The 71,829-nt window shown below is 45.0% G+C and overlaps 1 protein-coding gene and 1 pseudogene across 5 annotated transcripts; one reads left to right on the top strand and one right to left on the bottom strand.

Annotated features, from left to right (window-relative positions):
- The first annotated feature begins 16,762 nt into the window (after positions 1-16,762).
- Positions 16,763-61,682, top strand: LOC139359329 (lysine-specific demethylase PHF2-like). 5 transcript variants are annotated; one of them, XM_071081949.1, is made up of 7 exons: positions 16,763-17,031; positions 20,775-20,959; positions 22,109-22,166; positions 23,843-24,135; positions 60,412-60,470; positions 61,026-61,159; positions 61,496-61,682. In XM_071081949.1, exons 1-4 carry the CDS (start codon positions 16,943-16,945, stop codon positions 23,847-23,849), a joined length of 339 nt encoding a protein of 112 aa, XP_070938050.1. In that variant the 5' UTR covers positions 16,763-16,942; the 3' UTR covers positions 23,850-24,135; positions 60,412-60,470; positions 61,026-61,159; positions 61,496-61,682. The 5 variants fall into 5 exon arrangements, with proteins under 5 accessions (XP_070938050.1, XP_070938046.1, XP_070938047.1 ...); XM_071081945.1 differs by lacking the exon at positions 16,763-17,031 and having other exon boundaries at positions 20,638-20,959; XM_071081946.1 differs by lacking the exons at positions 16,763-17,031; positions 61,026-61,159; positions 61,496-61,682 and adding an exon at positions 60,747-60,871 and having other exon boundaries at positions 20,638-20,959.
- An 8,038-nt stretch (positions 61,683-69,720) lies between these two features.
- LOC139359479 (putative uncharacterized protein LINC02693) overlaps positions 69,721-71,829 on the bottom strand; it is a 15,213-nt pseudogene continuing 13,104 nt past the window's right edge.

Genomic DNA, 71,829 nt, shown 5'->3' with positions numbered 1-71,829 from the left:
GTCTTGATCTCCTGACCTCATGATCCTCCTGCCTCAGCCTCCCAAAGTGCTGGGGTTATAGGCATGAGCCATTGTGCCTGGCCAATGGCCTGCCTTTTATACTTGACTCTTTGGACTTCATTGATTTTATTTTAGCTTGTATTCTAGGATACGGTGAACTTTATATTTTCAAAAATAATTTGCCAAGATCTTTTTCTGGGCTTCACGCTCTGTTCTCAGAACTCAGGACTGGTGGCTGTGGAAGAGAACACCCATCTAGGGCCCAAGACCCTGCTGGCCTGGCAGGGGTTAGTCTGATACTTTGGGCACTAGCAGTAACAGCTCACCCTGTCTAACAAGTGTTCTCTCTGGGCCAGGCCCACCCATCTCTTTGCCTGGCTTTATTTGCACATGTAAGTGCCCTAAGGGCAAGGGCAGTACTATCCCCAATGAATGAATAAGGAGACTAATCTGTGTCTGGGCAGGCCCTTAACTTCTCATACCTCAATTTCCCTATTCCGGTAAATAAGGCTAAAAATAAGAATTCCCATTATTGCAGCATTGTTGGAAAATAATGGTATTAGACTAGTTCTTGGCATGCTGCCTGTCTCAGAGTGACTGCTCAGCCAGAGTTAGTGATGATGGAGTTTGTAATGGTGGTGATGGTGATGATGGTGATAGTGATGATGTCGGTGAGGATTATGATGGTGTTTGATGTGATAATGATGGCGATGGGGGTGATGATAATGATGGTGTGGCGATGTTGGTGATGGTGCTGGTGGTGATGATAGTGGTTGAGATGATAATGCTGGCGTGGTGATGTTGCTGATGGTATTGGTGGTGATGGTGATGATAATGACAATGGTGGTGTTGATGACAATGGCTGAGATGGTGATAATGGTGGTGTGGTGAAGTTGGTGGTGGTGATAGTAGTTGAGATGATGGTGTGGTGATGTTGGTGTTGGTGGTGATGGTGGTGGTGGTGGTGATAGTGGTTGAGATGATAATGAAGGTGTGGTAATGTTGGTGTTGGTGGTGGTGATGGTGGTTGAGATGATAATGATGGTGTGGTGATGCTGGTGTCAGTAGTGATGGTGATGATGGTGGTGATGTTGTTGGTGGTGGTGTTTGTGATGGTGGTGATGATAGTGATTGAGATGATGGTGTGGTGATGTTGGTGTCGGTGGTGATGGTGGTGGTGATGTTGGTGTTGGTGGTGATGGTGGTGATGATAGTGATTGAGGTGATGATGGTGTGGTGATGTTGGTGTCAGTGGTGATGGTGATTGTGGCGGTGGTGATGTTAGTGGTTGAGATGATGTTGGTGTCAATGATGATGGTGATGGTGGTGGTGATGATAGTGGCTGAGATGATAATGATGGTGTGATGTTGGTGTCGGTGGTGATGGTGATAATGGTGGTGATGATAGTGGTTGAGATGATAATGGTGTGGTGATGTTGGTGGTGATGATAGTGGTTCAGATGATGATGGTGGTGTAGCAACATTGGTGATGGTGCAAACTCTGCCTCCTCAGTTCAAGCCGTCCTGCCTCACCTTACCTGGTGATGGTGATGATGATGGTGGTGGTGCAGGTGATGATGATAATGATGATGGTGTGATGTTGGTGATGGTGATGGTGGTGATGGTGGTTGAGGTGGTCGTGACAATGGTGTGGCAATGTTGGTGATGGTGGTGATGGCCATGGTGATGTTGTCACTCTCAAAGGCCCAGGTTCTTTTTTTCTCTTTTATTGAGTTAAATTTACATCGCATAATATTAATCTTTGAAAGTTAACAATTCAGTGGTACTTAGTAAATTCACAATGCTATGTGACCATTGCCTCTATCTAGCCTCAAACTATTTTAATTTCCAAAGGAAACTCCATGCCCACCAAACAGTAACTCTTCATTCCTCTTTCCTCCCACTCTCTGGCACCACTAGTCAGCTTTCTGTCTCCGTGGATATACCTATTATAAACATACTATAATTTCACATGAGTGGAATGTGGAAGCATGTATCATGCTTCTTTCATTTAGTAAAATGCCTTCAGGATTCATCCACGTTGTAGGATGTGTCAGGATTTCATTCCTTTTTAAGGCTGAATTATATTCCATTGTATATACAGACTACATTTTGTTTATTCCTTCCTCTATCAGTGGACATTTGGGCTATTTCCACTCTTTGGTTATTGTAAATAATACTGTGAGAAACATTTGTGTACAAGGATTTGTTTGAGTACCTATTCTTTCCTTTTTTTTTTTTTTTTTGAGATGGAATCTCGCTCTATTGGCAAGGCTTTAGTGCAGTAGTGCAACCTCAGCTCACTGCAACCTCTGCTTCCTGGGTTCAAGTGATTCTCGTGCCTCAGCCTCCTGAGTAGCTAGGATCACAGTTGTGTGCCACCACACCCAGCTTATTTTTGGTAGAGACAGGGTTTCATCATGTTGGCCAGGCTGGTCCCCAAACTCCTGATTTCAAGTGATCTGCCCACCTTGGCCTCCTGAAGTGCTAGGATTACAGGCATGAGCCACAATACCCAGCCTGAGTACCTATGCTTAATTCTTTTGGTTATGTATGTGTCAGTGGAATTGCTGGGTCACATTGTAATTCTGTTTGATTTTCTGAGGAAACATCAAATTTTTCTTCACAGTGCCTGCAACATTTTACATTTCAACCATTGATGTAAGAGGGTTATGATTTCTCCACATCCTCTCCAACACTTAAAAAAAAAAAAAATTGGCCGGGTGCAGTAGTGCACGCCTGGGAGGCCGAGGTGGGTTGATCAACTGAGGTAAGGAGTTTGAGACCAACCTGACCAACTAGGTGAAACCTGGTCTTGACTAAAAATACAAAAATTAGCCGTGCATGGTGGCAGGCGCCTGTAGTCCCAGCTACTTGGGAGGCTGAGACAGGAGAACTGCTTGAACCCGGGAGGCAGAGGTTGCGGTGAGCTGAGAGTGTACCTATCACTGCACTCCAGTCTGGGTGACGGAGCAAGCCTGTCACAAAAAAAGAAAAAAAGAAAAAGAATTGTAGCCGTCATAGTTGGTGTGAAGTGATATCTTACTGTAGTTTTGATTTTAATTTCCTTAATGACTGAGAATGTTGAGCATCTTTTCATGTACTTCTTGACCATTTGCATATTTCTTTGAAGAAATGTCTGTTCAAGTCCTTTACCTGTTTACTGGTTGGATTCTTTGTCTTTTTATTGTTGAACTGTAATAGTTCTTTATATGTTACGGGTGCCATAGCCTTGTCATATTTATGATTTGCACACATTTTCTCCTGTTCTGTCACTTGCTTTCTTACTCTGTTGATAGTGTTCTTTAATGCAAAAAAGTTTTTAATTTTGATGGAATCCAAATTAGCAATTTTTTCTTTGTTGGTCATGCTTTTGGTGTCATACATATCTAGGAATCTATTGTCAAATCCAAGGTCATGAAGATTTACTCCTATATTTTCTTCTAAGAGTTTTACAATTTTAGCTCATATTTAGGCTGTCAATCCATTTCTAGTTAATTTTTGTATGTGATGTGAGGTAGGCATCCAACTTTATTCCTTTGCATGTGGATGTCCACTTGCCTTAGCACCATTTCTCCATTGCGTTGTCTAGGAACCCTTGTCAAAAATCAATTGACTGTTGATCTATGGATTTATTTCTGAGATCTTAGTTCTATTCCGTTGATCTATATTTCTGTCCTTATGCCAGTGCCACACTGTTTTATCATAGCCTTGTAGTAAGTTCTAAATCAGGAAGTGTAAGTTTTCTTAGCTTTTCCATTTCTGTAAACAAAGTTGTTAGCATTTGGTAGGGATTGCATTGAATCTGTAGATTGTTTTTGGTAGTACTGCTGTCTTAACACTATTAAGTCTTCCAATTCATCAGCAAGGGATGTATTTCCATTTGTTTGTAGCCTTTAAGACCTCTTTCAGTAGTGTACAAGTCTTGCATCTCCTAGGTTAAATTTATTCCTACATATTATTTTTTTATTTTTGATGTTATTTTAATGGTAATAGCTTTCTTGATTTTATTTTCAGATTACTCGTTTCTAGTATATAGAAATCCAACTGGTTTTTGTATGTTGTTTTTGTACCTATAACTTCTGAATTTTTTTTTTTTAGACGGAGTCTCGCTCTGTGAGCTCAGGCTGGAGTGCAGTGGCATGATTTCAGCTCACTGCAAGCTCCGCCTCCCAGGTTCATGCCATTCTCCTGCCTCAGCCTCCTGAGTAGCTGGGACTACAGGTGCCCACCACCACGCGCAGCTAAATTTTTGTATTTTAGGGTTTCACCATGTTAGCCAGGATGGTCTCGATCCCCTGACCTCATGATCTGCCCGCCTCAGCCTTGCAAAGTTCTGGGATTACAGGTGTGAGCCACTGCACCTGGCCCTTCTGAATTTATTTATTGGCCGTGGAAAGTTTTTCTATGTATGAATTCTTAAAGTTTTCTATATATAGGGTTATGTCATATGCAAATAAAGATAATTTTATATCTTCCTTTCCAATTCGGACTCCTTTTATGTCAGGATTTATTTTTATTTTATTTATTTATTTATTTATTTTTGCCTAATTGCTCTGGCTAGAGCATCCAGTGCTGTGTTAAACAGAAGTGGCAACAATAGACATCCTATTTTGTTCCTCATCGGAAATACTTTCAGCCTTTCACCATTGTATACAATGTTTGCTGTGAATTTTTCATCGATGGCTTTCATCATATTGAAGAAGTTCCCCTGTATTCCTAGTATGTGGAGTATTTTTATCATGAGAGGATTTTGTTAAGTGCTTTTTCTGTATCAATTGAGATGGTCACGTAGAATTTTTTTATTATTGTGGTAATATGGTGTAATGTGTCTTGGGAAGGATGATGAATTGGGGAAGGATTGGGAGAGATGGGAACATAGGAATGAGGCAGAGGGCTGTGCCAGCTGGGGAGAAAGAGCCAGGTGAACCCTGCTGCTGCTTGTATTTTACCCACTTGATGAGATATGTCCTCTTGGGTGAAGGAAAGAGAAGCACAACTTCTGCTGTCCCAGCCTCCAGGACAGAGCCACTGGGACAGTAATAGAAATTCAACTGGTTTTTGTGTGTTGTTTTTGCACCTATAACTTCTGAATTTTTTTTTTTTTCCGAGGCAGAGTCTCGCTCTGTCAGCCCAGGCCAGAGTGCAGTGGCATCATCTCAGCTCATTGCAAGCTTTGTCTCCCAGGTTCATGCCATTCTCCTGCCTCAGCCTCCTGAGTAGCTGGGACTACAGGCACCTGCCACCACGGGCACCTTTTCTTTTCTTCTTGCAGTCAGATGTGATGCTTCAGGGGTTGCAGCACTGATTTAGTTTCATGTGCTGAACTGTCCTTGCATTCCTGTGATAAATCCCACTTGGTCATGGTGCGTTGTCCTATTAATGTGCTCCTGGACTTCATTTTCTGGCATTTTGTTGAGGATTTTCACATCAATTTTCATTAGAGATACTGGTCTGTAGTTTTCTTTTCTTATAGTGTCTCTGTCTAGGTTTGGATTCAGGGTAATGCTGACCTCACAGAATGAGTTAGGAAACGTTCCCCCTCTTCTGTTTTCTGGGAAAGTTTGAGAAGGATTGGTGTTACTCTTCTTTAAATGTTTGGTAGAATTCACTAGTGGTAGTTGTGGGATTTTCTTTTTGGGGGACATTTTTTGATTACGGATTTAATCTCTTGTTATAGGTCTGTTCAAATGTTTTATTTTGAGTCAGTTTTGGCACTTTGGGTGCTTCTGAAATTTCTCCATTTCATCCAGGTTACTTAATTTATTGACCTGTAATTTTTAATAGTATCCCATTAGAATCCTTTTTATTTCCTTAAGGTCAGCAGTGTATTTATGTTCATTTTTTGTTTGTTTGCTCTGAGTGCAAACAGTCTGCTTCATGCACATCTGTAGCTTCCATTCCAGGTAGCTTGCTACCCTGACTCCCTCCTGTAGCAACATTCTGGGGCTGCCTGGGGGGAATGTCCATTTTTAAATTTGCTGGTCAGTTTTATTTACATGCATTGCTCACTGGAGGAAGATGTTGAAGTATTTTCCAATTTGTTTGCTGCATTCTTCTTCTGGGAGTTGTCTGCTCCTGTGCCCTGCCTATTATCCACTGTGTTCTTATTTAGTCTTGGGGCCTCTTTACATGTTACAGATGGCCAATCTCATGTCACTTTTCTTTTCTTTGAGACAGAATCTCACTCTGTTGCCCAGGCTGGAGTGCAGTGGTGCAGTCTCGGCTCACTGCATCCTCTGCCTCCTAGGTTCAAATAATTGTCCCACCTCAGCCTCCCTAGTAGCAGGGATTACAGGTGTGCATCACTATTCTCCAGCCAATTTATTTTTATTTTTGTATTTTTATTAGAGACAGGGTTTCACCATGTTGGCCAGGCTTCTCTCGAACTCCTGACCTCAAGTGATCTACCCGCCTTGGCCTATCAAAGTGCTGGGATTACAGACATGAGCCACCGCGCCTGGCCTCATGTCACTTTTAACTAAAAGAAAAAAAAAAGAAGTAGAAGGTATCAAAATAAAGCATTTCCATTTTGCTGGGTTTGCTTCTGGAGAAGTTTATTGATGTCTTAGGTTGTGTCCTTTGATGCTCTTTGTCTTCATTCCTTAGCTTGCTTAAGGCCTATAGCCCTGCCATCTGCATAGGAGGTGGCTCTCTCTTGTTCTAAGTCCCCAAGCGGGTTTACAAGGCATCTGGAGGAACACCAGGAAGGGAATGACGAAAAAGAGGTCATGGTGTCTGGAGTCCTGGGCATGTTCCAAGGCCAGGCTGCTAGGCCTGTGTCTGGGCCTCTTTTTGGCCCTCATGAGGACAAGCTGGATGGGTAGTTATGGTGCGGCCTGCAGGAGGGGGCTCCAAGCTGCCTCTGGTGTTTTCTGTCCTCTCAGGCTAACCCTAACCCTGGTGAAGTGATGGGGACAGCCTGGCTGTGAGACCCCTCTTCCTTCCCTGTCCTTTGGTGAGAGGACATTGGTGATCTTCACCAAGGCAGGCCTGCTGGATGCCTATTCATTTGGGTCCTCATGGTGGGGCATATCAGGATGCTGCATCTCAGTGCAAGCTGCAGATGCCTTTCCAGGATGACATCTCTCCAGCTCTTTCCCTCCACCTTTCTTTCCTGGTGGAACGCTGTCCCTACACAGCTGTGCTCCATCTGGCCCAGGTTCCCAGATGATGAGCAGGGGTTCTCCCTAGAGCTTGGCAGATGGAAAGTGCTTGAGCAGGTGCTGAGTGCCTAGGGAACGGTCTGTTTCATGTCGTTTCAGCTGTGTTGGGAGTGGAAGAGGAGGACGTGCCTGACATCGACATACACCACTGCCCAAACTATGAGAAAACCCATGTGAAGTCCACCTGTAAGTACTGCAGCCCAAGCAGCCACCTCTTGCTGATGAGAGCAACATGCTCCCTGCCTGCACTGCGTGGAGGGCAAGGTCTCCTGGGTATGGGCTCTGGGTTGCTGGGGGCAAAACTCTCTGAGTAGTGTCTAGGCCTGGGGACCCTGCCAGCCTAGCTTGCTGTCCCCTGTAGCCTCACTAGACCCACTGTAGCACCTCCTGATCAGCTCCTGCTGGCAGAGGCAGCTGTGCCAAGACCCAAAGGGCTTTCTCAGGCCTGGGGAGAGGCCGGGCCAGCCTGAGTGAGGGAGACACGGACTTGGGGACCTGGATAAATGGTGATGCAGGGGTTTTCCAGGGGCCCCCAGCCTAGCCCTGCCCAGCCAGCCACTGCCACACGGGGGGCCTAGCCTGTGTTTTCTGGGCACGTGCATTGTTGGTGGACTTGGTCCTCTTTTCCTTTTTCAGCCCTGCCTCATCCCACCCACCACCTCCTCTGCAGAGAGGCTTGGAGGTCCTGTGCCTTTCCCACACAACCTGCTGTTTGCATATCCTAAGGGCTGAGGCTCTGTTTTCTTCTCGGCCCTCTCAGGTGTGGTGGGTCCTGGGGTGCAGGCTTGCCTCACACTATGCAGGTTCATCCAAGTGAGCTGGAGGTTATGTTAGCCTTGAGCTCCAAGCCTCAGCCCTGGTTGCAGAGGGAGAGCTGTGTGGTGGTCTTCAAGGGGTCGGGAGGGGTGTGGCCTGTAGACAGGACAGATGACATGGATGTGGGGGGGGTGTTAATGTGGCCTCTGGGTTCCACTTCATTGGAGGGTCCTGGGTGCTCACAGAAGCTGCACTCACTGAACATGGGCTCTGGATGGGTCAGCTGATCACATCCCTGCTGACCTGAGCCCTGGACAAGGTGGGGCAGGGAATGCATCTGGCTCCAGGTCACAGCCAGTCCGAGTCACTCCCCTTCAAAGGGAGCCCCTTGCCAGTGTCCAGTTACAAGCTGAAGCACCAGACCCCCAGATCCCTGTGGGACGGATTCTGTGGAACCAGTGGGGGCAAAGGGAGGATGCAGGCAATGGGTGGAAGGAGCCCCAGCACCGCTGTTCTGTGGGCTAAGGCCAGGTGGAGGGAGCCTTGGAGGCCTGTCCTGGCAGCTGGTGATGCTGGGGACTGGCCCAGGTTGGGGTATCACTACTCTGTGGACCTGGCTGCTCTTTCTCGGCCTCTCCCAAGGCGTGAGTGCTTTGTACTTGTCCATTGCTGGACAACGGTGGGGGCTGCATGTGTCGAGAACAGATCTCGACTGGATCCCCAGCACAGCCTCAACACCCAGACAACCACCACCAAATATGCAAGAGGGTGATGAGGAGAAGCTAGCAGTTCTTCCTGAACTTTCAAGCTGACGGCTTGCCTGCGGGGAGGTTCTGGGATTCCTAAATTGCCTTCTTACCCCTGGTCCCCACTAGTTGGCTGCATTTATGCTCGGAATGCATCTGCCTGTGGCAAGCTCATTAACCTTGTGGCAAGCTCATTAACCCATCATCTGATTACTGCTCAAAAACAGATAAAGGGTAGGAAGGATCAGCCTGACAGGACGGGACAGTCTCATGCTGTTGCCAAGTTATTGAGCCTACCCAAAAAGCTAAGAGCCGAGCTGTCTTTGTGACAGGAATGACATCAACAGGGCTGAGTTTTGAGTGGAGGCCTGGGGGGCGGGTGTCAGGGCAGAACAGGGTTGCAGCCAGGACACCCCAGGAGGTGCTTTTCTGGGGGGCAGGACCCACTGAGGGCCCCCGAGTGGGGTCTTGGGAGGATGCTGGGGTGGCGCTGCTCTTGTGTGCTTCGTGCAGCAGATACACGTGTGCATCACTGGAGAAGACGCTTTCAGACTGGTAGGGAAGAAAGTGTCAGAAACCCCTGGGCCAGTGGCCTCTTCTCATAGCTTACGTTTCAAAGGGTCCTTGCTTGGGGTCTCTTGCATGAGTTGGAGCTGGGGTAGAGCAGTGATGTGGTGCTGGGGCTGGGCAGGTTTTGCACATTGGTGAGCACTCAGTTTCAATTTCTCTAATGTCCCCAGGCATCCCCAGAAACAGCCCACCTGCCATGGGAGTCCTGTGTGCCTGCCTCACCCAGACCCTGCCCCTGTGCCTGCAGGGAGTTTAGGCAGAGGCCTGGTGGCCCAGCCTGCCCTTGATTGCAGCTAAAACCACAGTGTAGGCTCCTCTTCCCATGTCCTATGGCCAACCGCCCGGGGAGGGAAATTCTAGACCAGCGGACAGTGCTGAGGTTGCAGGCGATGGGACTCCCAGCCCCTGCCTGGCTGTACACATGTGCATGTGCGTGTATGTGTGTGCTTACATATTTGTGCATGTGTATGTATGCATGCTTGTGCTTGTATGTCATGCTCTGTTCAGGATCCTGTAACACAATACTACAGACTGTAGGGCTTAAGTAATAGAAAATTTATTTCCCACAGTTCTGGAGGCTGGAAGTCCAAGATCAAGGTGCTGGCTAATTCAGTGTGTGGTGAGGGCCTGCTTCTGGTTCATAGACAATGCCGTCTTGACGTGTCCTCACATGGTGGAGGGAAGAAGGCAGCTCTTTGGGGTACCTTTTATAAGGACAGTAATCCCACTCATGAGGACTTCACCTTCAAGACCTCATTATGTCCCAAACACCCCATCGCCTAAAACTGTGACCTTTGGGGTCAGATAAATTTTGATGGGACAGATATTCAGTCCCTAGCTGTGTGCGTGCGTATGTGTGTGCATGAGCGTGTGTCTGCATGCACGTGTCTATGGGCTGAATGTGCTATATAAATTCTGTGAGGCAGATTTTCAGTGATTATTGAGGGATGTGTGCTCTGTCAGGGACAGAGGTACACGGTTCGAGCACCTTCCACCAGTGTGCATGTTCAGATTTGAAGTGAATGTGCACTGTGCCCAGAGCCTGTGATGCCCCGGTTGGTCTTTGCATTGACTCTGTCCATGCTTTGCACACAAAGGCACCTTGGGGACAAGAGGGCCTCTCCATGTCCCTGGAGAAGCTCTAAGCCAGTGCTAGGAACCTCTGGAGGACTCCAGCCTGCCTCCACTTGTCCTGCCCCTGCCACCCTGGCCTGCGGGTGGGGATGGGGACTGCTCAGGGTTCCCAGAGTTAGCTGTGCCTGAGGCCTGGTCCTCACACTTCACCCCCTCTTTTTGAAAGCCACCATGGTGAGGATTGCAGGGTCCCTCCCTGTGCTTTTCTAACCTGTATCTTGAGCTGATTTTGGCTGTGGCCTGTGGGCAGGGGCCACAGGCCCACAGGTTTACCCAACTGACACAGATGTGGTACAGGGTGGCCCAGGGTACTTGGCCAGGAACTCGGGAAGGTGTCCCCATCTGATGAGGAAGCCGCATAGTGGTTAGAAACAGCCTTGAATTTCAGCTCCTGACTTAGACACAGTCACTTATCTTATTGAACTGACTTTTCTCTTCCTGTCTTGTCCTGTGGGGTTGGGGTGACTGTTCAGCAGCTGTCTCCGTGGGTATGTCATCACAGGGACGCTGTCATCAGGCTCCCCATGTGGTTCTGGGACAGGGTTCCCTGTGCCCATGCAGCAGGAGGGACAGTCAGCCTCCTTGCCCCTCTGTGTACCTTCGTTGGCGACCTCGGCATGGCCCCACTTCTCTGGCTTCAGTTGCTTCATCCGTGTGAGGACCCCGTCCCATGAGAGAGGAGGTACACAGGTATAGCCGGGGGACCCCTGGCCTCAGTGAGTGTTCACGGACAGGAGTGCGATTGATGAAACAATGACCACGCAGACAGGTGACGGGGAGGACGCCCCCATGCTGCCGGCCGTGCTGGGCCCCTGCAGGCTTCCCACCATGGCCCCCGTCTCTGTGGGCTGCCTTCTTTTCCTTGGTCTCTTCAGCCAGCCCTGAGGCCTCTCCCAGCTGCAGTGTCACTGCTGCCACGTGACCGCAGGGCTGCCTTGTGCTCCTGTCTGAATTGATGCCATCCTGGGCCTTCATTGCAGCCCCTCCTTGGAGCCCTGCCCACACTTGGTGCTCCTCGCAGGTGATGACCTAAGGGCAGGCAGGGAGCTCTGCTTGGTGCAGAAAGCTCAGCTCTGGAAGTTTCCTCCCCGGGTCCCACTTGGCTCCCCCATGGAGTGCACGCAACTGCATCCATTTCCACGAGGCCCTCTGAGGCAGAGAAGGCACTTTGTGAACTCTGAAACCCCTTGTTCCCTCGATATCCACACCTCCCTGGGTAGCAGCAGGCCCAGCAGAGGGTGATGGTATTCACAGTTGCCGAGGTTTAAGGTTGTTGGGGGGTTAGGAGGGTCTGGGTTGTCATTGGGAGTATCTTTTCTCCAACTCCTTTAACCTCTGGGCTGAACAGCTCAACACACACACCTCTAGGGCCTGCCTTGGCCCCCTGCCCATCTCAGCTCTTAAGAAGCAGGGACTTCCTAGCATCTGTCACTTGGGTGACACCTGCTTCAGTGTCCCCAGCCTTGCACGGAGCCAAGCTACTCAGTGAGTGCTTGCAAACTGCAATGGGAGGGCAGCTTGGAGTTATCTGTGGCCCTGGCATTGCCTGGCTCAGGCTGGCACCAAGAGGGCAGGAGCATGGGCTGAACTGAGGCTTCTCTGTTGATAGTGATGAAGGCAGATACATCCCCCTCTCTTTGCAAGATGCTCTGAAGTTGAGCAGCCAGTATGACAAGGATAGGATACTTCATTTGCTTGCAGACACTCCCCCTGTGCCCACTGTGTGCTGGCCCCAGTACTGGGCAATGGGGGCACACAGGGATGAGCCCAGGGTCTGTTAGGAGCACCAAGCCAGCCTGTGAGTGTGTTCTGCCTGTGAACAAGCACCTGCTGCACCAGGTGGCTTTGCCCTGAGAAAAGGTCCAGCGGAGTCTGGCACAGATGCTGTGCATGTGCCAACGTACATCCCACAGCCACCCCACAAGGCCCGTGCAAGCCTTTCTCTACTAAAGATGAGGCACAGAGATGTCAGGTAATTTGCTCAACGTCACACAGCTAGAAGAGGATTGGGAAAGACAGATTTGAACCCCTGCTCATCTGTGCCCCATGCTTCCCTCAGAAGTCCTGGCTTTTGGCCTTGACTCTGTCAGATTTTGCCAAGTTTCCATGATGTCCGCTTGAATTGTGGGTGGGGAGACTGAACACAACGCGGAGGTTCTTTGCAAATAAAAGGTCCCAGCCCCACTCAGCCCTGCTCCTTTGCATTGGTAGCAGATCCTGCTCAGAGACAAGCATTGTCATTGGGTGGTCGTCAGTTCTCCCACAACCACTGAGACTCAGGAGGATGACACATGGCTTTCTGAGGCCCCCATCCCTTCCCCCCACCCACCCCGCCTTCGTCTGTGATGGATGGGCACCATACGGGCCCTGCCTGGCTCTGCTCTTGAATTCAGTCCCTTTTCTGCTCAAGGGTCAGCCTGTGTCAGACTCAGCCAAGCAGCCCCCAAGGAAGGCATCTGCATGCCCTGGCGGCCTCCCTTATCCCAGCTGCTCTTCTCTGCCTGGTGGATATGAGGCTAGGAGCTAGGGACATAGTGGGATGGAGAGGAAATTGCTTCCCTCTCCCAGGGACTTGGAAGTGCAGTAGGGGTGTGTGCATGTGTGTGCAAGGCCTGCGGTCCAGTATGGGTGTGTGCACATGTGTGTACATACGTGTGTGCCTGCATTGTTGCATGGGCACATAGTTTGCTGGCTATATGTGCACATGTGCTCATGTGCACATGTACAAAGTCCAAGGTGTGCATACTTGGTGTCCCGGGAGAAGGTGTGACCTGGGCAGTGTGAGGAAGTAGGTGGGGTGGACAGGCCCAGATAGTTATGAAGGACGGGCCCTTGTCACCTCTCGACATTTCCATCTGACACGTGTGGGAGCCTATGTCCCCACTGCCCCAAACAGTGGGGTTCCAGAGTCAGCACTGCATCTGCCCTGGCTGCCCTATAGTCCCAGATGTGGCACCACAGCCAGGCGGCCTCCTGTGGCTGTGGGAGATGGGTGGCCAGACCTAGACTTGCCTCTCCAGTGCCGTAGGCGCTGTCCACACCTGTTCTGGTGCAAGAGGCCTCGGGCCCGACGTGGCCTCTGACCTGTGTTTCTCTGCAGTGCTGAAGATGTGGTGGCCCGTGTGCCGGGCAGTCAGCTCACACTGGGCCACGTGGAGAACCATGGCTTCATGGAGCCTATCCTCCTCCCTAGGAGAGATGGGCTGGGCCTGGCTGACTGGGCCCCTACATTCTATGTAAGTGACATCGAGAAATATGTGGATAAGTACCATCTGCTTCACAGTGCTCTGGAGCTTGAGCTGGGAGTGCTGGGGCACCCATCACTGTGCATGCTGTTTCCCTAGCCCTGGCTGTGACCCATGTGTGCATGAGCAGGGGAGGCTCCAGGCTCACTGTACTCTGTTCCTGGTGCTCTTAGATCCTGTGTCCCATTGAGATGACATATGACCTGGCAGGTCCCTTGCCCTCCCTGATACTCTGGCTGCAAAGTGGGGGCTGGTCTGGGAGGCCCTTTGATTCTGGCAGCTATGAATTGCATTCTTGTGGGTGCTACATCACACCACCATGCCCAGGAGGCCCTGGTATTGTGGGCCCATGTCCCCATCCTGGCTGCCTGGCCAGGCACCTGGCTTTCCTCATCTGTAGCATGACCTGTCCCCATGGCAGAAGAGCCTCTTCCTCGTCTGGATTCTATCTGGATTCTAGCCAGTGCTGTCGCCATCAACAGTGCCCATTTCATGTCCCCTTGCAGTTCCACATCTACTGGGTTCAGGTGGGTACTTGTGGGTGCGGGAAGCACTGGTGGTGGTGCCATTTGAGAGCCAGTGGCAGGGAGAGGCCAGCACACCTAGCAGTGACTGTGATAGACCAGTAGACACATGGCCAAGCATGGAAGCCCACGTGGTTGCCGGGCCTCAAGGTGCTCATGGGGGATGCCTGGATGGCTGGCACGAGGAGGAAAATCCCTGAACGGGCAAATGCTAAGGACAGGAGATGGGCAGACAAGCACACTGGCTTATTGGTGCTGGGGCTCCGAGATGACTAGCCCCACCACTCTGAGACTCACTCTCTTCCTCTATGCACCACTCGTGAGGTGTGTAGGTGTGTGCTGGAGATGAAATGAGGTCACCTGTACAAGCCTCTGGGCACATACGGGCACCCACCAGGAGGCCAGCAAGTTCAATTTCAGCAGGGGCCTGGGGCCACGACTGTTCTCTCAAGCCACATGGCCACCCTGGGGCCACAGAGACTGGGCTCCTGGACTTGCAGTGAGGAGGAAGAGCGAGCACCGTGGGAGCTATGAGGCATCTCAGGAAGAGGGGCTAGAAAGGGCTTCTCCCGGGACCTGGGGTGGGGGTGTTGGGGGTCCATGCAGAGGGGCTGATTCTGTGGGATTCTTATTGAGGAGGAGGGAAGACTGGGCATGGTTTGAGCTGTGACAATAGCTCTGTGGCTGACCCTGCCTTGCGCCAGGATCCAGCCCCTGGTCTTGCCTGTGCTCAGCTTTGCCGCAGGTTTGCCTGAGTAGAGAGGGGGCCGTGGCCATCGGGTGGGCTTGCCGCACAATGCTGGTCAGGCAGCCTTGTGTACCGCAGCTGTAATGTTCACACTCGCTGGGCCAGTGCTCTTTCTTACCTTCCCAGCCCCCCCATGATGCACGCAGGATAACAGCTAATACAAGTGAGAGTGTGCCCAGTGTCAGGCATTTTTCTAAGTTCTTCCCATGTAGGAGCTCATTTCCTCCCTCCCACAGCTCTGAGAGGTGGCTCCTGCTCTGCCACCAAGGCCTGTGGTCATCTGATTATGCAGACGGGGCCTGGTTTGTCCCCTTGCTCTGTTCCCTCCACAGCTGTCCCTGAAGAAGCAGGGAGATGGTTCATAGTTTGTATTGCTTCTATGTCTGTCTTTTTCCTCCAAATTTTTTTTCATGATTAAACTTTTTAAACACACACAAAATTAAAGAAACAATAAACCCTCATGCACCTAGCACTGGAAACAAAAACCAGCAACCTTCAGCCGATTTTCTGCCTCCATACCTTTGTTCTCTTGTAGTATTTTAAAAGAAATTCTGGCCAGGCATGGTAGCTCATGCCTTTAATTCCAGCACTTTAGAAGGCTGAGGTGGGTGGATTTCTTGAGGCCAGGAGTTTGAGATCAGTCTGGCCAACATGGCAAAACCCTGTCCCTTCTCAAAATACAGAAATTAGCCAGGTGTAATGGTGGCACCCATAGTCCCAACTCCTCGGGAGGCTGAGGCAGGAGAATTGCTTGAACCCGGGAGGTGGAGGTTGCAATGAGCCAAGGTTGCACCACTGCACTCTAGCCTGGGTGAAAGAACAAGAGTCCATCTCAAAAAAAAAAAAATCTTTTTACATACATTATTTCACCGATAATTCCAGTACATCGCTCACAGTTCCACCATTATACTCGATAATATTAACAATAATTCCTCGGTGGCATGTAAGACTCAGTTTAATTCTTCCCAATTGCCTCAAAAATGCCTCTTTACATTTGGCAGTGGAATCTGAATGAGGCCCCCACATTGCATTTGCTTTTTATGTCCCTGGAGTCTCTTTTCTTCTGACAGCGACATTTCCTTCCATCTCACTGGTTTGTTGGAGAGAAGGCCATGGTTGGTCTTGCAGAATATCCCACATCCAGGATTTGCTGCCAGCTTCCCCAGTGGTGTCATTGAGCAGATCCTTCTGTCCCAGGTGTTTCCTATAAACTCGTGGTTAGAGGCTTGCTTGACTTGCATTCAGGTTTTTGGCAGGACTCCCTCTGGGTGGGTGTGCTTCCATCCGTGGGGAGGCCTATTGTGCCTGGCCGCACTCCTGCAGTGATGCCAACAAGGCCAGTGGCCACGGCACACATCTCATCTGTCCACACTAACCCCATGGCCTTGCACTTTGTGGACAGAGCAGCCATGGAGAACTACTGTAAAGGGCTGCTGGCAATTCTGTGCTTTCTTCTGCCTCTTTCAGTCATGAGTCTTTTATAAAGAAATTTGCCTTCTCAGCTCGTCTGGCTATCCTGAACTTTTCTTTGTCAACTACAGAGAAGGCTTTTCCCTTTATCAGTTTGCCAATTATCAGAGTCATGAATTGGTGCTGTACAAATGCGGGGGATTTGATAGCTTAATTTTTAAAAAGTAGGTATGTCTCATGAATTACTTGGAACATACACTGAAATGTATTTGTTGTTCATCTGAAATTCAGGTGGGCCAGGTGTCCTGTGTTTTCATTCGCTGATCTGGCCACCCTCGCTGAGGCCTGTCACCTGGCTGCCTTGCAGTTATCACCAGGTCAGAGGGAGAGTGGTCAGGACACTTTGCTGAGCCAGAGGAAAAGCAGGTGGGTGAAGCCGGACGTCGGCACCCAGAGCCTTAGCATCCAGCCGCTGGCAACTCTGCTGTGTGTGACGGCAGCCAAGGGTATGTGTCCACTCTACACATCCTGGCCTCAGGGAGGCTGTGCCAACTTCCCAGGGTGCTCGAGCTCCTCCCAGCACCTCCCCACGGCTGGAGCAGAGTGTGGATGTGACAGATGTCACCAAGCAGAAGGACTGCAAGATGAAGCTGAAGGAGTTTGTGGACTGTTACTACAGCACCAGCTGCAAGCGGGTCCTCAACACCACTAACCTAGAGTTCTCTGATACCCAGTGAGTGCCGCCACCCTGGGGCTGGGGTTGGGGCAGGGGTGCTGTGCCGTCCTTGGCAGTCGCCTGAGAAGCACAGTTCGAAGGTCTCAGTCTGGAATACTGCACATGGCACACGTGGATTTTTCCTGTTTCCCTCGCTCTTTTAAATTTTTTCCCTTTTTCCTTCCTTTTTTTTAAGGTTGGCCCACAGCTGTTTCTCTTTCAAAGTGTGAAGGTGACACATTGTGAACAATTCAAACAAAAATAAGGAGCAAAAAGGCAAAGCCGCCTCTGACCTTGGCCAATCCCATCCCACTCCTCAGAGAGAACCATTGGTAATGGTGTGTAGTTTTTTCCAGAATGCACACACTTCATCACACACTCAGACACATCAATGACACACCCACTTATGGACACACAACATTCACACTCATGGACACACTCAACAGTCATGACACCAACTCATGGACATGCTCATGACACACTGATTCATGGACACTCGAACACGTGACACATGACACACGGACCTTCACATTCGCTCATGGACACACTCATGACACACTCATAGATGTCACACTCGCAGTCATGACACACTCATACCTACTCACAGACACCAACGCGTGGTGAACTCACACTCATGGACACACCAACACACTCCTGACCCATTGACAACACACCAACACTCACCCATGGACGTACTCATGCCACATTCATAGATACGACACACTATCAGACACATGGACACACTCATGACACTCAGCATTCAGCAACACAGGGTGCAAACACTCATGAACACACTCACCAACACACTCATGACACGTTCACAACACACCGACACGCTCGCATGACATGGACTTGTGATACACTCACTCATGGACATTCACGGACACACCATGGACACCCTCCTGATACACAGGCACTGACACAAACACAAAGGGACTCATGACACGCTTATGACACATTCTTGAAAGACTGAGACACTGACTCACTGGCACACTCACACTCCTAACATCCACATCCCTGGCACAGTTACCAACACCTGCACACACCCGTAGAAACACCTACACTCACACACGAGATCCTGTAGGGGTCGCTGTTGTGACCCGCCTCCCTGCCTTCTAGGCAAGGTGGACTCCCCACAGATGTGTTTTGGTTGGCGTTGGCCCGGTCCCCCTGAGTTCCTGGCGCTAGTTGTCATCAGCCCTGCGGTCACTGGGTGGGGCATCCTCTGTCATGGCTCATCTACACCAGCCTGGCTTCCTGGTGGCAGAGCTGCTGGCCCCGTACTTTGTGGCTCTGACCTGGTTCTCCCCCAGGCTGCCCAGCCTGGGGGTGGTCGGTGCCCGCCCTGGATCCACCCCTCACCCCCTCTCCATCAAATCTGCTGCCATCCAGCTGGCCCCTGGGAAAGATCCAGAACACTCACTCAGTGTTAGGCATGGGTGGCTAAGGATGGCTTCAGTCATTTCCATCATCCCTACTTCCTGAAAGCACACAACACATGCAAAGGGGCAGGTAGGAATAAACAAAAGAATTATCTAAAACCATACCAAGAAAAAGAATACAACACTGTGCCAAGAGCCACAAAAAGGTAATATGGCTGTGCATGGTGGCTCATGCCTATAATCCCAGCACTTTGGGAGGCTGAGGCAGGAGGATCACTTGAGGCCAGGAGTTTGCAACCAGCCTGGGCACCTATCTTTAATTTTTTTTTTAAAAGGTAATGAGCATTCAGTTTGGCTTGAGCTTCCTAACAGCAAAGGCAAAAAGGGAAATGGAGTGGGTTATGGTATCAGGGAAAGCAGTATGTATTGCTTTGGTAGCAAACAACATAACTGAGTCATGTCTCCATCAACTTAATTTCCTTCCCTGCCTGGGTAAGGGGGTTCTCACAGAGAGAGGTCAGGATGATGAAGCTAGAGAGGGAGAGGGTACTTTGGCCTGTGGTTTTCCGTTGGGCCTTTCAGGGCCATCCCTTTGCCTCCTGTGTCCACTGGTGCAGTCCGTGGACCATTAGGGGGTTGTTTGCAACTTTTATTGGTCGCTTACCTATCAGAGCCTTCACATGAGCTTGGGTCAGGGCCATGGAGTGGGCTCTGCTTCATCATTGTCTGTCCCCTAGGATGTTGGCCAAGTAGGTAAGGTCAGGCCTGACTCCATGGGCTGTCTGGGATAGCTCTTGGGGCCTGCTGCCTCACGGGGGCCCACAGTGACCAGTGTACCCCCAGACCAGACAGACAGATGCCTGCTGTGTGGCAGGTCTAAGGTGATGTGCCCACTGCTGGTCATTCAGACACATGTCACATCTGGACTCTTGCTCATGGTGGCCTTGCGTGTCCATGGGGGCTTTAGGACCACCCCCCACCAACTCAGAGAAAGGTGTGGCCTGCACCTAAGCAGGCCAAGCAAAGGAAAGAAGGACATTTGAGGGTGTGGTGGGAGGCAGGGACAGCCTGGCCCCCATCGTGTGTGGTGTTTGAAAGACCCAGCTGGAGGTGGGTTGCGAGGGCCCTTGTGGCAGGGAACCCTGTCCTTTGGGCAGCAATGTGCCCAGACTGCTGAGTGTTCAGAAGTTGGCAGCGGGCATGGATGGGGGCAATGAGGACTCCTGGAGGATGGAGAAGGGTGCTGGTTTGGAACCTGCTGGAGATGTAAAAGTGAGAAAGGTGAGGTCTGTGACTGAGGCTGGTGGGATTGGGGCGGTGGGACTCTGCTTGTGATTTGTGACAGTCTTGTCCGGGTTGGTGTGGCCTTCGAGTAGAGACAACAGCACTTTCAGATGGAATGACAGAGACATGACAGACCCTGTCTTCCTGGAGACAGCAAGAATTTCCAGGTCTGGTTCTTGGTGGTAGCTGAAATGTCACTGCACAGGTGCTGTTGAGCTTGACTTTTTTTTTTTTTTTGAAATGGAGGCTCACTTTGTCACCCAGGCTGGAGGGCGATGGAGTGATCTCAGCTCACTGCAACCTCTGCCTCCTGGATTCAAGCGATTCTCCTGCCTCAGCCTCCCGAGTACCTGGGATTACAGGCACGCCACCATGCCCAACTAGTTTTTGTATTTTTAGTGGAGGTAGGGTTTCACCATGTTGGCCAGGCTGGTCTCGAACTCCTGACGTTGTGATCTGTCCACTGCGGCCTCCCAAAGTGCTGATATTACGGGTGTGAGTCACCGTGCCTGGCCTAGTTTGATGTTTTTGATGAAATGTAGTGCATTTTATCCAGGACAGTTTATACTTCATTGAATCGAAGGCTTTGCATTTCCCTATCTTCCCTGAATATGAGTCGGCTGGATTTGACTGTGACTTGACATGGCCAGGGGTCGCAGGTGCCCTGTTGTCAGCTCTGAGGAGCAGTGGCTGTTATCCAGGTGACACCAGAGGTGCCTGGACTGAGTGTGAGAAATGATATCTATGCTCCAGCCCTGCTTGCCACAGTCACATGCACGTGGCCAATCCGGACTCACTTTCCAGTTTGCAGGAAAGGAGGCTCCTTCTCAGGGGTGGATGGTTTTGGGGCCTTCTCATTGTCTTCTGGGGGTGGAGGCCAGTGTCAGACCCAGTGTTCTGCCAGGGCCACAGCCAGCGCCTGGGCTCATTCCGCCCTCTGTAATCCTGTTTGCTCCTCTGTGAAATGAGAGCTGTGATGCGTGGCCTGCAGGTGGTGAGAGTGTGGGACGCGCCTCACAGAGCATGTTTCCCACTCCAGGGGACATCAGAAAGGGAGTCTCAGGTTCCCTCTCCACCTTCCTCTCCCACCCGCAGGATGCCCAGCTTCGTGGAGCCACCTGACATCATGAAGAAACTGCCCTGGGTAGAAAACTACTGGCTAGACGATATATTGCTGGCCAAGCCCAAAGTGACCCAGTACTACCTGATCTGCATGAAGGAAAGCTACCCCAACTTTCACATCGACTCGGGGCACCTCTGCCTGATACCGCGTGTTCAAAGTAAGCCACGCCCCTTGGGACACCTCAGCTGTGCTGTGGCCATGACCCATCTGCAAGATTGTCTGCAGTCCCACGAGCCCTGACTGTGGCCAAGATGCCACTCCCCAGAGGGCCCTCGGACCATCCATCCCTGGGACAGGAGGCCATGGAGACATCCCTGGATGGAGGGGCAGGGGTGCATGTGGGATCAGATAAGCACACGAATGTCTCCTTTTTCTAATGGGATTCAGGCTCAATAACAATCGGATGAGGCCGCTGGGTGACTGTGCACTTAGAGGAGAAAGGGGGGTGTTGTCAAGACATCCTGGAAGAGGGGCCAGTCATAACCAGGGCCCCGCACAGGAGCCAGCGGGCAGGATGGGGGCATCTGAGCAGACGGGGATGGCTAGGAGCCTCACTGTCGAGGCTGAGAGAGGGAAGCCAGAAAAGCCAGAAGAAAAATGAAAAATAGCAAAAGAAACAAAGGAAACCTTAAGCTGCGGGCTCCCCTAGCTGCTCACTGAGCTTCTCCAGACCGGCTGGGGCTGTAGCTGGGGGCGGGTGGGTGTGCTGATCCCACCTCTGGGAGGCCTTGAGGAAGTCACTGGGGCACCCTCAGAACCTGCCTTGGCTCCACTGCCGTAGGACAGGAGTCTCTCTGTTCCCAGTGCAGAACCCCTCCCGGGGCCAGGCATAAGACCGCCTGGAACACAGTGGCATCATTTGACCCAGCCTGGGATCCAAGTGGCTCTCAAGAGTGGAGCTATCTGGAATTCTTTTGACAGCCAGTTGCAGCTTTATTTGCAACCTAGGCATCCACGCCATTTGTAGTGCCTCAAAACAATGTAATGTGGGATTATGGGCTTTAGCCCTTGACTATGCTGGGGGCCCAGATACCCAGAATCTTCCTAACACACACACTTCTGAATTGCCAAGCCCCTGTGTCCTCAGTGGTACAGACAGGAGTCGTGGACCTGAACAGGGTACTTTTCACATTAGGACCTATCACTTGCACCCCCACCCTTTGTACTGGCATGGGCGGCTCTGCCAACAGGCTCTCTTGGCAGGGGGAGAGAACCTTCTGTCTCATCAGGCCAGCCTCAGCCAATATCTGTAGGAGTGCTGGAGGTCTGCACTCACAACCACAGCGAGATGTTCTTTGCCCACCAGGTCGACAAATGCTACAAGTGCATCATCAAGTGGGGCCAGACACTCTTCATTCCCTCAGGTGAGTGCTGGCAGCTTTGGGGACTGTGTCCTAGGGCTTGCAGGCCCTCATCAAGGTTACTGGCCTCTCAGGCCGTGTCCCCACCGTGGGATCTCTTGGCATCCCTGGCATGCCTGCTCCCTTGTCCAGACCTTAATGCCATCCCAGCCCAGTCCCTGCAGAGGGGCCAGCAGTGGGGCTTGTGCTGTCTGCTCAGCATGGGCACTCATCACCACTGAGGACACCTTGGAGCTGCACAGCCAGTCAGGCCCCTTCACAGCCTGGCTGGGCTCACTGTGACTGAGCCCACGGCTGGAGACCCAACTCAGAGAGCCTTGTGTGGGAACAGCAGCCACGACATCAGAGCCAGTGAGGGAAGAGGGTGCAAGCTGCTCATTAAGTCAATATTGGGGGACATTTTGAGTCTCTGCTGAAGGAGAAAGCCCGTTGTGAGCCACTTTGTGCCCCTAGATGATGTTAGAACAAATCCAAGATACTCTGTTTCATTAAATATACCACTATTTCTGAAGGACTTCCTTTCCTTCTAAAATAACATAACTACAATACTGTTCCCACATCTCGAAAAAATGAACAATTAACAGCAATTCCCTAGTATCATCAAATAGCCAATTGGTGTTCAGATTTTCACATTGTTTTATAGGGTTTTTTTTTTTTTCATTTTAAGTAAGTATCAATCTGAGACCCTCACCCTTTAATGATTTATAAGCTTCAGAATCTTCTGTAATCTATGAGTTCCTCCTCCTTCCATCAGTTTCCTCACAGTCACAGCTATTTAGGAAAGAGCTGTGGATTTCCCAGGGTCTGGCCCAAGCTGTCTCCAAGGATAACCTGGGATCCAGTCCCAACTCTGGTGGTGATGTAGTTGCCCCGGCCTTCTCTCCTGGCCCTGAGTGTGGTTGGGAGGCGGGGGGAGCTGGACATAGGCTGGAGCTTCCTCTCTCTGTCTGAGTACTGCCCTCATGTGGCCTGAGCGAGTCCCCTCAGCTCTGGGCCTCGGTTTCCCTGTCTGGGTGGTGCAGGGCTGGACTGACTAGTCTGTGCTGCCTCAGACACAGTCTCTCACTGACTCCCTTCCATGGAGCCCGGGGTGGGGCTAGGGCCACAGAGCTTCTGCCAGGGAGGCCCCAGGCTGCTGGTGAAGCTGCAGAGGTGGACAGGGCACCAAGGCACAGGCGGGCAGGAGCTGGAGCCTGAGCTGGGCCTGGAAAGGCCTGTGCTGGTCTCTGCTGCTCCCTGATCTGGAGCCATGAGAAGCCCCTTCATGGGAGCCAGGTGAGGTGCCAGCCACTCCTGTCTCTCTCCCAGGCTGGATCTATGTCACACTCACCCCTGAGGACTGCCTGGCCCTCACAGGACATTTTCTCCACAGCCTGAACGTGGAGATGCAGAGGAGGTAGTGCCTCGTGTGCTGTCTGCCCTCAGGCTCCGTGGGGTAGGGTCCTCCCTCTAGCTGGGTCGGTGCCAGACACCTCGGGCTGAGCACTGGCTCACCCTGCCTGTGGGTGACCTGGACATGACCGTCAGCCTTGATGGGCCTCTTCGTGGTGTGGAGAGGAGGAGGAGGTGGGCTCTGGGGTCATACAGGCCGGCTCTTCGAGTCATCTGGCTGCTGGACGGTCATAGTTGCCTTTGGTGGGGTTGGGGTTGCTTAAAAGGCTGCTCCTTTCTCTTCTCAGGCACTGACAGAACTCTCATGGGCCCCAAGGCCTGCAGCCACCCAGGGGCAATTGTCGCCTTGTCCACCTCAGCTATGCAGGGCCCTGTGGGGAAGCCTGAGCTGGCGTGCCTGGGACCTGGATCCACCCCCAGCATCACCTGCTTGATGGTCAGTGCACTGAAAGCGGCTATTAGGTGGCTTCCAGAGCATATGAAGTGTAAAGAATGTTGAAACTGGGCAGCCTGACTCAGTTTTCCAACTTCAAAACTGCCTGCTGGTATATGGAAAAGCACCTGCTGGAGGCGTTCAAAGGTACTGGTCACTCCAGGGTGGGCGTCCAAGCCTGGGGCTCTTGACTGTGGGGGCGGCCAGACCTAGCTCAGGGCTGACTGGTTGTGAGTGCTGCCTTCCTGTGGCCTAAGTAGGTCCCCTTGGCACTCAACCTCCTGGGCCTCAGTTTCCCCATCTATATAATGCAAGACCAGATTGAGCAGGCTGGACCTCTCCTGATTGGACTGTCCCTTGTTTTAGAAAACACTGGGTTGTGGGTTGAGTGTGGTGAGTGTGCATGGCTTTGGTGCAAGTATCGATCACAGCTGTTCCACCCTCCATTCTTGCCTCGATTGGGAAGGTGGGGCCCTGGCTCTGTCACCAGCTGAGGAGAGGGTGTGAGTGGGCTCTGGGTCCACTTAGGATCCCTCAGGGCTGTGGCAGCTGGACTGTGAGGCAGGCTTGTGGCTCGCTCCTGGTCCTCTGTGGAGGCACTGTGGCATCTCTGGGCTGCCCCTTCTATTGCAGGTCCTGCCTGGCCACACCCTCAGAGATGAGAGCAGATGGCTTTCGGCAGCCACTATCCTGTTCAGGTCTCCAGACTCTGCCCAGCAGCGTGAGGGAGCCTGCAGGAGGATTTGCATTGATGTGTGATTTCCTTTCTCAGTGTGCCCTTCACCGGAAGTTGCTCTTACTCTTTTTTGGTTCTGATAGCAGCCAAGAGCTCTTTTATCCAGAATCCTTTGCATTCTGGCCCTAGTTTGAGAAGGAAAAATGGTTCTTAGTCATGGCTGGCCAGGTTTCAGTAAGATTTTTTTATTGCTCCCTAAATGTGGAGCCATACAAATAAGGTTCAATGTTTGTTATTTAGGGAATATACTACTTTGGAAACAGACTAAATTCCTGTAGCAACAAGACATCAAAATACAATGTTTTAAGAGGAAGCACTTTATTTCTCTCTTGAGTAACAGTGTGCAGTTGAGGGATCCAGGGCCGGTGGGAGTCTCTGCTCCATGTCTTCTCCTAGAAACCCATCTTTAGTGGATCTTACTCCCATGCATGCTCAACATCTATTCCTGGTTCCATGGGAACTGCAACGGTGTTATTTTCCAGGCAACTTCAAAGGGGCGAGGAAGTGTAGGCAAGTTTGATCTTTAAAATGGTGACTAAATAGTAGTGTGGCTATAGAATTTATTGTCCAAACCCGAGCAACTTTGAGGGGAGAAGGGGAGTGCTAAACATACTTATATACTTTTTGAAATATTTATTATCAGCAATTTATTCTTACTGTATCGGTAGATCTAAAAAATTGTTCTAAAGAAAATTATAAAATAGTTTTAAAAATAGCTTATATTCATATGCCTACTGCCATAGAAAAGGAAACTGTTGGCTGCGTTGTGTGCATCCAGAGAGCTTTAAGAATAGAGAGACTGGTTATATTACTGGACATCATTCAGATACAAGCTTCTGTCACAGTGAGAACCCTTCTTGCTGTGCCCACACAGATATCTCATGTACTGTGAGAGGAAATCGGGGGAGAATCTGGAAGCACAGAAACCTTCAGGGCCTACCTTAATGCAGCCATTAATAAGGTAGTTAAACGTGAAAAATTCTGGGAAAAATCCTAAACTAAGATGACAGAAGGACGGATAGGAAACCTAGTTTTTAGTTGGATAATCGTATATCCTGATAAATATCAAAGAACAATTCTAAAAGAACAAGAAGGTGAGAGCTAAACTTGCGTCATCGGAATTCATTGTAAATATTAAAGACATACGTGAACTTTGAAACTTTAACAGTTTTGATATAAATGTAGAGGAATATAATTATGTCATAAATAATATGTTCTTTATAATGTTTTTAATATTCAGGACATTTATTTCTGTGTATTATATGAAATAAGTGTAACTTTCTTTAAAGGTAAAAATTTCAAGCCCCAAGCCCTGTTATTTAAGTCAGGATGATGAGAATGATTCAACACAAACATTGAGTAACTATCCAAATTGAATATGAAGAATTGTGTGGCAGTTATAAGCATACCTAAATCATGAAACTGGATTTAAGAAATGTTGGTGTGTAGCAAAGGGTAATTCAAATAGTAGAGAAATCTGGGAAACTTCAAATTTTGGGAGGAGGTAAGGACGATAAGGAGGACAAGAATTATCTAGGGAGGCTGGAGAAAAACTAAGAGAATATGGTGTCTGAAGAAAAAAATATTTCAAGGAACAGTGATCATGATGTCAAAGGAGTAGATTGAAGACACTGTTGCTAAGTATAATATAGTAGGATACCTTACACTTAGAACTGTATTCTTTGTTTATATATAAATATATGACCACTGTATAAGTAGTTACTTGTATTCGTCACCTTGATAACTGTTCCAATGTAGAAGTAGAAGAAAATACGCCTGAATGAAATAGGTTCAAGAGCGAATGGGAGTAGAGTAATTGAACACAAAGATTAGACATAAACTGCTAATCGGGTTCTAGATGGAGGCCAACTGGGATGAAGAAAGTTGTTTTTTTTTTCACATTAAATGACATAACTTTATTTTTTGTTTTTTTATGTGAAGAACTTGGTAGAGGAATTACACAATTTCAGATGCAGAACAAGAGTATTGTTGGAATGATAGGCATGAGTAGATAACAGGTGTGATGGTTAATACTGAGTGTCACCTTGATTAGGTTGAAGGATGCAAAGTATCATTCCTGGATGTGGCTGTGAGGGTGTCACGAAGGGAGGTTAACAGTTGAGTCAGTGAACTGGGAGATGCAGACCCACCGTCAGTCTGCGTGGGCACCCTCTAATCAGCTGCCAGCACAGCTAGGATAAAAGCAGGCAGAGGAACATGGAAGGGCTAGACTGGCTAAGTCTTCTGGCCTCCATCCTTCTCCCATGCTGGATGCTTCCTGCCCTCCAACATCAAACTTCAAGTTCTTCAGCGTTTGGACTCTTGAACCTTCCTCAGTGGTTTGCCAGGGGCTCTTGGGTCTTGGGCCACAGACTGAAGGCTGCCCTGTTGGCTTCCCTACTTTTGAGGTTTTGGGACTTGGACTGGCTCTTGCAGATGACCTATCTTGGAACTTCATTTTGTGATTGTGTGAGTCAATACTCTTTAAAACTCATATATATAGATACACACAATATATATATGTATATAATACAATATATATAAAATATATATTTATATATTTATTTATCCTATTAGTCCTGTTCTTCTAGAGAATCCTGACTAATAAAACAAGTGGGCAAGACTTAGTCACAGTAAGAGGAGTGGACATTATTTAGAAGCAAATACAGTTCGCCCATATGGAAATGAGATGTAACAGAATGTAGGTATGGATATATGAAGGTGAGCAGCTGTAGCGACTGGAGATTTTGAAGTTCTTGTCAAATTATTATTTTTTTACAAGTGAAATAGAAAATAAAGTCATCAACAAAGTAAAAATGTAAGCAGAAAAAATAAACATGAACTGTGACTCTGGGAAAGGATGAGAGTGAATGGAGCAGGGAATATTATTTTTTTCTGGGAAATATAAAGACATGAGCTTTGGGGTCATGAATTTCAGTTGAAACTGATTTATGACTTGATAGGTCATTACTTGTTAATGCTGAATACTATTTCATTATTTGGATATATTACAGTTTATCCATTTACCTAATTAAGGATACCTTGGTTACTCCCAAGTTTGGCAATTTTTAATTAAGTTGCTATAAACATTCTTGTGCAGGTTTTTGGGTGGACGTGCTGTCACCTTCTTTGGGTAAATACCAAGGAGCATGATTGCTAGATTATGAGATAAGAGTTTTGCTTAGTTCTGTGAAAAGCTGACGAACTGTCTTCCAAAGTGGTGTAACATTTGCATTCCTACCAGCATCACCAGCATTTGGTACTGTCTGCCTTTCATATTCTTCAGGCTCCATCTTCATAATTTTTTTGCACTTACTTTTAAAATAAAAGTCATTTCATCCCCTGCTTCATTTCTTAAACATCCTTTAATGAGTACCTTAAAGTCAGAAATCCCCAGAAATTGAAAGTGTCAACTATATATTGAGAGCTAAAGACTGCAAAGGAGTGATACCAAATTGGTGATGATTTAAAACCTCAGTTGAAAAATTCTAATAGCTAAAGAAGAGTTATGATATTTTCATATATATTTCTTTCTCTTTTACATGTGTAAACTTAAGATAGTCAGGAGTATTGCGTTTTTGGGAAAATCAGAGCTCTTCAAAAAAATTATTGTTTATAATGTTTAGAACTTTAGACCTAAGATTTTCATGGTAATTCAACTAGAGTAAACTTAGCTAAACAGACCCTTTTATTGGCCTGTTGTACATATTGTTTTAGACATATATATTAAATAATAAAATACTGAAGGAGAATAAAATAATACGAAACTACTTTGAGGAAGTATCTAAGAAAATAAGATAATTGTGGCCTTTCTACTACCTATTACTCAATTTGGAATAATAATAGGGTAATATACATCATTGGTCGGTAAACTCAACTTGCTAAGAAGCATAAAAATATAGGTAGCAAATTTCAGTGAAGAATATTAACATTCATTAACAAGTTCATAAGATCAAATGCTTAAAACCAGAATGCTTCAGTATCCCAAAGTTTTAAAGGATTTTTTTTTGTGTGAATTTTGTTTTGCTTTGTTTCTTGCCAGTAGCCTTCTCCTTATTAATATAAAAGGCCAGTGAAAATTCATATGAATAATTTTATAAACAGACATTTTATAGAGTTAAATATTGATATTCCTAATTTATTATTGTAAATTGTTCACCAAAAATGAAAAATTTAAAAAGGGCAAATTTGAAAAGAAGGAAATATTAAGGGAAGTAGAATAAGTAAAGTTTACCTAAGTCATAACTTAGATTAAAAATATTTGCAATCAGTAGGATTTCCTCGGACATTTCCCAACAGGGACAAAATGGCTATACAGTGTGGATAGTAAGAATGGTTACTGCCTGCTTGTGTACCTTTTGGAAAGTACAATACTGGGAATGTAGTACTTCAGTTTAGAGCCTATGAACGTCTACCTCTTTCTATAAGTGCGTAGAGAAGTATGGGAACTGATTTTCCAAGATAATGAAGCACAAAGCAAAAAGTATGTATGTAGAAGTCACGGTACTGGATTTTAGTTATTTCATCATTTAACTGTACAAGACTCCAGCAGCTAACTGAACTTGTCTAACTTCATCCTCTCATCTGAAAGTATATTAATAACTCTCTCACCAATTGTAAGAATCAGGGTATTAGCATGCATAATGGGACTTGGGCAGGGTTTGAAACGTAGAAAATGCTAAATAAATGAGACATACTATCTTATTAAACTCTGATTGACCACTGGCCATAGATAAGTGGATGTTCTCTCAAGGGTTAGAGATAATCGGCATCTTTGTGGGCTTTTAAAAATTATTAGCTCACTTAAATTAATAAGTAGTTATTTTAAACTTTATTATTTTAATAAACTGTATACACACACACACACTCACGCACACATATATATATATAATTAGGGCTCTCCAGAGAAATAGAATCAATAGGACACACAGAAATATATAAGGAGAGATGCGTGATGGGAATCAGCTCACATTTATTACTGTGGAGGCCCACAAGTCCAGTGTTCTGTCTGTGAGCTGGAGAACCCGTCCTCTGCTTTTTGTTCTATTGGGGCAGTCCCTAATGAATTGGATGATGTCCACCAACAGTGGTGAGAGTGGACCTTTTTTGCTCCTGGTTGTTTACTACAGGTTCAAATGCTAATACAGAAACATCCTCACAGACACTCCCAGAAAGGGTGTTTCCCCAGCTACCTGGGCATTCCTTAACCCAGTCAAGTTGACACATGAAATTAACCCTTAGGCCAGCACAGAGGCTCACACCTATAATATTATCCAACACTTTGGAAGGCCAGAGTAGAAAACTTGCTTGTGGCCAGGAGCAAAGATTAGCCAGGGTAACATGATGAGATGCTGTCTCTACCAAAAACAAAACAAAACAAAACACATGCACACACACAGCTGGGTATGGTGGTGCACACCTGTAGTCCCAGCTACTCAGGAGGCTGAAGTGGGAGGGTATCTTGAGTTCAGAAGTGTGAGGTGACGGTGAGCTATGATGACACCACCGCACTCCAGCCTGGGCGACACAGAGAGACACTGTCTGAATTTTAAAAAAATACCCGTGACATAATTCAACAAAATATGTTGAATAACATACATTCAACACTGTAAAATTTAAACTAATATAATGCTGCTTATGCATATATCACCTCTAGGGAACTTGTCATGTAATTCCTTAATTTGATTATTCTCTAGCTGTAAGACCCTCATTATAAGATTATGAAAGATTTGGATAGAAATTTGGTTTCATCTCCAATAACTTATTAGCACAAATTTGTCTTATAAATAAAATCCAATCAGGAAAGACATAAAACAAGTTAAAATATTAGCTTTATTGTAAACTGACAATGAAAATTTAATCAGTAGTATTTTTGAATAATGTGCATTTTTTTGTCTTTCAATAACAATCACTGGAATTAAAAAGAATCATGCATGGATATGTCAGTTGTTTAACTGACAAGAGAAGGGACATTTGTTAAAACCCTTTTTATATTTAATAATGTTTGCTACCATTATATAAAAAATTATGTTTACAGTTTCTTATTGTATTCTGGCAGAAATGCTTTAATTGTATTCTGGCAGAAATCCTGCAGTTCTTTTATCATGAAATGGAAATCATACCACTTACAGAAGGTGATAATATTTAGACATTGAAAGATACATGGAATAAAAAAGCAAAAAAACTATACATCTTCATTAGGCTCATTGAAATATAATTCTTTTGCTTTTTAATACTATCATGTTAAATATTAAAATTTTCAGTTTGTGTTACAATGTTTAGAGCTGTATCAGAATCTACTTGTCTGGTTTGAAATATGTAATTTTGTGAAACAACAGAATAACTCATTGAATAAATCCCAGTTTTATGCTAGATAAGAGAGAGGAAAAATATGTATCTGAATCCTTCATTCTTCTGTCATTCAGTATAGACTTTTGGCTGCTTCAGCTGTAAAGACATCCAAAGAATGGCTTTCATTACAGCAGATTTGGCCTTTTCGCATTTAACTCACACATTTTGGAATAATGTACTTGCAAGGTTAAAGCTGTCTGTGACTTAAAAAAAATCCAGTGTGTCTTTGGTGGCTAAAATCATTTGGGTATAATAAAAGGTTTTTTATATATCAAGGACAAGTAATTGTCAAAATCTAACAGTAAATGTAAGTATTTTAATTTCTGAATATATTTTGAAAGTTCTTTGGAAAGTCTGCAATATGTAATTTAGAAAAGTCTTAAAAAACATTTTAATGGACACATTTTAATTTTTATGAAGGGCTACCTAGTATAATTTATCTTTTTTATTTTTGAAATTAACTTACAGAGCTCTCTATAAAGCCATGGGTAAACATTGAGGAATAATTTTGATGACTTACTGTAAAATATACTGATATTAATGAAATAGGTTTAAAAATTACTTAATTTCTAGCATCAGTTTCTCTGTGAACATAAGAGCTTATGTGTGTGTTTATGTGTATGTGTATGTATGTTTCTGGAGACTTAGAATTACATAGACCAAAACTGCATCTTAATCATCTACATGATTTTTAAAAATGGTTCAGAAGTTTGGATGTTTGCATATGCAGGAGGTAGATTTGGTATGATCACGCAAATCAAAAGGATTTTATTTTTCATGTGTTTAGGAGAAAGTATCTTTAGTACTTCAGTTTGGAGTGGAAAAATTGGTTTATTTAGAGAATGTTCAATTGTGTTGTTGCAAGTCACTCTTCAGGTTGCAGGCAACCCGTCATTAATAGAAAGATTCTATTCCTTTCAACAAGGGATTTTTAATTTCTTCTGTAACTTTGCCCAATGCCCTCCTCCCAGGAATGATTCATTCAAAATTTGGCAATGAAAACCAGTACCAATGGGAGATTACCTAAAGATACTATTTTTCATTGAAGGTATTTTTACTGCTATTGAAATATAAAAAGATAAGTCAGTTCTATACATTTGTGAATTTTCACCAAATGTTTTCACTATATTCGAAATATTTTCACTCAAACCTATGTAGTTGACAGAGCTGGATCAAAATTGGTATTATTTTATTTTTTGGTAGAAACATTAGCCCCCCATTGTTGAAAGCTCCTCCCTACTGGCTGAAATGAGCTTTATGAAATTAAAAGGGCCAGTGCCCCATGGCTCTTCTTTTTCTCTCCCCCCCGCCCTTTTTTTTTTTTTTTTTTTTTTTTTTTTTTTTTTTTTTTGACTTTTAGAAGCCAGGTAGTAAAGGCTAGAGAAGTCACAGGTTGAGAAGTGACTTCAGAAAACATTTTAAGGTTACACCTCTGACTAATCCACTAAAAAGATACAAGAATAAATAATAATAATAAAAACAGAATCAGTAAACCGTGAGGAATCAGGGAAATCAATTTCCAGAGTTTCATATTGTTACATTCAAACGTTCAATGTTCAAGAAAAATCTCAAGGGATACAAAGAAACAGAAATATATGGCCTGTTCAAAAGCACAAATAAAATGAACAGAAACTGTTCTTGAAAATGTTTTGAGAGCAGATTCACTAGACAAAGATTTTAAAACGATGGTCTTAAAGATGCTTAGAGAACTAAAGGAAGACATGGGAAAAATCAAGAAAACATGTATAAACAAAATGAAAAAATAAAATGATAGAATCCTAAAAATACAAAAATATTTTGAAGCTAAAAAGTACAGTAACTGGAATAAAAAAATTAGAAGGTTTTAAAAGCAGGCTTGAGTAGGCAGAATAAAGAATCAGCAAACTAGAAGAGAGGACGATGAAAATTCTTGAGTCTGAGGAATAGAAAAAAGATGGAGGATAAGTGAACAAAATTTGATTGACTTGTGGGAAACCATAAAGCAGAGCAATATGTGCATTGTGAGAGTCCCAGATGAAGAGTGATAGAAGTGACCGAAAGAATATTTAAATAAATAATGACCCCAAATTTTCAAATTTATTGAAAATTATGAATATAAAGATCCAAGGAGCTCAGTAGCTCCAAGTATGATAAACTAAAATATTCTCACATCAAGACATCTTCTAACAAACTTTTGAAAGACAAAAAGAGTATTCTAAGCCAGAAGACAAGTGACTCTTCATATACAAAGAACTCCTGACCTCAGGTGATCCACCGGCCTCAGCCTCCCAAAGTGCTGGGACTACAGGCGTGAGCAGAAAGTGGTATTTTTTAACACATGGAATGATCCAAACTTGTTTCGTGATAATTTTTCTAACCATGTACTGGGATATCATTACAAGAAAACTCAGTGTTGACATTTTAACGTGCAGTGACAAATCTTTCTCCATATTGCAAGGACCGTCTTCTGTTATACTCATCTCAAAGGGCAGAATGTAATGTCCTGTTTAACTGGGAGAAGGAATATATCAGTATTTAAATGTTCTTATATACATGTTACCTTATTTTTATCTTTTTTTTAATCTTTTTTTTTTTTTTGAGACAGTTTCTGTCTGTTGCCCAGGCTAGAGTGCAGTGGTGCGATCTTGGCTCACTGCCACGTCCCTCATTCAAGCGATTCTCTTGCCTCAGCCTCTTGAGTAGTTGGGATTACAGGTGTGTGCTACCATGCTCGGCTCATTTTTATATTTTTAGTACAGATGGGTTTCGCCATGTTGGCCAGGCTGGTCTCAAACTCCTCACCCTGAAGTGATTCGCTCAGCCTCCCAAAGTGCTGGGATTACAGGCGTGAGGCACCTGGCCTGACATACATGCAAATCTTATTCTATACAAATGTGTTTTTGTACATATATTAGTTTGAAAACTAACATTGTATCTATAAATAACTCTTTATAAAAATGTTTAGTTTTCGTTGTAAAAACAAAAGGAGTGATATTATTGATGCTAAATAATCCCATCACTCACTCTAAACCACAAAAGTTGCCCCCATCATCATCTTCAGTATTTCAAGAACTGCAAGATCCAGTTGGTGTTAACTGATGGTGAAGTGGTAATCAAAGAGTCTTTATGAAATATAAATCGTATTTTACATTTCATGGGTCTTGCTAATTCTGAATGATACCTAGGGGAAATGCGCATTTAAAACAAATGAGTAACTGGGTCACTGGGCATTAAAGAGATCATTTGCAGTGAATTAAAATCTATAATAAAACTCACACTTGTTCCCATGCTAATAATTATGTTCTCATGCTAAATATATTACAATGTGGTATGAAGTGCTCTATGTAATACCATAGAAATAGATAAAATTATATTTTACTAAGATAAAATAGCTTAAAATTATAACTATTTTCAAAATTTAATTTTATGTATAAGAATAAAGCCCTTTCTCCTCCATCTGCTATTGCATTCTGCTTAAAGTTCTTTAATTTTATTATCACATTATGTACATGTGATATCTTAATTAAAATATTAATTTTAATCATCAATCTTAGAATAAAACTTAGACAAAAAAGTACATATAACATGAAAAAAATGAATTCAGATTTCAACAAATGTTTCTACCTAAAAGTAAAATAATACTAATTTTGATTCAGTATTGTCAACTACATATAACGAAAACATTTGGTGAAAATTCACAAATGATTAGAACTGACTGATCTTATTATATTTCCACAGACGTAAAAATAGCTTCTGTGAAAAATGATGTATTTAAGTAAACTCCCATTGGTACTGGTTTTCATTGCCAAATTTTTAGTAAATCATTCTGGGGGAAAAGGGGATTGGAGAAAGTTACAGAGGAAATAAGAAGTCCCTTGTTGAAAGGAACAGAATCTTTCTATTTATGAAGGGCTGCCTGCAACCTGGAAGAGTGACTTGCAACAACACAATTGAACATTTTCTAAATAAACAAACCAACTTTTGCACTAAAAACTGAAGTACTAAAGATATTCTGCTGAATACATGAAAAAGATAAAATGCTTTTGATTTGCATGATCATACCAAATCTAGCTCGTGTATATGCAAACATTGAAGCTTCTGAATTTTTTTTTTGGGGGGGGGGGATTTTTTTTTCCTTTTCTTTTTTTATTATTATACTTCATAAGTTCTAGGGTACATGTGCATAATGTGCAGGTTTGTTACATATGTATACTTGTGCCATGTTGGTGTGCTGCACCCATCAACTCGTCAGCACCCATCAACTCATCATTTATATCAGGTATAACTCCCAATGCAATCCCTCCCCCATCCCCCTTCCCCATAATAGGCCCCGGTGTGTGATGTTCCCCTTCCCGAGTCCAGGTGATCTCATTGTTCAGTTCCCACCTATGAGTGAGAACATACAGTGTTTGGTTTTCTGTTCTTGCGATAGTTTGCTGAGAATGATGGTTTCCAGCTGCATCCATGTCCCTACAAAGGACACAAACTCATCCTTTATGGCTGCATAGTATTCCATGGTGTAATCATTTTTTTAAATCTTAAAAATTCATGTAGATGATTAAGATGCAGTTTTGGTTTATGTACTTCTAAATCTATAGAAACACACACAAATACACATGAACAGACATAAGCTCGTGTGTTCACACAGTAATGCTAGAAAGTTCTTAAACTTATTTGATTAATATCAGAAGTACATTTTGTAGCAATAGTCATGATAATTGCTTTTCAATGTTTAGTCGCAGTTTTACATTATAGAGAACTGAATTAATTTCAAGAATATAAAAGATGGCCAGGTGCGGTGGCTCACGCCTGTAATCCCAGCATTTTGGGAGACCAAGGTGGGTGGATCACCTGAGGTTGGGAGTTTTGAGACCAGCCTGGCCAACCATGTAGAAACCCTGTCTCTACTAATAATACAAAATTATCTGGGCATGGTGGCCCATGCCTGTAATCCCAGCTACTTGGGAGGCTGAGACAGGAGAATCACTTGAACCCGGGAGGCAGAGTTTGCGGTGAGCTGAGATCGCGACATTGCACTTCAGCCTGGAAAATGAGTGAAATTCCGTCTCAAAAAAATAAAAATAAAAAAGATAAATTAGCACTGGGCACAGTGGGTGGCTCAGGCCTGTAATCCCAGAACTTTGGGAGGCCGAGGTGGGCAGATCACCTGAGGTCGGGACTTCAAGACCAGCCTGACCAACATGGAGAAACTCCATCTCTTCTAAAAATACAAAATTAGCCAGGTGTGGTGGCACATGCCTGTAATGCCAGGTACTCCGGTGGCTGAGTCCGGAGAATCGCTTGAACCCAGGAGGCAGAGGTTGTGGTGAGCCGAGATCATGCCATTGCACTCCAGCCTGGGCAGCAAGAGTGAAACTCTGTCTCAAAAAAGCAAAAACAAACAAACAAAGTTAAATTATACTAGGTAGCCCTTTATAAAAAAAAAGTGTCCATTAAAATGTTTTATAAAGACTTTTCTAAATTACATATTGCAGAAATTATCTTCCAAAGAACTTTTAAACTATATTCAGAAACTAAAATATTTACTTTTACTGTTAGATTTTGATTCACATTGAAAATCAATTACTCATCCTTGACAAAACCTTTTGCTTTATCTAAATGATTTTAGCCACCAAAGACATACTGGATTTTTTTCTTTTAAGTCACAGATAGCTTTAATCTTGGAAGTGCATCATTCCAAAATGTGTGAGTTATATTTGAAAAGGTCAACTCTGCTGTAACAAAAGCCATTCTTTGGATGTCTTTATAGTTGAAGCAGCCAAAAGTCATACTGAAAGCCAGAAGAATTAAGTATACAGATAACATATTTTCCTCTCCAATCTAGCATCATACTGAGAATTTGTTCAATGAGTTATTTTTTTGTTTTACAAAATGGAACATTTCAAACCATACAAGTAGATTCTGATATAGCTCTAAATATTATAACACAAACTGGAAAGTTTATTATTTAATATGTTAGTATTACAAAGCAAAATAATCACATCTCAGTCTTAATAAAATGCATAGTTTTATTTGCTTATTTATTTCATGTATATTTCAATGTATAAATATCATTTTCTGTAAGTGCTATGTTTTCTAATTCATGATAAATGAATTATGGAATTACTGCCAGAATACAGTTAAAGCAACTAATAAGTTATTTTAGACATAAGTTTTTGTAATTTTTAAATAAAAGTAGTAGCAAACATTATTAAATATAAAAAGGATTTCAACAAATGTCCCTTCTCTTGTCACTTAAACAACTGACATATCTATGCACGATTCTTTTTAATTCCAGGGATTGTTATTAAAACAAAAGAAAATGCTCATGATCCAAAATGTACTAAGATTAAATTTTTATTGTTCATAATAAAGCTAATATTTTAACTTGTTTTATGTCTTTAGTGGTTAGATTTTATTTATAAGACAAATTTGTGCTATAAATCGTTGGAAATAAAACCAATTCTATCCAAATCTTTCAGAATTTTACAAAGAGGGTCTTACAGTAACAGGATAATCAGAAATAATTCCAAATGAAGAAATTATATGACAAGTTTCATATAGGTGATATATGTACAACAAGCATTATATTAGTTCAAATGATACAATGTTGAATATACATATTGTCATGGTTAATTTTTTTTTCTAATTCAGGCAGAGTCTCTCTGTGTCACCCAGGCTGGAGTGCAGTGGTGTCATCATAGCTCACTGTCACCTCAAACTGCTGAACTATCTATAGTACTTACTATCCACATTATATACCCCTTTTGTTCATGTTGGAAAATGTCTGAGGAACTCCTACTGGTTGCAAATATTTTTCTTCTAATATGACTTAGTTAAACTCTACTTATTCTACTTCCCTTAATATTTCCTTCCTTTCAAATTTACCCTTTTTTCTTTATTTTTTGTGAATAATTTACAGTAATAAATAAACATTAACTCTTATAAAATGTCTATATATAAAATTATTTGTATGAATTTTCATTGGTCTCTTGCCTTTGTTTTAATAAGGAGAAGGCTGCTGGCAAGAAACAAAACAAAATGCACACACACAAAAAAAGCCTTTAAAACACACTTCAAGATACCGAAGTCTTTGGTTTTAAGCATTTGATTGTATGAGCTCATTAATGAATGTTAATAGTTTTTACTGAAATTTGCTACCTATATTTTTATGCTTCTTATCACTGAGTTGTTCTACATACCAGTGATTTTTATGACCCTATTAGTATTCTAAATTGAGTGTGGATAATAGAAAACCCATAATTATCTTATTTTTATTAGATACCTCCTCAAACTAGTTATATTATTTTATTCTCCTTTCTTAGTTTGTAATATAATAAATGTGTCTAAAACAATATGTACAACAGGCTTATAAATGGTTCTGTTTAGCTAAGTCTAGTCTATATAATGAAAATGTTAGTCCTAAATTTCTAAACATTATGAACAACAATTTTTTGAAGAGCTCTGATTTTCCTAAGTATATAGTACTTCAGACTATCTGAAGTTTGCACATATAAAAGAGAAGGAACTATATATGAAAATGTCATAACACTTCTTTAGCTATTAGAATTTTTTCAGCTGAGGTTTTATATTGTCACCAATTTAGTGTCACTCTTCTGCAACCTTCAGTTCTCAGTATGTAGTTAACACTTTTATTTTCTGGAGATGTTTAGACTTTAAAGGACTCATTCAAGATTAAGAAACAAAGCACAGGATGAAGACTTTCATTTTAAAAGTAAGTGCAGAAAAATTATGAAGATGAAGCCTGATTAATGTGAAAGGCAGACAGTACCAAATGCTGGTGATGCTGGTAGGAATGCAAATGTTACACTGCTTAGGAAGACAAGTTCATCAACTTTTTAGAAAAGTAAGCAATCTCTTTTCATATAATCTAGCAATCATGCTCCTTAGTATTTACACAAAGGAATTGAAAACATGTCCACACAGAAACCTGTACAAGAATGTTAATAGCAACTTAATTTATAATTGCCAAACTTGGAAGCAACCAAAATGTACTTCATTAGTAAATGGATAAACTGTAATACATCCAAATAATGAGATAGTATCCAGCATTAAAAAGAAATAACCTCTCAAGCCATAAAAAGACATAAAGGAATCTCAAATACATATTTCTGAGTGAAACCAATCAGAAAATGCTATATACTGTATGACTTCAGCTACACGACTTTCTGGGAAAGACAAAACTCTGGAGACAGTTTTAAAAAGTCAATGGTTGCCAGGAGTTACGGGGGACAGAGGGATGAGCAGCTGGAGCACAGAGGAATTCTAGGGCAGTGAAACTCTTCTGTATAATACTATAATTATGATTATTATATTCAGATGTTTAAATAAAATTCAAATTTAAAATGCAATAACTAAGAGGGAATCAGGTTGATTTGTTTCAGCTGAAATTCATGATCGCAAAGCTCATGTCTTTATATTTCCCAGAAAAAAATAGTATTTCCTGCTCCATTCACTCTCATCCTTTCCCAGAGTAACAGTTCATATTTATTTTCTCTCCTTCCCATTTTCACTCTTTGCTGATGACTTTATTTTCTATTCCACTTGTAAAATAAAAAAGTGATAATTTGACAAGAACTTCAAAATCTCCAGTTGCTACATCTGCTCACCTTCATATGGCTATACCTACATTCTGCTCTCTTTCCTTTTCATATGGGTGAACTGTCTTTGCTTCTAAATAATGTCCACTCCCTTACTGTGACTAGGTCCTGTGTCCTGTTGTATTAGGATTTTCTAGAGGGACAGGACTAACAGAATAAATGTATATATAAAATGAGTTATTAAAGAGTATTGACTCACACAATCACTAGGTTAAGTTCCATGATGGACTGTCTGCAAGCTGAGGGGCAAGAAAGCCAATCTGAGTCCCCAAATCCCAAAAGTAGGGAAGCCAGCAGTGCAGCCTTCAGTCTGTGGCCAAAGGCCTGAGAGCTCCTGGCAAACCCCTGGTGTATGTCCAAGAGTCCAAAAGCTAAAAGAATTTTAAAGTTTGATGTTTGAAGGCAGGAGGCAACCAGCACAGGAGAAAGGTGGAGGCCAGAAGACTTAGCCAGTCTAGCCCTGCCATGTTCCTCTGCCTGCTTTTATCCTCACTGCACTGGCAGCTGATTAGAGGGCACCCACCCAGACTGAGGGTGGGTCTGCATCTCCCAGTTCACTGATTCAACTATTAATCTCCTTTGGTGACACCCTCACAGACACACCCAGGAACAATACTTTGTACCCTTCAATCCAATCTAGGTGACACTCAGTGTTATCCATCACACCTGTAAGTGAAATATGAACAGTCTGAATTCAATATATGATCCTCTTTGCATAAATTATTATCTGTCATTTGTAATAATGTAATACACATTATTCAGAACGTCGGAAAAATCTTTCCTGACGTATTTCTTATTTAAAAGTAATGAGCATTTTTATAGTTTTTATATAATTTATATAATTTATATGATTTACATGTCACAAAATTCCCATAGTTAGGTTGGCCTTAATCATCAAAAATGTATTGGCATACTTAAATACAATCACATTGCATCCCTTCTCTCCAGCAGATGTTGTAAAAGAAACTATCACAGCTGGGGGAAACTGATATGCAAAAGTGTAAAGCTTGGCAGAGAAAAGATTAATTTTCTGTACTTAATGCCCTTGATTCTTGAAAACTTTAAACTTTTTTCACAGTAAGGCCAGTGATTTCGTTGTCTGGTGGGCAGTGGACAGATGATAACGTTCTGCTCTATTTTAATTTATGATGAACCAAAGAGGACCGGTTGTTTCTCTAATGAGTTTGTAAGAGATGCTTCGATGCTGAAACATTAGCTGCATCCTTTGGACTACTGTGATGGGGAAGTGAGAGGTAGTTTTAACAACTTGCTAAAATTATCACCATTAGAGTGAATGAAGCACTAAAATATCCATACCAGAGGTTTCAAATGGTTAGCTTTGGGGGAAAGCATGTAATAAATTTACATTTTAACACTTAAGTACAAATTTTAATTTACTCTGATTATTTTATAGCCCATCTAGAAGGCCCTTTGAAGGAGTTATGGAAAAGCTATGAAATAAGTTGTAATCAAGAGATGACACTTTATTGGCAGAGAAGCAGAAGAGTTTTACACCCAATGCCCATATTGCTCAGGAGGTTCAAGTTTCACTTGCCCAGAACCTATTATTGAATTACAGCCTTAGAATCAATATGGGAAGCAGATTTTACAACAATTACAACAATTGGCACCAAGGCTTAATCTCTTCACAGACAAGGTAAATCTTCTAATCCATGACCATATACTTTATCCTTACATATTTACTGAGCAAAAGGATAAACAGATTTCTTGTTACAAGTTATTATAAAAGAGACTGGACAAGTGCAAAGGGATGATTGAGCTCCTAAGCTTTCCCATGGATGAAATCAAACAAACCCAAAGCACTGGGAAGTATGAATGCTGTTGAAATAGCATGTTCAAAAATCTTAATATAAAGTCTGGCATGTAATGATAGGTAGCCATTTTTATTAACCACGATGCCAGGAAGGATACTGAAAGAAAAGCATTGAAAACTCCATGATGTTACAAATTTTCTTCAAGCCCAAACCATTATAAGCTAGTGGGCCTCTGTCCAGCTCTCAGCTCCAGAATACATTATTTAGACTAGTCAGTGTTTGCTACCAGGTGTTAATTTTTAAAATTAGTTGTCAAGGTTTTAAAATTGCAATTTTCTGCATTAAAATTTGGATTCCTAATACTCCTTTAAAAATCAGAACGTCTGGCACGCTTCAGCTGAATCTCAGAATGTCTATAGTGTTTAGTCTTTAGACAGAATATACCAGCATAATGGCCATCTTCCCATCTTCCCTCCCTCTTCCCTCAGCCCTTTTTATTTATTTCCTTTTTTTTTTTTTTTTTTTTTTTTTGAGACATAGGCTCTCTTCGTCATCCAGGCTGGAGTGCAGTGGCACAATCTCGGCTCGCTGCAACCTCTGCCTCCTGGGTTCAAGTGATTCTCCTGTCTCAGTCTCCCAAGTAGCTGGGATTACAGGTGCCTGCCACCAAGCCCAGCTAATTTTTTTTTTTTTTATTTTTAATAGAGACAGGGTTTCGCCATGTTGTCCAGGCTGGTCTCAAACTCCTGACCTCAGGTGATCCACCCATCTTGGCCTCCCAAAGTGCTGTGATTACAGGCATGAGCCAGTGCACGTGGCCAGCTCTTCCCATTTCTAAGCCAAACATCAAAAGCCAGGGTAATCCTTTAATATTTGTGATTTGGAGATGGAATTCAAATACACATCCACATTTTATATATTTAAATATTTAAGTTATAAACCAAGCCAACAAACTGTTATATAAAATATATTTTATCCTTCTACCTTGACAAGTACATCTTCATAACTGCCCAGAAAGCTAGGTTCAAATTTGTGATTCTCAAAGTTCTAGGGTGGCACGTGGTGCCAGAGGAGGAGCCCATCTTCACACTGTGGTTTTCACTCCTGCTTGTTCGACCCTGCTTTCTCCCAGAAACCCCAGTCTACTTGTACAAGTTCTGTCCATTGCCATGAAGGACCCCGTGCCTGCTCCTCAGGTCTGGGGGTCATCATGTGGGAAGAGGGTGCAGTCTCCAACATTAGGAGGATACATCTAGAAAAGAGGCTCACACAAGTCATTGAAGCAATTCAAACCCATTTAGGGGAGAACTTTGGGGTTCAGGGCTTGTGAAACGGGGTTTTGGAGCAGGCTCCCAATGGCATGTCCCCTGGACTCGGCAGCTTCTTCACGGTGGGGAGAGGCGGAGATGGAGGAGGGCCAGAAAGTGGTGTTCTGTGCTCAGGATGAAAGCCAAAAGGCAGTACTGTGGATGACCATTCATGAAACTTGTTCCATTGTTTTCTTATGGTTGCCTCAAGATGAAAATGTTATTCTTGAAATTCAAGTTTCTATCAAAAATGGTGACATGAAAAATAATGTGGTGGGTTTTAAGAAAGCAGAAAGGGCTTAGTTCTTGGAGATTATTTTACCCATTTATGTCGCATGCCTAGGATGTGCAGGTGTTGGAGTTTAAGGCCTTTGGTTAGCCATCTTCCTCCTGTTCATATTGCAGTGCTGTGTTTATGTTACATAGTAGCCGTTGATGAAAATTGTTTGTCTTAATGCCAGAGTATGAGTTTTCTGGAAAATTCATTAAATTATTTCAATTGAAATAAAAAGGAAATTAGCAAAGTTTCATCTAAAAAAGCCTCTTAAGAAAATGCCCTTAAAATAGTGATTCTCTTTCTGGTTTCAGGATCCTATCACTCTTAAAAATTGAGAATCTAAAAGAGCATTTACTTATATGGCTTATGTCTACATTTACTATAATCAAAATTTAAAATGAGAAATAGAAAAAGTATGTATTAGTGTATTCAAATTAAAACTTAATTCTATTTTTATGAAAATAACTTTCAAAACAAAAAAATTATGTGGCATTGATTGTTTTACACTTTTGCAAATGTCTTTGATATCTGACTTCACAGAAAAGAGCTGAATTCTCATGTGTATTTTTGCATCAGTCTTTTATAATAGGTTGTTTTAGTAAAGGTTATGAAGAACTTTCAGCCTTACACAGATATGTTAGGTGGAAAAAGGAGAAGTATTATAGTAGACCTTTTTAGGTAGTTTTAGTTAGTCTCTGGCACTATACCAAAACCTGAGAAATGATTGGTTTTGAAAGGCTAGTTGCAGTGTGGAATCTTAACAATGCACTTTTTATGCTCTGTTACTTCAGAGTACATTGAGATCTCAGGCACTTTGAATTTTTCTTTAATCCATGCATTATTTTGTGACATCATATATTGGTCACTGGAAAATATTGGTCCATTGGGTTATGCTGGTATGTTAATACACAGTATCAAAAATCATACTCATTTCTGAGGGCTCTGTTCTGTTCCTTTGGTCTATATCTCTGTTTTGGTACCAGTACCATGCTGTTTTCATTACTGTAGCCTTATAGGATAGTTTGAAGTCAGGTAGCATGATGCCTCCAGCTTTGTTCTTTTGGCTTAGGATTGACTTGGCAATGTGGGCTCTTTTTTGGTTGCATATGAACTTTAGTTTTTTCCAATTCTGTGAAGAAAGTCATTGGTAGCTTGATGGGGATGGCATCCAATCTACAAATTACCTTGGGTAGTATGGCCGTTTTCAAGATACTGATTCTTCCTATCCATGAGCATGGAATGTTCTTGCATTTGTTTGTGTCCTTTTTTTCGTTAAGCAGTGGTTTGTAGTTCTCCTTGAAGAGGTCCTTCACATCCCTTGTAAGTTGGATTCCTAGGTATTTTATTCTCTTTGAAGCAATTGTGAACGAGAGTTCACTCATTATTTGGCTCTCTGTTTCTCTGTTATTGGTGTATAAGAATGCTTGTGATTTTTGTACATTGATTTTGTGTCCTGAGACTTTGCTGAAGTTGCTTATCAGCTTAAGGAGATTTTGGGCTGAGACGATGGGGTTTTCTAGATATACAATCATGTCATCTGCACACATCTACAACCATCTGATTTTTGACAACCCTGAGAAAAACAAGAAATGGGGAAAGGATTCCCTATTTAATAAATGGTGCTGGGAAAACTTGCTAACCATATATGTGTAGAAAGCTGAAACTGGATCCCTTACTTACACCTTACACAAAAATTAATTCAAGATGGATTAAAGACTTAAGTTAGACCTAAAACCATAAAAACCCTAGAAGAAAACCTAGGCAATACTATTCAGGACATAGGCATGGGCAAGGACTTCATGTCTAAAACACCAAAAGCAACGGCAACAAAAGCCAAAATTGACAAATGGGATCTAATTAAACTAAAGAGCTTCTGCACAGCAAAAGAAACTACCATCAGAGTGAACAGGCAACCTACAGAATGGGAAAAAAATTTTGCAATTTACTCATCTGACAAAGGGCTAATACCCAGAACCTGCAAAGAACTCAAAACAAATTTACAAGAAAAAAACAACCCCATCAAAAAGTGGGCAAAGGGTGTGAACAGACACTTCTCAAAAGAAGACATTTATGCAGCCAACAGACACATGAACATGTTTTCAAGTGTTGTGCTCTTAGTACCTTTGAGGAAGTTTTGGTGGAAGAGACCACAAAAAACGAAATATACATCTCAGCCTTCCGTTTATATAGAAAGTATCTCTTGAAGGATACATTAAAAACTCTAGCAGTGTGAGTGTCTCTGGATAGTGGGGCTTGGGATAGGTATTATTTAAGAAGTTCTTTGCATTAAAGAGAAAATATTACTATTCTAATTAAAAATACTATAAGAAAGTAACATGCCCCTCTTTGCCTAGCTTGGTTTGCGGGGTCCACGAAGTGATTGACCTGGCATGCCAGACCCTGACCCCTCCTGCCTCACTCTTGGACTTGCCATAGAAGCGCCTGGTATTTGGGCTCCTGCATATGGAAGCTGTTTGCTCCGGCTTCAAGCCTTGTGCATTTGTCTTCTGCCTGGACGACTCTGCCATCCACGCCTCTGAGAGGCTGAACACGCTCACCTTTCCCACTCAGCTGGGGAGCCTTCCCTTAATCCTCGAGACTAGATTCCCTCAGATACTGCATGCCATCACACTCCTCAATCTTTCCCACATGTTGAGAGTGTGTGTGTGTGTGTGTGTGTGTGTGTGTGTGTGTGTGTGTGAGCTGTTCTGCTCCTATTAGAAACACTTTCTGAACCTGTCTGTAGGCTTGCTGCAGAAGCTTCAGAAGGCACATGGGGAGAGGGATGCTGGAGTGAAGAAGGTCTCTTTATTGGATATTTTCTTCCTAATTTCAGGCGGTGACTTCATGCCTGGTGGATCTGAAGCAACATCCTCAAGTACAAAATCATTTTTATGATGTAAAGATCTGTCTAGGGGAGAACCTGGCTCCTGTCAAACACTACTCAGCTCCGCCTAGAACCTGACTGTGTTTGACCCGCCTCTCCTCAGACTGTGCTCCGTGTGGACACCTGTGGCTAGCTGGGTGAGGAGGAAGACTGTGGGATAAAGAGAGAAGGAGGAGGCAGGAGAAATGCACCTGGGCACGCCCTGTCCCCAGGCATACACGTGAAATCTTTCTGGTTGGGCAGGAAATGCCCATCTATAGTAGCATGGGAAGCAGCCTGGAGATAAACAAAGATCACTCAAATGAGAGACACAAAGGCCCTAGCAGGGGAGTCAGCAATCGGCACTTGCATTTTGATAGAGACTTGCAGACAGGCAGAGGATGGGAAAGGTTCACAGTGGGAAAAGGGGAGGCTCCAGGTACACTCTGAGTGGAGGCTGTTGGCTTGGGGAAGCTGTGGTGGCTGACCAGAAATAGCGTCTCCTGTGTGGTCAGTTAGGGCAGCAGATTTCACTTTTTCTGGTTGGTTCTAAGTTGGAAGCCTGGACAAAAATTAGGGAAGCTGTTACTAGTCAAGTTCTGGCTGTTTTGGGCTGATTGTTACAGGGTGGTGTTAGGCTCCCTGGATTGACTGGAGATAGCGGGCTGGCTTCCTGCGCCTCTGACTTCTAGCAGGCTGGCTTCCTGGGCTGTTGCTGCAGATCCCGGGCTGGCTTTGGGACTGGTTGCTGCAGACTGTGGCTCGGAGTTTGATTTTCATATGTAGTCTGGGCTCTGTCATTGTATAGTCAGTCTCTCGCAGGTCAGCTTACCAGCACCTGCTGGGCCACTCCAGGGCTTGCTACTTCAACCAAGGAATGGGTCTTGCAGATCTACCTCACTAGACCCCATTTCGGATGTGACACTTGAGTCCTAACAAATGAAAGGCATATGTGTGGAGGCAGCTAACAGCATAGAGCCTGCTTCTAGGAGAACAAGATGAGAGAATGTAAAGATGTATTGAAAACCATAACTCCTGAAAACCATAAAATCTCAATCCTCAGGCAGTGTCAGAAATAATTACAATAAAAAATTCTCTGGAAGTACAGAAAACCCAAAAGGAAATAATCTGTAAAGAGGCAAAATCAGCAAAATCAAGGGAGAGACTGAGAAATTCGAACCACAGCAATAGGACCCCATGGGATCCTAGGGTTGAGACCTTAAAGGGACCCTCAGGGACCTATGTCTAACCACCAGCCTCCAGGCTGAATCTTTCTCACTGTCTTGGGGCCCTGCACAGCTTAGCCCCTGCAGGAAGCCCAGGGTCTCCGGTGCAGAGTCCTTTGATGGAACAGTGGCTGCGGCTGACTCCAGACAGCGCGACCTCATGCATTGTCTATGTTCAATGCATAGGTGGTGGGGTGGAGAAGAAAGTGACAGGCAGAGAATGATAGATACCCCCTCCCTGGTCTGCTGGGGTGACTAGGGGAGGAGGAGGTGCGGCTCTGAGGCCTCCCTGCTGGCCACCCCAGGCGCTCCCAACCCCCTGGCCTCTGGGCCCCACAGGTCCCTGAGCACCTCATCAGGAGATCCCTGTGTCCTGGCGGCAGTGACAAAGCTCCTAAAGCCTACCTGTCAAAACTCCCGGCTCTGTGTTCAAGTATGTTTTTCAAAAAACATTGGAATGAAACTGGTAGGGTTTGCATGATCCTTGCAGTGGGGAAAAATGTTAATGATGATGTTGGTTGGAGCCTGTGAGTGCAGCACCCCCTGCTCAGGACACAGGCATTGGTGCTGCTGTTGACAGCCCTGTCCCAGCCTAGCTGCCTTAGAGAGGTGCCAGAGGGTCAAACTCTGCAAAACTGCAGTTTGCTGCTGGTGGGTGGCTCAGGATTCAAGGCCAGCCCCCAGCCCCAGTCCTACAAATCTTCCCTGTGGACCTGGCCTGACCCCACCCGTCACATCCCCACCACCCTGGGAGCGCTGAGGCCCAGCCTGGCTGTCGCACTCGCTGTCTCCTTGCTCCCCCTAGCCAGAGGGAGGCCCCGCACCTCATGGCCGCTTTGGGTGTTGGGGGCCCCAAGTGCCTGGGGGACATGTGTCCAGGCAGAAATGGTGCACCCGAGGCCCCAGCCGGCCAGTACCAGCATCACCCACATTTCTCACGAAGCCTGGCAGCTACAATTCAGGTAAAGTCAGCCGGCCCATCTGCACCTGATCAGCGATACTGGCCCAATAGGCTCCCAAATACCTGGGTTTGCGGTGCTAAACCTGAAGGTCTTACCCTGCAGATGCAGAGGCCGCCGCAGTGGGTCGAGGTGGGCAGAACTCCAGGCTGCTCTAACAGGTCAGCGCTCTGCCCTGGCACCACACCAGATGGCTGCCGACCACCTGGGTTTCTGCTCTCTCACACTGAAGAACATTTCTCCAGGGGACACAAAAGCTTAGCATTCTCTCCTAAGGTTTTCTCTTTTATATTTAACGTTGAGATGTGCGATTCATGCGGAGTGCATATTTCTGTGCACCCTGAGCTGGTGCCCGCAGTTTGCTGGCCTGGGGCTGGGAAGGCAGGCATGGACCAGGAGTCCAGCCCTTGTGGAGGAAGCTTTGGCAGCTCACTGACCAGGCAGCAGGTGCCTGACCTGGGTCCCTCTCCGTGAACGCCCCTTCCCTATTTCCCCTCCCAGGGTCCTCACTGGTCTGCCGCACCATCTTAGGGCAATTTTCCGTTCTTCCTGCTGCTCACCCCTTGCCTTCACAGAGCATGTTGCATGTGCAAACCTGGGGCTCCGACTCCAGTCCACCCTGGGATCCAGCAGGGGTAGGTGGTCATTCTCCAGGAGCGTGTGCCGAGGTCTGAACCCTACCCTTTCATCCCCCGAGGTTAATAATAATAATAATCACTGTTGCTGTTGTTCATCATTATTGTAATGATTACCATTATTATTTGTCATTGTTATAAAAATGCTGAATGAAGTTTTTCCATCCACGAAGGGTGTCTGGTTGACTGAAGATGAGGAAGGAGGAGTTTCAGGCTGGGAAATACTCTTAATTCCTGCCGGAGCCTGGACATCCTCACACGCAGAGGTCGGGGGAGTCCTCGGCCCCAGAGGTGCTGAATCAGCCCTTCACGCACAGCAAGTTCCTGTGTCTCTGGGGTGAATGCCCGGAGGTTTGGTTGCTGGGTTACATGGCCCTTATGCAGGGGAAGCAAAACTTTACCTCTACTGTTAGTGTCTCTGGCTGGGCCTAAGAGGTAAGTGGACATAAAACACATTAACAGGAGAAAAGCACACAGATTTGCACATGTAAATGAAATCCCATAGGAAAAAAAAAGATCCGAAGAAGCAATTAGGCCTGAATGCTTATATACTAGGTTGGACAAAGAGTAAGTTGTGAAAATGTGCAAGACAACGGGGTCTGGGCTAGGGCAGTTCATTGTGGAGAAGTGATGAGGCAGATGAGGGTGAGTTCAAGATTTGTTCATACAAATTCCCCTTGGCCCCAACTCTCTGCCTCTGGTGGTAAGAATGGCTTCCTTCCTCCTGGTACAGGGAGGGTGCCTTTCTCATGGGAGACTGACCTCCTACCTTCGGGGAGAAGAAGGGGAGGTCAGGGCATCTTCCTTGTGTCTGCTGTTTTTCAAGTGCCTTTAGCTCAAAATAACCCTTATGCTAAAGTGGCATATTTTGGGGTGGCATATTCTACCACACTTCACTCGCACGTTTTTGTTGTTATTGTTTTCTTTTTTGAAACTGCCACAGTTTTCCAGAGTGATAGTACAATATTACCTTACCACCAGCAGTGTGTGAGATAGCCTGTTCCTCCACAGCCTCGCCCGCATTTGATGCTGTTCCTATATTTTGTTGAAGGCATTTGATGGATGTGTCATGACATCGCACCGTGATTTTAATTTACACTCCCACAAAAGGCTCACGTCTTCTCATGTGCCGACTTGCCATCTGTACATCCTGCTCAGTGAAATGCTAGTTCATGTCTGTGAACTAAGTTTTCTGAAAAGGAATGTGGAAAGTGACTCTATTTCAGTGAACAGTTTGGAAATGGGGGAGTTGCAGCCTTCGGTGTAAAAGGAAAGTAGGTTCTAGAAAACTAAGAAAGAATTTGCGTTCTATGGTAAAAGTTTCTGTCCACGTTTCCAATTACTTTCATTTATGTAAATGAAGGACTGAAACTCGTGCTGTCCTGATTGGCGGATGTAGCTGAATCCTGATTAGTCAATACAGGTGAACCCTGATTGATCGATGCAGGGGAGTCCCGATTGGCCGAGGCAGGGGAGTTCTGACGTGTTGTTCTTTAAGCCCTAAGCAGAAGACTGTCAGAAATTTCTTATAAATGGCCGTCAGGGTGCCCAGGAGAGGGGTGCTCAGGCTACAGTTATCTTGGCACTGACAACTGGAACTGGTTTGGTTTGATTGTGGAAGGGAGGTCTTGATACTTTTATAACATCTTTCTAAGAACACAGAGTACATGAAGGCTCTCTCACCCAGTTATGACTGCCTTGGTTCCATTTTAACTTTGAGCACCTCAGTTAGTCTCCTGGGAGTCATTTTGTCTTTCTGCAGGGGGCATACTTTAACATGTCTTTAGTCAATTTTGTAATTGGATTTTGAAGAAAAACACCTTTACATTTTGAGGTTTTTTTTTTCTTAACACATTCCTGTAGAATATGTGGTTTGCAAATATTTTCTTTTGATCTATACTTCGTTTTCATCCTCTTAAAAGGACCTTTCAGCTGGGCGTGGTGGCTCAAGCCTGTAATCTCAGCACTTTGGGAGGCCGAGCCAGGTGGGTCACCACGTCAGGAGTTCAAGACAAGCCTGACCAATATGGTGAAACTCCATCTCTACTAAAAATACAAAAATTAGCTGGGTATGGTGACATGCACCTGTAGTCCCAGCTACTTGGGAGGCTGAGGCAGGAGAATCGCTTGAACCCAGGAGACGGAGGTTGCAGTGAGCCAAGATCGCGCCACCACACTCCAGCTTGGCAACAGAGCAAGACTGTGTCTCAAAAAAAAAAAAAAAAAAAAAAAAAAAAAAAAAAAAAAGAGAGAGAGAGAGAAAGAAAAGAAAATTTAGCCAGGAGTGGTGGCACATGCCTGTAGTCCCAGCTGCCTGGGAGGCTGAGGCAGGAGAATCACTTGAACCTGGAAGGCGGAAGTTGCACAGAGCTGATTGCACCACTGCACTCCAGCCTGGGTAACAGAGTGAGACTCCATCTCAGGAAAAAAAAAAAAAAAAAAAAAACAAGAGGACCTTTCACAGAGCCTGGGTTTTTAATTTTGATGACTTCCAATTTATCCATCTCTCTTTATGAATCATACTTTCAATATCAAATACAAAATCTCCTTTTTTAGCCTAGATCCCATTTTTCTCTAAGAATTATTTTTCCCTGAAGTTTTATAGTTTTACATTTTACATTGAAATGTGTGATCCATTTGGAGTTAATGTTTGTATGAGGTGTGAGGGTAAAACCCCCACAATTTATCCATTTAGAAAGGTGAGGAGACTTTATTTCTCATAAGGATTACAGCCTGCAAGGTGGCCATCCCAGCCAAGGGACCAGAAACAGGCACTTAGAAGGAGGAGGGGTTGGGGTAGGAGCTTTATGCTGAGCAGGTTGGCTAAACATACATATTCAATGGGTTATAGGAGGAGTTATGAATATTCATGAAGGTGGTCCTGAGACATGCATATTGAACAGACATGCATGTAGCATATGACCCATGTTCACTTTGGGGTGGAGACTTAACATTTAAATGTGTTACAATTAGGTCCTATATGTCAACAGGTCTTTTCAGGGCATGAAGGCACACAAGTGTGCAGCCTCTGTAAACCAGCCAGAGACACTCCATGGTTGGTGGTCTTATCAGGAAGTTATGTCTGGTAGAGCAGGGGTTCAGTAAGTTAGTGGGTGGTGGAGCTGGAAATTGTTTTAATCTTGTCTATCTGGAGGCCAGTGGTGGTTTAGCTGCTAGAGAAAAAGAAAAGCCTTGTGGTCCTTAGAATACAGTTTTATTCTTTAGGCGTAGTGACTTAACCCTTGCCTGGCGTGGCCTTAGGTCCTATTTATAATTTGGTATTTTATTGCCACAGAGTCTGTTCTGTCAGTCTTCTGATCTCTATGTTAGCATTAATGCTGGTCTAAACCCCAAAAGGCAGGGTGTATAATGAGGCGTGTCTGACCTCCCACCACATTATGACTAGAACTAAATTTTTAAGATTTTCCTGAGGTCCCCTTGGCCAAGAGGGGGTCCATTCATTTGGTGGGGGCTTAGGATTTTAAAGTTGACAGTGTCTAGGTCAAGGGTTTTGGTTTGCCTGCTTGTTTGCTATGCCTGTGATGTGCAATTGCCCGACACCCATTTGATGGAAAGGCCACTTTTCCTCCCACGAGTTGCTTTTGCATGCTTGTCAAAACCCAGCTAGGCACATTTGTTTGGGTCTCTATTCTGTTCTGTAGATCATCTCCCTCTGTCCATACCACATGGTCTTTATAGCTATTTAATGTGATGAAATAGGGGCAACTTAATTCTTGTTTTAAATTCTTCATTTAACATTTCATCATCAACATTTGTCTCATCTAAAACAAAACAAAACAAATTCACACAGTGTATGGGTGTGGATGTACTGGAGTTTATTTAAACTGGCCCCTCTTAATGAATGGCTATTATCCCCCACCCCAGTTTTTTTTGTTGTCATAGTAAATAATGCAGAAATCTTTTAAAAGGATTTTTAAAAGTTTATTTTAATTGACAAATCATAATTGTATATATTTATGGGATACAATGTGATGTTTTGATATACATATACATTGGTGGAACAATTACTTTAAGCTAATTAAGATATCCATCGCCAACACATCTATTTTTTGTGGTGAGAATATTTAAAATCTATTTTAGGAATTTTGACATATAAAATGCATTAACTACAGTCACCGTGTCATGTGAATCACTAAAACGTATTCCTCTTGTCTTACTGAGTCCTTGTACCCTTTGACCAACATCTCCCCACTCCTGCCCTTCCCCCGGCCTCAGGTAGCCACCGTTCTACTCTCCGTTTCTATGAGTTCAGCTATTTTCAGATTCCACATACAGGGGAGACCAAGTGGTATTTGTGTCTGTGCCTGGCTTACTTTGCTTAGTGCAATGGCCTCCACGTTCATCCATGTGGTCGCCAATGGCAGGATTTCCTTTTATTCAAAGGCGGGATAGTACCGCATGGTGTATATACACCGTGTTTTTTTAATCTGTTCACCCACTGGTAGATGCTTAGGCTGCTTCCGTATCTTGGTTACTGTGAATGAAATCACTATTCTTATCACCTGCGTATTTGCAGAAGCGATTCCCACAGTCATTGGTTATCTTTGGACTTGTGTATTTTGTTCAAACTTCATGTTGTCAAGCTGATCAATCACTTCCTTGATGGCTTCTGGGTTTATTTTGTGGTTTAGAAAGGCTTCCCCACTCCGAAAAGACAGGATAAAAGCGATTCACCCACCTTCTCCCTTTCACAGTTTCAACTTCACGTTATCTCCCGCCTCAAAACTTTCGAATCCGCAGGGAGCCCGGGACCCCGCTGCGCTGGGAAGTGGAGGCAGGGTGCCGGCCGGGGGTTCTCCGGCAACGTTCCCGGTTCCCGGAGAAGATCGCCAGTTCCGGAGCCGCGTGGGCGGTCTGTGCTAGCCGGTAGCAGTCCCTCGGAGCGGAACGGTGGTTAGGAAAAATTTTCAAGTCCCCTTCGGCTGCGGGGTCGCGCCATTCTAGGCCGTGCCAACTGAGAGCTCCCCCGCCCGCCCCCGGCTGAGAAACGAGATACCAGGTGGCCCGGGACTTGGAGAGGCCTCTACCGCCAGCTATGCCGATCGGATCCGCGGCTGCTCGCACCGGCTGTCGCGCCACCTGGCTGCACTGTTAAGGTTTTCTCTCCGGCGCTCTGGAGAAGCCGGCAAGAAAGGGGATTTGGCCACAGGGCGCGGTGCAGAGTTCAGGCGACTGGCAGCACTGGCAGGATGAGCCCAGCTTTGCCCGGTGTACTCTTCGTCCTTTTGTCGGAGATTAAACCTGCAGGTCAGCGTTGGAGGCGCGCTTTTGAACTCGGAGTACTGTGGCCTGAGCGGGTCAACTAGTACACGCGGAAATCGATGGGCCTTCTGAGAGTGTGAATGGGGGTTGGGGTATCCCACCCGGACGCCGACTGGCTTGGGGCCCTGTCCGCAGGCCTTCCATTACACCCATTATCTCTGAGCCCCGCCCCGGAGGTGAGGACCGGCCCGGCTGTTCCAGGAGGACTGCAAAGGGTAATATGGGACCGTCCGTGGCCACGCGTGGGTCGTGATCATCCGATTTGAGCTTTACACCTTTTTCGGAGTCCTGTCTTGGAGGTGGAGACTGGCTTGGGCAGTAGGAGAAAAACGGGGAAGGCGCAGTGGATTTAGCTGTGGCCTGCATAATGGGATATTGTGATTGGACTTTGGGACCCCACCCTCCCCACCAGGGAAGAGCCTGCAGCCTCTGGCTCCGAGATAGGGGGGTGACCAGATGTCCGATGGATGATCTTTGTTAGAGTGGCTGGGTTGATCAGCTTTTTCTGCAGTTTTGATGTGGCCTCAGAAAGTTGATCAGACTGACCAGCAGCCCAACCCAGCAGATGGGCAATTAGTATTTGGGCGAGGGGAAGGGAGCAAGGGAAGGGAAGAAGGGAGTGGGGGGAGGCCTGTGGGGAGGTGAGGAGGGAAGGGTAGGGGCAGGGGGATGGGGGAACCTGAGGTTTACCCAGCAATAGTAATTGTTATAAGCAAGTATTATAAACAATTTATTTACATTTAAAAACTATATGAATATAAATAAATTTATAGAATTATACATATAAATTATACTTTATAAATACTAAATCTACATAAATAGTGATTAGATGTAAACAGTTATAGTTCTGAAGAGGACGCAGGAGGGGTTTTCGGTCCGCAGAAATTTCTAAATGCCCCTGGGGAGGCTGAGGCAAGCCGACTCCGGTGAATTTTGAAGTCCACTCTGGGTGGGGATCTGGCCTAGGAGGCGCTGGGGAGTCTGTCCCCTGCCCGGCAGCTGTCCCTGGCCCCGGGCGCTTCCCCCCAAATTTTCCAAGACTTCTTTTGGCTGCCAGGGATCTCACGGTTCCACTCATGCCTGCCAGGGAGCCCCGAAGGTGGAAATGCGACCCAAGGTGGACCCGGACAAGGCCTGGCGTCCTGCCCGCCTGCCCGCCTGCCCAGGATCCTGATCCCTCCGGCCGGCTTTCAGGCTGGTTGTCTGGCGACACCTGGCGGCCGCCTTTATATATAGCAAGCTCGACCAGCAGGGGAAACGTGGGATTGGGTGGCCAGACGGTTAAAGGGGATATTCGGTTATGTTGGGGTTAGGGGGGAGTCCTGAGGTTTATAGTAGTAGTAGTAATATTCTTCTTTTTATATTGTTACTTATAAATATAAATTGTCATAAATACACAACTAATATATAATTATGTAGATACTATAAATGTCATAGTATAAATATATGTAATATATAGATTATATATTTTAATAAATATGTATAAATATTAAATCAGTAATTATAATTATTTGGTCCTTGCTGTGATTCATCATTTTTGTCATTATTACCATTATTATAAATAGTAATTGTAGTAGTAGTAGTAGCAGCTTTTTTCTTTTTAAGTAACAACACTGAATAAACTGTCTCTGTCAAAGAAAGATGTTCAAGTGACTGGAGATAATACAGAAGGGTTTCAGTCCGTGAGATTTAAAAAATCCACCCAAGAACCTGGTGGTGCTCTGACCCACAGTCTGTGAAGTAACCAGCTGGAAAAGCCAAACTACACCTCTGCATACAGCAACCCTAATGGTCAGGACTGCACTGATGGCTTCCCACCTTTTAGCCCTTGCTTCCAACTTAGGACCAAAAGGGAGAACCAAATAGGCACCCTCTTTCCAGTCAGGTAGGATCCCCTCTTCCAGTGATACAGGAGATAGAAAGAAATTATTTAGGCAGATAGGGCAAACCAGTCCTTGGCAGAACTTCTAGCAAAAAGCAGCCCAAGAAAGCATTTCTTTCTAACAAAGAGCAGCCTGAAACACTGAACTGCAAACATAGATAAGGAAGCTGGAAACTTACCTGGGGGGAGGACTGCAGCCACACTGATGAAGAGGACTACCTGGAGCCAGACATGTCCACCATAGGGGATTCACCTTCCCTAATTTTTTTTTTGGTTAACACATGCGTAGTAAGAAAGAAATAAGCAACATGGAGTAGCTACCCACCTGTGTAATAAAAGATCAGTGTGGAGGTGTCCAGAGGTTTGTGCCCTATGCAGATGGCACATCTGGTCCTAACTTTTTTTGCACCTGATGTAGATCAGACACTGCTAGCCACTAGCTCATCTATAAAACTCTTTGCATTTCACTGTGCATCAGCAACCTATTTTTCCAGGACCCCTCTCTGTAGCAGAGAGCTATTCTCTTTCTTTCACCTATTAAATTTCCACTCTTAACCTCACCCTTTTTGTGTCCATGGCCTTTATCTCTGTGGCTGTAAGACAATGAACCTTGGGTGTCACCCCAGACAATGAGGCCACTTCACTATCAGCCGCCTCTGGCTGCTGGCAGCTGGCAACCCCATCAGGACTCCTCTTCCCCTTTTCCATCACACAGATTTCCCATTCCTCTCCCTGCCTTTGAGTTTCTGCCAAACACTATTGAGCTGCACGAAAGAACCTTAAATACATATTACTAACTGAAAGAAACGAATCTGAAAAGGCTGCATACTGTAAGATTCCAACTCTGTCACATTCTGGAAAAGCCAAAACCATGGAGACAGTAAAAAGAGCAGTGGTTGGCAGGGGTTGGGGGAGAGCAGGATGAGCAGGCAGAGCCCAGGGGATTTGCAGGACTATGAAACTGCTCTGTATGATATGACAATGGTGGATACAGCATTAGACATCTGTCCAAACCCACAGAATGTACTGAGGACTAAACTGACATTTTTTCTCTCTTGCCCAAATTTCTATCTAAGGGGTCTGGGGAGTCACACCCTGTAAACCATAACATCTCAACAGATGGACTTTATTTAACCTTATATATAACACAGCTTACTTTCCTGCCTGACTCTTGTATAACATCATATGACAGATAAAGAAGGAAATAAAAATATTTTACCCCAAAATTGGATTTGTTTTGCATATTTTGAAGTGGCTCTGCAAAGCTGTCTCTTATGGGGAAAATTTGCATCTGTGAAGAATCTCTATTACCGTAGCTAACTCTTTCCCCTTCCAGGCCCTCCCAATCCTCTAGAGATTAGCTGAAAGTCTAGCACCTTTTAAAAGTCTGAATAGGAAACATTTGCCATCTGTTGTCTCTAAGGGCAATCCCCATGAGGCTTCATCTACATGGTAAGAACCTTGGTCTCCACAACCCCTTATCTTAACCCAGATGCTCCTTTCTGTTGATAGCAGGTTTTTAGATAATAACTGTTTCAATCAATTGCCAATCAGAAAATCTTTGAATCCACCTATGACCTGGAAGCCTTCCTCCCACCGACCCCCTTCGAGCTGTCCCACCTTTCTGGACTGAATCAATGTACATCTCACATGTACTGATTAATGTCTCATGTCTCCTTAAGATGTGTAAAACCAAACTGTAACCCAACCGCTTTGGGCACATGTTCTCAGGGCCTCTTGAGACTGTACCTTGGGTCACTCATATTTGGCTCAGAATAAATCTCTTCAAATATTTTACAGAGTTTGACTCTTTTCACTGACAATACAACACCAAGAGTGACCCTAATGTGAACTACAGACTTTGGGTGATAATGATATGTTGGTGTGGGTTTAGCAGTAGTAACAAATGTGCCCCACTGATGCGGGACATGGACAGTAGGGCAGGCTGCGTGTGTGTTGCTGGGTGGGGTGTGAGGGGTGCATATGAGAGCTCTCCGCACGCTCGGCTCAATTTTGCTGTATAGGTGCAGAAAAAATCTTTCCTCCACCCATCTTAGATTTATTGCCTTGGCCCCACAAATTTAGACCAATGAAAGCCAGGTTAATAAGGGAAAAGAACACATGTATTAATTCCTGTATCACAAATACACATGGGAGAGCTCAGTGATAAATAATAACTCAAAAAGGCGGTTAGAACTTGGGCTTATTAGCACACTAATGGGAGAGCAATATATTTGTAGAGAAGTAGAAAGACAAAGGAAGGGGACCTTGAGCTTCTTTGGATAACAAGTTGTGGGAAGGTAGATACATGGGGGAAGCTGACTGATAAGCTTGATTTGGCATGTTTGTGATGTTGATTTTTCTGGTGCCACCTCTGGACTGGTAAGAGCCATCCTGCCTTTCTGGTAGATGGGGCAGGGCAGAGAGTTTGTCCTGTGTCTGCTTGGTCTCAGTTGTCTTCAGCTCAAAATAATCTTTATGTCAGAGTGGCATATTTTGGGATGGAATATACTGAGTTCCTTCAGCTGTGAATTCAAAACAACTCTAAAAAAGTTAATTAAAAATTATATTCCTCTAACATGGTCCTTGCTGGTGGGGCTCAGGACACACCACCCCCAAAATATAACAATACAAAACCAGATATGTGAACACAAAATATACTTCTTAGGCAAATTTTGATCTGTTATTCTAAGAAATTGCAGACACAGGAGTAGCTCTTAAAAGCTGCCCTTTTGTAAAAGAAAGTTATAACTATAAAATAAATCTACATTAGTGAAGCATCTGTATCAGGAAGAGGGCTGGTTCCAGACAACTTCCACCACCCCAGAGACTTTTCTTTGCAGAACAAGACACCTTTTATTTACCAGACATTGCCTCCCCTCACCTTCCCAGAACTTGTGCCCATCCCCAAGAAGCCCCAAGCCCCTGTTCCTTTCTGTAACTCAGGACACTATCTAAGCTTCATTCATCTGGCCCTTCTCCTGGTCTATACTTTGTGGGATTCCTGTGCATATAGACGTAATTAAAATGGTTTTTCTCCTATTAGCCTGTTTTATGTCAATTTAATTCCTAGCCCAGCCAAAGAATCTAGAACGGGAAGGGGAAGCCATTTTTCCCCTCCACTACCTGCTTTTCAAGATCCCAGTTTCTTGGAACCACTTCAGAGTTAGCCCTCTGTAAATAATTGTCAGTATTCATCTTTTCAATGTTTTCACCTGACATTCCCTCCTTATTTCACTCTTACATTTCCCAGCAGGTTGCTCAAGAAACTCTCCCTTGCTGTGGACACTGCTGACTTCTGTAAAATACATTTACAGGAGGCCATTGGTTTGGACTGAGCTTCTGCACTAGGCCCAACAGACTGAGATGGAGCAGGGACCCCTATTAGAGGCCTGCTGGGCCTCCTCCAAGCGTGTAAACAAAGGAAAATCTTGATTTCCTTCAAGGGAAATTCAGGCACCTAGCTGGCCTTGAGAAGTAAATGAGCCGCCTGACAAGCAAGAAGGGAATCATAGCTTCAAGTAATAGCCACTCAAGCAAGTCAGAGCCACAAGGTATTTGGTCCCCTATTGAAACTAAAGATTACATCTTAGCATATGTCCCTGAATGGCTTTTCAGAAATCCAGACCCACTTCAGATGGAAAATACTGACCATCATCACAGAGACCTCAGGTGACCTGGAGCTGAGGGCTGCACTCTGACAGCTGCTCTTTGTTCTAAATTTCTTCCTCAGGGGCCTGGAGAGAGTTATGCCCATAGGCCAGACCTTAACATTCCTTTCTGCTGACCCCAAGTTTTTAGGCAAAGCCTGCCTTCCTTAACCAATTGCAATCAAAGAATCCTGAAGCCACCTATGACCTGTAAGTCCCTTGCTTCAAGAGCTTCCACCTTTTTGGGGCAAACCAAGGTATATCCTCTGTATTGATTTATGGTTTCCCTGTAACCTCTGCTTTCCTGAAATGTTCCCCTGCCTTTAAAATCCCTTGCTTTTAAGTCATCCAGGAGGTTGGATCTGAAGCGTAAGCTACCCCATTCTCCTTGCTTGGTGTCCTACAAGTTAACACCCTCATTTCTCCTGCTGCAAACCTCAGTGTGTGTGTTTGGTTTTACCACACGGGGCAAGCCGACTCAGGTTGAGTTCAGTAACAAGACTAGACTGGAATGGAGTTCCTCGCGCTAAAGTTCCATCTTTCCAAACCAAAACTAAGTTGTTGATCTGACCTTCTGAGAAGTCAGGACACAGAGAGATAACAGGCAAATCCCCAACAGGCCAGGTTAAGCCAGCATGATAAGCAGTCCCTCCCGTCTGCTTTAATGTTTACAAGAAAAGTAACTTTGCAACCAATCCGTGTTTTATTCTCTGTTTCTGCTTCAGCCTTTTCTATCCATGAAGCCCATCTCCCCCGCTCTGCTGGGAGGAACGCTCAGTCTGTTTTACGGAATGAAGTGTTGCCTGATTCTAGAATAGCAAATAAAGCCAATTAGGATATTTAAACTAAATCTGCTGTACTTTTGTCTTTTGACAGTTCTATGATGGAAAATCTAATGGCCACTTTCCATTTACCACGTCCAAGGAGCAGTCCAGGTAAGTGGCTCCCTTTTGTTTCCATCTTGCTCCTGGCTTCTGACGCCGATGTTTCTCCTTCTGGAACGTCCTACCTTTCTGAATGCTCCTCCCCAATTTTTGCCAGTGCGCTCACAACCCCTGCTTGGGATTTAAAATCTGAAGTGCATCATAACTCACCCCTGGACTCTGTTATTCTTTTATTGGTATGCTGGGAAAAAAAGAACCCCAAGCCCTCTGGGTGACCAAATTGATTTTTAATGCATTAATTATTAACTCTATTCTTACAACCTCCAGATTTTATCTCCACTCAGAATTATATGCACAACTGCCTAGCTGATTTCCAGACTGAAATGCCTCTTTGACATTACATATTAAAACTGATCCCGCTCTATAGTCTAGGTCACCTTCCTTGACTTGGCTGTGACCCAGACTTACTGTCTAAATAAATGGTGTGACGGCTCACCTAGGGACCCCATTCCAGACTCTAGAAGAGTTTCTTCAGCCTGTATCCCCCCACATCATAAACAATCCATTACCGAGTCCTGTTCATTCTTCCTATACATCTCTCCAAAGGCTTCCCTCCATTTCCACAATGACCCCAAGTGTTTTGCCATTTGCTCCTTGAAGAACATCTGGATTTGTTTCTGGCTTTTGGCTATGAGGAAAAAGCCTGCTGAGAACATTCAGCTCCAGGATTTTGTGTGAATGTAAGTGCTTTAGGGGTGGGGCAGGACCCTGCAGGCCATCGCTGGGTTGGATATTTCTCTAGAGGGACCCAGAGAACTCCACCAAGCTGACCTAAGCCCCTGAAAGTCAAACAGATACTGCATGGTCCAATGCCTGCACCACAGCTCACTTGTTGGAATAAACTGCCCAAGAAAAGTGGGGGTACATGGTTACATTATCAGAGGCATCCTAGGTGGATCCTGGAGACGTGGACAGTACCTGTAGTCATGAAGCTGACAGCTGGAAGAAGCCCGTCTGGTTCAACCCCTCTCTGGCATATTCCTTCCTTCTCCATCCTCACTTTCTACCCCTCACAGGGACAGATAATTTACAGCTTACCGAGCCAGGCCATTGCACTTTTGGACAACTCTACTAAATGGATTTTCCTCATGCCATCGCATAACTGCTGCCTGCCACCAGAGCGTTAGAAATGTATGGTTTTCCATCAAGCACTCATGGAACACGTCACTGTGGGCACTTCTAGGGGGGTTAATGATGGATCCTCCAAGATCAACTAAATATAAAACAAGCTCCCAGGTAACAGAACCATTTCAGCTGTTAAATAAAATCATCTGTGTTAACATAGTTTAATTACGAGGGACATCTCTCCCAAAGTGTGTATGTGTATGTATATGTGTGTGTGTGTGTATATATATGTATGTGTGTGTATGTGTGTGTGTGTATATATGTGTGTGTGTGTGTGTGTGTGTGTGTGTGTATATATATATATATATATTTTTTTTTTTTTTGAGACAGGGTCTCACTCTGTCACCTAGGCTGGAGTGCAGTGGTGCCATCACAGCTCACTGCAGCCTCAAACTCCCAGGCTCAAGCAATCCTCCCACCTCAGCTTCCTGAGTAGCTGGGACTATAGATGAATGCCACTATGCCCAGCTAATTTTTTAAAAACTTTTTGTGAGGCAGGGTTTCGCCATGTTGCCCAGGCTGGTCTCCAACTCCAGGGCTCAAGCAATTTGCCTGCCTTGGCCTCTCAAGGTATTGAAATTATAGCATGAGCCACTGTGCCTCCAACATAATATTTTTTTGTTTAAAGAATAGTTGGTATTTGTGGGCTGGGTATCGTGGCTCATATCTCTAATCCCAGCACTTTGGGAGACAAAGGCAGGTGGATAACTTCAGGTCAGGAGTTCAAGACCAGCCTGGCCAACATGGTGAAACCCTGTCTCTACTGAAAGTATAAAAATTAGCCAGGCATGGCGTGTATGTGTAGTGCCAGCTAATCCGGAGGCTGAGGCAAGCAGATTGCTTGAACCCGGGAGTCAGAAGTTGCAGTGAGTGGAGATCGAGCCACTGCACTCCAGCCTGGATGACAGAGCAAGACTCTGTCAAAAAAAATAGTTGCTATTTTAGCCTTTCTTTCTGAAATCATTGATAGTGGCCTCATTCATCTGTTGAGGTTTTATATGAAAACAAAAGCTTATACCATTGTGTGGAGAAAGGTGCTGACCTTCTTTGTGGTGGGGTGAATATGGCTTCAGCATACCCAGCAGCTGTTGTGGGTTCTCAAGAAGGGAGGTCCAAAGTATTCCAATCGTAATAGTGTCTCTCAGAAACCCAGCCCAGCTACTTCCCTCCTTCAGGGGAGTTTGTGACCTTGCTACTCACAGCGTGGTCTATGGACCAGCAGCACTGGGGTTACCTGAAGCTTGTGTGAAATGCGGCATCCCAGGCCTGCTGCACGACATGCATCAAAAGCACACGTGTTCTTCCTATTGCTGAGAGGGAGGAGGGACGGCAGCACAGGAGCAAAGCCAGCACTGTGATTGCCGTTAGGGGCAGTGCCAGAGCACCCAGTCCCGAGCCCCACCATCGCCGCCCCTTTTCCTTACAGAATTTACTAAAATTAAAAGTCTCTGCTTCCTAAATACCCACCCTCTCCTGGCTTTCTTTTTAGCTGAGTCTGCTGCTCTTGTCTCTTCTTTCACCCACTCCTGGCAGCACAGCAATCCCTGCAAGTTACTCGGACCCTCAGGACTCCTCATTCAAGTGCAGTGGAGGACCACGCAGATGGCAGGGAAAACCAAAGGAAGCTCAGGTGGCCCATTATGGCTGTCATGGTGGAAGAGTGTCTCTATTTAACACTGAGCCTTAGTAATGACATGCTCTCCCCTTGTCCTGGACCTCCATTTTAAAATAGAGCATTCAGGTGGGAGGGGAACCACAGGGGCACTTCAATCCTGAGTGTGCTCTGGGCAGTGGCTCTAGCCTTTGGGATTTTGTTCTCATTTACTTTTGTCTGAGATGGAATCTTGCTCTGTCGCCCAGGCTGGAGCACAGTGGCATAATCTCGGCTCACTGCAACCTTCATCTCCTGGGTTCAAGCAATTCTCCTGCCTCAGCCTCCTGAGTAGCTGGGATTACAGGTGCGCACCACCATGCCCAGCTAATTTTTGTATTTTTAGTAGAGGTGGGGTTTTGCCATGTTGGCCAGGCTGGTCTCAAACTCTTGACCTCAAGTGATCCACCCGCCTCAGCCTTCCAAAGTGTTGGAGTTACAGGCATGAGCCACCCTGCCTGGCCTGTCCTCATTTACTTAAAGAGCAGTTACTCACCCCCAATTCCCTATAGATAGTGGTCAACTTCTTTGAAATCCAGAGACATTTTCTAATGCTCAACCCTTTCTTCACCAGTTGTATCTGTTTCTAAAATAAGTGTCACTCAGGATGGATATGCTTTTAGAGAAACACTGTGACAAAGACCCTTTGCTCCAGAGGAGGGACCTGCAGTGGCCCCAGGCTGTGGCTCCAGCATCACTTGAGACATTGTGAACATTTGAACACAATTAAAAAGAGGACACTTAATTAAAGAGCACACTTACAAAGGAAAGGGAGGCAGGAGGTCTGGGACCCCACATGGGACAGTGTGTTGTTGGTACCGCCTTCCTGCCATGGCTTTCCTACACCAGCAGAGAGAAAGGCCACTTTTTTTTTTTTTTTTTTTTTGAGACAGAGTCTCACTCGTCACCCAGGCTGGAGTGCAGTGGCGCTATCTCGGCTCACTGCAAGCTCCGCCTCCCGGGTTCACACCATTCTCCTGCCTCAGCCTCCTGAGTCGCTGGGACTACATTCTCCCACCACCACACCTGGCTAAGTTTTTGTATTTTTATAGAGACGTGGTTTCACCGTGTTAGCCAGTATGGTCCGGATCTCCCGACCTCGTGATTTGCCTGCCTCAGCCTCCCAAAGTGCTAGGATTACAGGCGTGAGCCACCACTCCCAGCTGAGAAAGCCCATTTCTGCTCTTTGCTGCAAGCCTGTCTGGATGGAAGGCCCAGTTCCACAGGAAGGAAATCCTGGTAGCTGAGGCGTGGTTGTGCACAGCCTGGATGGCTCAGCCTGTGGCCAGCAGGCGCCCAGGGCCCCTGGTGGGGGTCTCACCCACTAGGGATGCCCTCAGCTCCCAGGTTGCAGCCACCACTGCCATTTCAAAGATGAGAAGGAATGGGTGTGTGGACCTCTCATCCCGCACAGTGAGGGAGACGGGAGCTGGGTGGTGCAGGGAATTCGGAAAGGCAAACCTGGGACCTGCTGTGCCCTGCAGTGCAGTTTCCAGAGGGGAGCAGCCCTGGGTGACAGACATTTGCATTTGGATGTTAGAAATGCTCTTCCTCGCCGGGTGCAGTGGCTCACACCTGTAATCCCAGGACTTTGGGAGGCCGAGGTGGGCAGATCACAAGGTCAGGAGATCGAGACCATCCTGGCTAACACGGTTAAACCCCCTCTCTGCTAAAAATACAAAATATTAGCCGAGCGTGGTAGCAGGTGCCTGTAGTCCCAGCTACTCGGGAGGTTGAGGCAGGAGAATGGCGTGAACCCGGGAGGGGGAGCTTGCAGTGAGTGGAGATCGCACTACTGCACTCCAGCCTGGGCAACACAGTGAGACTCTGTCTCAAAAAAAAAAAAAAAAGAAAGAAAGAAATGCTCTTCCTGATTTTTCAGAGCTGACTGAAGCCCCCGGTTCTTGGCCTGTGTCTTTTCCTTGCCTTGGGGTCTACATTAACCAACTATATTCAATCAACAAGCTTAACATTGAGAATCAAGAGAAGCCCAGGACCTGGGGAGCCTGGGACCCCCTTCAGCATCCATTGTGCTTGGGATGGGGCTCCCGACCCCACTTCAAGTCACCTCTTGTTCTCCTGCCCCAAAGGAGCTGGCACACCAAGCGATGCTTCCATTTGTCCACTGCCTTTATGGGAATGGACTGCGGTCTCTCCTTGGTGCCAGTGTTTGAAGGAAGAATTGGCGCTCACTCGGTCCTGCTGTGTGTGGGAGTCTCCTCCGCACCCGGCCCTATCTTGTCACTCATCACCACTGGGTCGAGCAATACCAGACTTTGTTTCCAGGCTTTGCTTCCTGGCCCTTGACAATAAACAGAATGGTTTCCCTAAGCCTTTCACACCACATAGACTCCCCAGAATGAATTGCTCTAGCAGCTCTTGCTGATGTTGGGCCTTGGGAAGAGGGGGCCGGTGGGGAGGGCCCATCCCTGAGCTGAGAGCTCCCTTTAGAAAGGCAAGTCCAAGCCCCAGCAATTTGGGGGTCAGCAGAGGAGAGAGTGAGGCTGAAGGCATAGAGGGGGCACCCTGCACTTCATGCCTGGGGCAATGCAACAACAAAGGTGCCAGGTATGTGGACACACACCCAGAGGAAGAGTGCTGTGCACCCTCAAAGCCTGGTCTGAGGATCAGCAAACCAGCCTCTCTGGGAAGCTTGTTGGAAAGGCCAACTCTCAAGCCCCTCCCCACCCCTGGTGCACCAGAACCCTCAGTCTGACCTAGCCCTGGGTGACTCCCCTGCTCCCGAGGTCTGGGACGGGCTGCCTGCAGCACTGGCTCTAAATCTGCCTGACTGTCAGCACCACCTGGAGAGCTGGAGAAGTTCTGAAAAGACAGCTCTCTGGGCGCTTCCATCCCTGGGATTGTGACTCAGTAAGTAAGGGGTGAGGCACAATCATTTATATCTGTGTTTTTAAAGCTCCCCCAGTGTTCCGGATGCTTAGCCAGCCTGGGGACCCTCTCTCTGCTCTTCAGGTATCTTACAAGTAAGAAAGATGTCATTGTAAGCTTTTATCCTGGAAACACATTCATTCCAAACATATCGAAAGAACTTACTAGGCCGTGTGTGGTGGCTTATGCCCATAATCCCAGAGCTTTGGGAGGCCGAGGTGGGCGGATGGCTTGAGCCCAGGAGTTTGAGAGCAGCCTTGACCTCCTTGACTTCTGGGGAGTTGATGAGGGACCTGGACACTGTCAGAGTGGTTTTTTGTTTCCCTTTGTGTACAGTTCTGAGTTCATTATATATGTATTATTAGGGTTTGGAATAGGCTCATATAAATATTTCAGGTCCTAAAATAGCTGTGACAGTGCCACTGATTTACCCCTGAGCTGAACATCCACTCCTCCACTGCCATTTTAATCCTCCAGTCACGTGAGGGAGGATGGGATTCTGTGTGAACGTCTTTCTCACTCATGTTCAAAGATCATATCTGCCTGTCTCATCTGTCGAGAGTGTAGATTTTGTTCTGATGGTGGATTCAAAATAGAGGAAACGTGTGGTCATTGTACTCGGCAAACAGCTTTTCACATCAGGATACTTCCGCCCCCGGCTCAGGGCTGGTCCAACTGTGTGACGAATGCAGCTCAGTGCAAGTGCCCGGTCTGCCACCCTCAGCCCCGCAGCTGCAGTGTTAGAATAGCCGTGCCATGGGCACACAGCGCTGGTGATATGGGAAATGTGGATTAACAAATGCTTAATTCACATGTACTTATAGAAAAAACTTTATACAATAAAAACAGCCAATTGTTAGATTTACATCTTTTTCTGTCACTATATTTAAAAGGAATCAAGAATTTTCATGCAGCTTCCAGGTATTCTTGAGACTGGTATATCGTTTCTTTTTGAAAAGTGCATTATTGCATAACAACACATAGTTAAAAATATTCTTATATTTTTATGTATTTATAAGTATATTTTAGCTGAAAAATATCAGTAGTATACATAGCTTATAGCAGTTTGGGAATTGTTGATATATATGGTAATAATGCATTGTTTGGGATGATTTAAAATTATATTAGGATATTAGGAGCCCAAGATAATGATCCAAATTGAGATCCTCTTGTCTAGTATCCTTTAAAATGGCAAAACATAGCTGGGCGTGGTGGCGGGCGCCTGTAGTCCCAGCTACTCGGGAGGCTGAGGCAGGAGAATGGCGTCAACCCGGGAGGCGGAGCTTGCAGTGAGCTGAGATCCGGCCACTGCACTCCAGCCTGAACGGCAGAGCGAGACTCTGTCTCAAAAAAAATAAAATAAAATAAAATAAAATAAAATAAAATAAAATAAAAATAAAAAAAATAAAATAAAATGGCAAAACATCAAATCTAGAAAATAGATAAGAAATGAATTTTAAGATAAAGGTACAACAGACTTTATTTTTACAAAAATCATTATTGATTTTCAAAAATATAATTTGGAATTCAAGCTGTTAATTTAAAAAGTACTTATTTCATAATACAGTGAACAAAACTGGCTGTTAGAGAAAACACCTCATCTTGCTGTCCCCAAATCTTGCAACTTTTCAAAGTTTCAGAATTTTGTAAAATATTTTGAATAGCCCAGACTTTCTGAAAATGGGTATAGCCTTTCAAAGTATTAGAATTGACAAGCTTTTAAATGCTAATCTTATTTTATAAAGTGTTGACTTTTCACTGTAGACTAATAGCAAACAGTTTGTAAAGAAATGTAAATAAAAAATGTAAATTAAAAAATAGGCTTATTAGTTTTCAAAAACTTTATTTAAAAGGAAGGGGCAATGTTGATTGGAGTAAGGAAATATTTGAAAATGTATTTTGTGAAAGAAATCAATGCACGCGTGCGCACACACACACACAGCCCTCAAAAGCAAAACTCCAACAATGCAGCTGTTGCTCCTTTGCAGCAATATTTACCTCACTTTGAGTGAGGGCCATACTGCTTGAAAGTGCAGTAACTTAAACACCTTGCCTATGTCTAATGATTAAAAACTAAGTTCTACTCAGCCCCTGACCCCCACCAGAGAGAGATTCTAGGTTATTCCTTGTGGGCAAATGTGTCCATGGACCACTGGATCAGGGACTGTTGAATCAGATGTGTGAGCCTCTCTACATGTCATGGTTTGTAGAGATCAAAGTTTTCCCTGAGTTTAATTTCCCTGTAGAGATCAAACTCCCTGGGGGAGGTCATCTCCAGCTATGAGCTCCAGGGCAATGCTGTCTCGGATGAGTGTCTGGGTTAACCTGAGCTCCTGGAGAAAGCTGGGTGTACTTAAGCACTCTATGAAGACTGTATGTGGTGGCAATGCTGTTGGGGTACCCCATGGGTAGCCTAGAAAAGAAGTACTGTGTCCCATTGCAGGTGAAGGTGAATTAGGGCAGAGAGGCTATTGAAGTAGGCACTGAACAGAACATGATAACTGAATCTATAATAGCAAAATCTTTACCAGTTGTTGATTGGAAGGGGTCAGTAAATTTTTTAATACTGGCTATTGGGTATAGGGGCCTTAATGAAAGGATTACAATGTTAAGGTTGTAGTAATCCACCATGAAGCACCATTTATTTCTTCCAGGCTTAAGCACAGGCAAGACTGAGCTGTCAAATGGAGAAGCAGTGGAGAGAATCACCCTTTTATTAACAAGGTTTTACATATTAAGTTTTAAACTTGAAGGTCCTGTACATCTGAATTGTGTCTCTCCCAAAATTACATATTGAAGCCCTTACCCCCAGTACCTCAGAATGTGCCCATATTTACAGATACAGGCTTTAAAGGGTGTGATTAAGTTAAAGTGAGACCATTAAGGTGGGCCCTAATCCAACATGACAGGTGTCGCTATAAAAGAAGAAATCTGGAGACATAGAGACCTCAGTGCTGGGTGTGCTCATAGGAAGGGTCATCTCAGGTCAGGAGAGAGGCCTCAGAGAAACCAAATCCCCCACACCTCAGTCTTGGAATTCCAGCCTCCAGAACAGCGAGGAAATACATTCTGATTATTAAAGTCACCCAGGCTCTGGTAGCCCTTGCAGACTAACACATCTGGCTATAACTCACAGAGTCATATGAACTGTTTTAACTGGGGATCCGCAAGGTCCAATTTGTCTCATAGTCATAGTCATATTAGCTATTTTCACTGGGGACCTAAAAGATCCAAGCCAATTTATAAGTGCCAAAGACTTAATTGAATCATATTTATTATTCATTGTGTTTGAGCATATTTTAGGGCAATGAGTATTATGCCTATGTGAAATTTGGGCAAAGCTACAGTTAAAATAAAGCATGCCTATTTTTCCTCTATAGTTACTTTGCCAGGATTACAGGCATTGCAGTGTTTATCCCAGGTATAACTGTAACTTGAGTCCCAGCATTGACTAAGTTCATGAAGCTTTGTCAATTGGTGCATTTTAGCATTTGTTAATCTGGAGCCCATGCTGTATAGGCACAAAAGACAATCAGGGCCCCTTTTATCTCTTTGTTATATAAATCCTCATAGTACATTTTGTGTTTCCAATTGGGGCAATTTATGGACCTTTGTTTCATATTTATGTTACTGGGAAGGGGTCCTGATCCAGACCCCAACAGAGAATTCTTAGATCTCGTGCAAGAAAGAATTTGAGGCAAATCCATAAAGTGAAAGCAAGTTTATTAGAGAAAGTAAAGGAAAGAAAGAATGGCCACGCCATAGGCAGAACAGTGGCAAGGGGTGCTCAACTGCTTGTACTTATTGTTACTTTTTGATTATATACTAAACAAGGGGTGGATTATCCATGAGTCTTCCAGGAAAGGTGTGGGCAATTCCTGGAATTGAGGGTTTGTCCCCCTTTTAGACAATATAGGGTAACTTTCTGACATTGCCATGGCATTCCTAAACTGTCATGATGCTGGTGGGAGTGTCTTTTAGCATGCTAATGCATAATTAGCATACAATGAGCAGTGAGGACAGCCAGACATCACTTTCATCACCATCTTGGTTGTGGCTGGCTTCTTTACCGCAACCTGTTTTATCAGCAAGGTCTTTGTGACCTGTATCTTGTGCCGACCTCCTATCTCATCCTGTGACTTAGAATGCCTGCCTTCCTGAGAATGCAGCCCAGTAGGTCTCAGCCTCATTCAAGATTCTCCAGGCTTAAGGGTAGGGTCTAAATTACCCAGGACCTATTCAAGATGGAGTTGTTCTGGTTCAAACACCTCTGGTATTTATATTAAAATATATAGACTTTTATTTTGGTGTCTAGGCCTGCCCTCTCCCTCATTTCTGGACTTCTGGCTGCCCAAAGCCAAGGTTTTGAGTTACTGTCTCTGGCTGACAACTCAAAGTGTGGACCTCCTAAGGGGTTACAGGAGGCAGGGTGTGGGGTGGGGGTAACAGGCAGCCCAGCCTCTTTCCCAGGCTCTCCAATCCCTTCCCAGGGAGCCCTGGCAAATTGAGCTCATGTTGTCCATGGCTTGTGAGTGAGACCAGATCCAGGACTCGCTGATGGGCCACCTAACTGAACCTGGGCTGCATGCAAACATCCCATCATGGAGGGCTCCAGCATCACAGTGAAGCCCCTGCCTTCGGCAGATCCCGCCACCATCTGCAATCCTTCCCTTTTCTGCATGACAGAGCCTAGGGTCTCTGCTAATCCAAAACATAGGTTTCAGACATTCCCACCTTTAATTCCTCCTGGAAGAGCAGCAGCCCAGAAAATCAGCAATCTGGGGAGGACCAGGGTCAGGGCAGAGGCCACAAGGACAGCCAAGGTGCCTGCCAGTTCCTACCTAACCTGGAGATGAAAGCCACCAATTCCCGAACAGCCCCCAGTGTGGCCCTGTGGCTCCTCCATGGCATCAGCAGCAGTGTGGGCACCATAAGAAGCCAGTGGACACCAGGGCACGTCCTCCAAGGAAACATCCTCCCCAGGCAGCTCCATCAGGTGCGACACCAGCAGAATTTGCCTGAACGTGTGACCTCAGCCACTTCCTCCTACCAACACCCATGCTTCAGGCCAGCCCGAAAGACCCGGCGTGAGCTCAAAGCAGAGTGGGGGTGAAGAAGCCTCACAGGGTGGACAGGTGAGGGGCAGGAACAAAATGAAGGATGTATGTGTGGGTGTGGGGGGTCAAGTGTGTCCCAGTGCTTTCCATGGAGCATGCAGACCCTGAGTTACATGGAGCACACAGACCCCGAGTACCACAGAGCACAAGGACCCTGAGTTCCCTGGAGAACACAGACCCCGAGTACCACAGAGCACAAGGACCCTGAGTTCCATGGAGCCAGGAGACCTCAAGTTCCACAGAGCAAGAAGACTTTGAGTTCCATGGAAAATGAAGACCCTGAGTTCCATGGAGCAAGACGACCCTGAGTTCCACAGAGCATGCAGACTGCGGAGTTCAATGGAGCTCAACGAGGTGATGCAGGAGATTGGCCAGGAGCGGGACACAAAGAGCTGCTGTGTGTGCACAGCATGTTTGGTCTTGGGGGCCCTTGGAGGTGGAGGTTGAAGGGGCATAAAATGTGGAGGCATTTGCTCAACAGGTTTTCAAAGAAGAGGGCGTACAGCACTTCCACACACTCAAAAGCACGCCGGGTGGAAGGTTATATGACAGCCTGCAGCTGGCTGGG

This window comes from Macaca nemestrina, chromosome 17, assembly GCF_043159975.1.
Source record: "Macaca nemestrina isolate mMacNem1 chromosome 17, mMacNem.hap1, whole genome shotgun sequence".
NCBI lineage: Eukaryota > Metazoa > Chordata > Mammalia > Primates > Cercopithecidae > Macaca > Macaca nemestrina.
Note: the sequence above shows the minus strand (reverse complement) of the source record. Positions and strands in the feature narration are given on the sequence as shown.

Bases quoted from the DNA above. Each gene is read 5' to 3' on its own strand.
- LOC139359329 (XM_071081945.1), top strand. From the start codon at position 20,644: ATGAGAGCTGTGATGCGTGGCCTGCAGGTGGTGAGAGTGTGGGACGCG. The intron at 20,960-22,108 runs GTAAGCCACGCC...TTTGCCCACCAG, and splicing joins CCTGATACCGCGTGTTCAAA to GTCGACAAATGCTACAAGTG.